The 72,089-nt window shown below is 36.3% G+C and overlaps 1 protein-coding gene across 2 annotated transcripts; it reads right to left on the bottom strand.

The window, feature by feature from the left end:
• Positions 1-43,540: 43,540 nt before the first annotated feature.
• LOC132302268 (probable disease resistance protein At4g27220) lies at positions 43,541-68,312 on the bottom strand. Of its 2 annotated transcripts, none has more exons than XM_059799125.1 (2): positions 64,546-68,312; positions 43,541-43,850 (listed from the first exon to the last, which is right to left on the bottom strand). In XM_059799125.1, the coding sequence occupies exon 1, from the start codon at positions 68,135-68,137 to the stop codon at positions 64,583-64,585; it is 3,555 nt and encodes a 1,184-aa protein (XP_059655108.1). In that variant the 5' UTR covers positions 68,138-68,312; the 3' UTR covers positions 43,541-43,850; positions 64,546-64,582. The 2 variants fall into 2 exon arrangements, with proteins under 2 accessions (XP_059655108.1, XP_059655102.1); XM_059799119.1 differs by lacking the exon at positions 43,541-43,850 and adding an exon at positions 62,948-64,067.
• Positions 68,313-72,089: the final 3,777 nt, after the last annotated feature.

Raw genomic sequence — 72,089 nt, 5'->3', positions numbered from 1 at the left:
CCATTTTCGAGCTCCCTTCCTTTGGCTTCAAGAACACACCCTCCTTGCTCTCTTCTCTCTCTCTATCTTCTAAAAAATGAAGCTTAAGAGATAATGCTTCCCTTATCTAGATCACTTATCCACCCCAAAAGCTACCAACCAACATCTCCAACCACTTCATAAAGGAGGCAATCCAAAATGGCTAAAATCTGAGCACAAGTGGGCTGAGTCATGTAGAATTCTACCCTAATTTCGAGTGCTCGAAATAGGGCCTCGAGCACTCAAAAATTGGGCAGAATGCCCTATGCTTGGTTTGCTCCGCCCGGACCTACTTTGGTAAAATGGCCATAACTTTGTACTCCGAACTCTGAATGACAAACCGTTTGAAGATTTGGAAAGCTAATTCAGAGCTCTAAAAATTTTATGTTTTGGTGGAGATCCAATTCTCAGGTCTGTTTGGTCGAAATTGAAGAACAAGGCAGACTTTCATTGCTGCCAGGCAGTTCTGCGCACCTCTAATAAGAAGATCATAACTCTCTGCTCCAAACTCTGAATGATGAACCGCTTGAAGATTTGGAAAGCTGATTCAGAGCTCTAAATATTTCATGTTATGATGGAAGTCCAGTTCTCGAGTTTAGTAGGTCAAAAATGGTGAGCAAATCCGGATTTCACTGCTGCCAGAATTCAGCATTGCACCTTCCTATGTTCAAAACTCCACAAAGCATCATTTTTGCTTCCTTTTTGCAATTTAACCTGAAAATGTGCAAAAACATACAATTGGAGATAATCTATATAAAATACACAAATAAAGAACTTAACTAATGCAATTTAGGGCGCTTGAATATACAATATTCGGCGCTTATCAATGCCGCAGGCGTTCCTGCTGCCTACGTACCGCTCTCCTCTGTCGACTGTTCATGTTCTATTTTCTCCTAGTGTTAACTATGCTGTTAACATAGAAAGATAGACATTAGTACGAGTTTAAACAAACTATAAAGGAATACAATGAATCCTAAACTTAAGCTCTAATAAAGAGAAAACACTACGCGGAATCCTTAATACGAAACATCCTAGAGACACTTGAACCTGGAGTGCTCTGATACCAACTGTGATACCCCTCGGATCCGAGGCACGGGTTGATCAGGCCTAGGCCCAAACCCAAACCCGAGGGAAATATCAAATAATTGAAGTATTTTAAAACGAACACAGAATATAAAGATTTAAGAATTTAAATAACAAAGCTGAAAGAATTATGAAGTATAAAATCCTCCAAATAATACTGAATGATAATACTCCAATTCTCCAAAACCTCCAAGAGTATAACTTGGGAATCCATCTAGTGGACCCCTAAATAAAAATTCCAACTGAACTAAATACCTGAAAATAAATCAAACTAAGACATAAAGAGAAGTCCTACGTAAGCAGATGAATGAGAGACTATCCTTGACAAGCACGATCAAGCACTAAGGATGGAACCGTCCTATACCTGAAAAGAATAAAAGAGTGGATCAAGCCCACGAACAAGTTCTAATCTAACTGCAATCCATACAGTGACCCGATACGCAGATACACCCTAGATACCCTCACAATATCTATCTAGTCCATACATATATATATCCATACTAAGGGACATTCACTGGACTACAATAGGGGTCTCAACTTGAATAGAAGGCAACATGCGAAAACACACCCAAAGGTGGGCATGAGTGCCTAGACCTAACAGGGTACACCTCAACCTATCATAGCCAGCTACGCATCCACTGCATATACGCACCCTAACCAACGAGCCTAAGACTCAAGCTCATCTCGTGGTACCATAACCATATATCTAAAGTCCATCCAACCAGAGTATGTCATTCAATTATTTATTGAGGTGACATACAAAACACAATCCAGTTAGTCACTCAACTTATTTAGTTGATACGACTTAACTACAACCAACTAATCCAAGAAGCCATTCAACTTAGTCAGTTGATCTGACTTAAACACAATTTAGGATTCAATAGTTTATAATCCATTCCTTTAATCCGATAGGTTAGGTCTTAGCGTTTTGAGCTAAACCATCCCTAGTATGCCAACGTCCTATACCGGTTTATACAATCCTCCATATCTATGTAAATTACAACACGTAAATAATAGTTTAGTAATTTACAGTCCAAAACCACTATCCAAATAATTGCAGAAGAGTATTTAATATTTCAGCAATTAACATCCAAGCGTTAATCCATGTAATTGGAGAAAAGGTTTAATATTTCAATAATTAGCACCTAGAGTATGCATAGATCAAAACTAATACATAAATGACCCTATCATGCACATAAAATAAGTTTTATAAACATACTAAATCCCATTAAATTGCTAAAATTTAATTAAGCAGTTAATCTATCTTCCAACCGTTAACAGCATAAAAAGTGCATTAATTTAATACTGTTTGTCCCATTAACTTAGAGGTAAACTTTAATTAATTAAAGGTCTTACTAACACCCAAAATTAACTATTTAATCCCTCTATGAAGTCCCAGAATTAATCCAAACTGTTCAAACCCTCCACAGTCTCAAAACAGTACGTAAAAAACAATTTAGAAAAACCAAAATTGAGAGAGCCTGCTCCATAACTTTGGGAGCAGGCTCTTTTGGGCATGGCGCCGGCTCCATGTATCATGGAGCCAGCTCTAAGGCTATGGGAGCCACCTCCCACTTCCATGGAGCCGGCCTCTCCCACTCTGAGAGCCTCCAGTCTAGTTTTCTCCGTTTTTGACTGTTCTGCTTCGTCTCCGGCCACATCCAGTCTTACTGTTCTTCCTCTAAATTAAACCTAAAGGTCTTAAATCTTATCTAGTATTAATCCAGACCTTGTTTTATAGCAGTAGGACTCAATACAAGATTAAAACAATGGCTACTTTTTATGCTAAAACAGAGACGATGAAACTATACATGATAGAATTATTTTGGATAAATTTCACAGACAACAGATAATCAAGTTTATCATATAATAATCATGCATGGTTTAATTAATGTCCAATTAATCTCCTAGAGACTATCTAGGTGCACAGAACACAAGCCAACGGGAGAGAGGAAGAAAAGAACTTGCCTGTGATTTCAATTATGAAATCTCGGCGTCGTTTCTAAATTTTCGGCAACCACTGAATCCCTTCAAGCCTCCTATGGTTGTTCTTTAATCCACCACAACCCTTCCTTGGTCCTCTCTATTCTTCTTCTTGACATCCCTTACAGTGCCTCCGTTATCTTAACCCTCAGTTTTTACAGAACTAACTTTACGTGTATTTGTTATGTGTTATGTTAACATAATGGTGTATTTATAGGCTTAATACTAAAACCCTAATCCTTGTAATATTAGAGACAGAGCCCTAATGTAAACCTTAGTCGGCCCAACGTGTATTCTAACTTAAAGCTATAACTGTAACACTAATTCAATATCAGTAAAACAATTAATTCCAACTAAAAATAATACAATTAATCAATTACAAATAAAAAATAAAACATTTAACCAATTAAAGAAAATACAAAAGACAATTAAATAAAACAATTCAATTAATGCAAATTACACACATAATTAAACAATTAAATCAAATAAATGCAATTTAAACACATAATTAAACAATTAAATTAAATAACTAATTAAAACAACTAAACAATTAACAAATAAGCAAATAGTCACACAAAATTGTAATAAAACAATAATTAAAATACTGAGACTGTCCTTTTAAAATTAGGGGTATTACAGTTTACGGTTTTAAAAGACATGCTTCCTTGCTAAGTGTTCACATGCTTATGTGATTGAATGATAAAGTATGTGTTACATGGCCATGTATGTGGAATATTTATGTGATAATGATTGAAAGCATGTTATACATGGTATGATAGCAAGTAGTAAGTGTGGGTTATGACATGTAAGTGGCGCATGGTATTGTGATGGATAATTACGCAAATGTGTATTATATGAAATGATGCTGAGGATGGACGGGATATTTAATTTCACATAATAATTCAATGGACTTATTGTTTAAACTTATGTGATAGGATAAGGTCGTGTCAAGGTTTATGTTCATGTTATTATGTATATATGTGTATATATATATATATATATATATATAAGTATGTCTTATATATATACCTATATTCTTATGTGTATTTATGTGGTCGAGCATAGGATGGTTGCTAGTACGGTAGAGTACTTGTGGTGACATTAATAGTTATGTTAGTTTTAACCTAAGTAGGTGAAGAGTTCAATTATTCCAGGGTTGTTGGGTGCCAGTTCTTATTAAACGAAAGGTGTTGATTCCAAGCTCGTGGATTGAGCTTTTCGATACGTAATCATACCGGTCTTCTTGATGCATTTTAGTGCGGTGTTTAGAGCAGGACTTTAGGACAGTTTCATATTTCATGGCACGGTGTCCATGGTGTATGCGAGATTCTTGCGTCTGTGTATGGGGGTTTTGTGATCATGGAAGTCGAGGTTGTAGTGAGAGGTCTTGGTGAAGGACTTGCGTTTTTGAGATTTCTGTACTTAGGATGTAGATCACGGTTTGGTACTGAGGTTCTCCTTGAACTAGTTTATAGTGGGCGTGATTGAGACTGTTAGAGTCACGAGTATAGTTTATGGGTTGTAGACGTATATTTTGATTATTCTGGTACAATCTAAGGAAGTGTGTTGGTTATGGTTGGTTAAGGGGTGATTCCCATTTTGGGAAACTACAGGAGTGTATCACAGGTAATTAACTCATAAAGAATTAATTGCATGGCTCGGCTGGTGAGTAAGGTTAAGTTGGCACGGTTATTGAGAGAGTCTTAAGGTGGTGTATAGTAGTTAGTTTTAGTTGTGTAATGCAAAATTTCATGAAAAGGCAGATATAATATGGTCATTGGAATGATTTGGGTAACCAGTTAAATGTTGGTATACGATTACGTTGTAGATGGTTTTGAGGAGATAGTTGGATGTTGAGCATTCTAATCTTTGTACTTATTTTTCCTTTTGCATGGGAATTATCAGCATGGTATTGCTGTTTAAAGGTTCTTTTCTAGTGGCAAGTTGTGGTCGTTGTGGGAAGTATTGAGAGTGAAGCATACTCTCTTGTTGTGGTGGTGTCATCCTAGGGATGCTTGAGGGGAGATTGTTTGGCATTAGTCTGTTGAGTTGCTGGGATGAGAGTCCAAGTTGATGGTAGTAGAGGCGTTGTGACGTGATGTCTTAGTATGGATTAGCAAAATGGTTTAGGGTATGATTTGAGGGTAGATTAGAGTGTATACATTATTTATCATGTGTTATCAGGTAGGTAATGGAGGTTGTGCATCAGTTGAGTTGATTATGAATGGTTTAGTCTATAGAGCCTGTGAGGGCGATGTTGTTATATAGACACCTTTTTCTTTTAACAAGTTAGTGAGTTGTTATGGCTGAGTTCACAGGTCTTGTGTGCACGGTGATCGAGGTAGTATCACTTGGGAAGGTAGAGATAGAATGGGTGGTAAAGTGTCATTTTATAGTATAGAGGTTGTCATTTGGGAGTGATGGGTTCCAGATGGAATGGGACGTGGTGTCCGAAGGACTATGATCGTTCCTGTATTAGTATGTTGTGAGTAATTGGTACTCTTATCTGACTTGATTTGGCTAGCATGGGTGTCGTGGTGTATCATATGTAAGGGTTTTGTGTTGATTGTGTATGACGGTCCGTTAATGGCGAAGTTGCCTAGATTTGGGTTTGTAATCCCGTATGTGTTTCTAGTTGGTTCTTCTCCTTATGTGTAAGGAGTTCATTTCATCTTAGGTGGGATCGGGTGTCCACGGTTGGACGATTCGTGAGCAGAGTGTGACTGGGTGTCAGGTGCATTCGGGTAGGAGTTGTCAGTTTTTGGTAAGTGTAGGGTTCATTACCCTTCTATTTGTTCTAGTCCTGACAGGGACATCATTTGTTGTATGTCTTGTCCTTCATCTAGGAGTTATGCGGGTCCGCGAATAGGTAGAACCGTCTGTGGTTTGTTATATTGTTAGAGTTCACCGGTAAGGTCTTAGTTGAATGGGTTAACTCACTCCCACGAAGGGAGATGGAGTCTCTGATTTTTAGTAGTGGTTGTTTTGAGAGTAGTTTTGACTGGTGGAATGTGAGGCACGGGTTGCCGAATAAGGATTGTTTGTTTTCGGTGTTTAGTACTAGTGTTGATGGCTAGGGAATGTGTCATGAACGGCAGTTTGAGGATGATTAAGTGATGTGATGTGAGTCATGTACTTAGATGTTTTTATAGGCGTTTGATTCGAGTAATGTCTTGAGGACAAGTGTCAATGTTGCCTTAGAATTACGTGATTAGAGAAAGTGTATGTGGGACTCCATTGAGGAATAATAGGGATGATTGACTTTGGTTTTGAGGTTTTAGGCATGAGATGGTCGCAGTGTGTGTTTTGACAAGGTAAGACTTGAATCGAGTAATGTTATAAGTTTACCTAGTATGGGTGTTATGAAAAAATTAGAGATCTATCGTACTGGTAGATGATTATGACGTTTGGTGCCGTGTTGTTTTTAGCTTGTTACGAGTTGTATGATTGAGGAATGATTGGGACTTTTAGAGTATGTATGTGACTGTATAGCTATTAATGATTATGTAGCACGATGGATTAATAGTGAATGGACCTTATGGTTGTTTTGTGGACTATACGGGGTCGTGTTTACGGTTAATTTAGACCTGAGGATAGGAACAACGTCTGTGTTGAGATCGGATCGATGATGAGAATGGCCTGGCCAATCATTTCTCTTAAATCAGTCCCACTTTAGCCCAATGTCGGGTCAAAGGTCAATGATTGTTTCGACTTGTTAGTGACAGTGAGAGCATGGTACTATAAGTCGTGTTGGTATGATAGTGTGGATTCGGATGTTTTGTTTTGGGTGACGAAGTGGGTTAGGTAGGACCAAGTGTCCGATAAGGTTTGCGGTACGATAATTGATTATTGAAGATCTTGTTTTGAGGATTTAGGTTCTGGGTACAGGATGGTACATTTTATTGTTCTGGTGACTCATGTTTATGCAGTCATTAGGAGAATTGTTGTTTGGTTGTCTTGAGGTTGATAAGTATAGTGATTGCCGATTGGTGTGGTTAGTATTCGTTTGTTCAGACATGTAATGATGTAGCTACGTATTAGATAACGAGTGTCTGGTTTGCCAAGGATGCGTAGATTAGAGTTGAGATTGTTTGTGAGATAAACGAGATTCCTAGTAGAGGGTTTAGTGTGTCCTTTGAAGGATGAGTTGGGTTTGAATGTTGTCATGTTTAGTGGTCTGACTATTTCTTTTCGGGCTTTGGAATCTTTTATGGTAGTGTAGAGTGGATCGATGTCCGTTTTGAGTCAAGTATAGTGTAGAGCGTACTAACTGGTTTTGTACTGTTATGTTTGAGTAATGAGTACCCTTACAGGATGGTGAGCATTGGGGTTTTGTAGAAGTAGTGTCCGATTGCCTGATGACGTCCAATGTTAAAGGCAGTAAAGTTGTTGAGTTCTTAGTCCTGCGCTTTGGTGAGATGTTTCTCGAGACGGTGTGTGGCTGTGGGCCTCCTTCTTTAAGGAGGGTAGATTTCGAGGATGAAATCTTTTAAGGAAGGTAGAATGTAATGTTTTCAATTTTTTTTTCCCATTTTCTATTTTCTGATTTTTTCGAGGGTATTTTCATTTTTTCTCATTTTGCGTGCCGGATACTGTAGGGTGTACTAGTTGTGTCTAAGAGTTGGTTCGGGCATTCCATTGAGTTCAAGAATCTTGGAAATGCAATGGTTGCCATTTTGACATTTTTTTTGTTTTTCGGGCCGGGAGGTCCCAGGTGGGACCCGCTACCGAAATTTTTGCACACGGGAGTTGTGTCACGGGTCCACTGCATTTCATGTATGTTTATTTTATTTACAATTACGTAGTTACAAGCTAAATTTTATGGTTGTGATTTAATTAGAATGTATACACATAAATTATATAAATAAAAAAAAAAGGTGAGATATTTCTTTGGTGGGGCCCACAACGAGTTATAACTTTTATAATGGCCATAAGGCCATTACATGGCCTCTAATCTTCTCTCTCTCATCAGATTTCTCCCCTCTCTTTTCTCACTTTTTCTTTTTCTTTTCTTCAAGATTTTGAGCTTTGATTTCTTTTCATCTACTTGGAATTTCATTTTACCACTTAAGGCAAGATTAAAGAGCTTGTCGAGACCTACAATTTGATCGGACCTATGTCTCGTTTGGCCAGTCTAAGGATTTCAAAATTTTGGGTATTTTTGGGGCTTTTGCTTTTAAGTTGAGGAAGAGGAAGCCATGAATTGTTTGACTTTTGTGAGTTGTTTCACCATAATTTATTGTATAGCATGCTTAATTTATGTAAGTTTCTTGCAAAATAGCTTAATTGTTATATATCAAGTGTGTGGCCATGTGTTGATGGATGTATCATGAAAATACATGTCTAATTGTGGTATATCATGCTTAAATTTTGTTAATTTCTTGCAAAGTTGGCTAAATGTTGTATATGAGTTGTGTAGTTATGAGTTAATTGATATATTATGATGAAGCATGCTTATATGAAATAAATTCATGTTGCATGTTATGTTTTTTGGGATTTCATGTGAAGCATGCTAAGTGGTTTAGACTTGAATTAGATGTATAATAATGAGTATTAGCATGGCATAAAAAAGGCATGATGCATTCATGCATGACATTGAATAAGGAAAATGGAAAAATTAATTTGAAATGGAAAAAAAAATATTTTAGGAAAGGTTTTGATGAAAAGTTTGCAAAAACCGAATGCCTAGGATGTGCTTAGTGGTCCGTGGTGTTAGTGTGGTCTAGAGGGGACTAGGAAGAGACCTTAGCGTGGTTGAGTTAACCAGGCCAGATATGATGCCTTGGAGGTGCCTTGTAGTCGTGGATGGTTAGCCAATCCTCCTCTTGTGACGCCTTGGAGGTGCCTTGGGTCGGATTGAAGTAACAATTTGGAAAGGTGAAACTGTATTGTTTCGGAAATGGGGAGCGACATTGCATGGCATGGCATTTCAATGACATACATTGTACACTTGGTGATTGGGCGACTTGTGTATTTAATCGATGATATTATTGTTGCTTTACTTGTTTTGTCCCGAGATATGATCCCGTTCTCCTGTATCCTATTCATTGTATGGATTCATGGGGTCACAAGAGGTGTGTTTGAGGTGCTCCCTACTATGATTTATTCTCACCCCTTTATTATTAACATTTTTTAGGAAATGAAGGTTGCCTTGAAGTTTCTAACGGTTGTTTGATGACTTCTAATGAAGTTTTGGGACATTCTACGTATAACATTTTACTTGTACTCAACACATGTAAATCAATGTATATTTGTCCATGTGGGATTCATGGTGTAAATTGTAATAGATGTATAAAGAGGCTATGAGGCCATTTTGAATCAAATTGAATATTGCTTATACCCTTTGTAATACCCCTAGTTTTAAAAGGATTATAATTGGAATTTTAATATTTATTTTATTGTTTTCATTATTTATTTTATTTGTTTTTGGTATTTACGTGGCTAGGTATTTTTGTGCATTAAATTTAGTGTTGGGTGAATTTAAATGTTTATGAATTAAATTTATTTGTTAAGTGATTTTAAATGATTTATGTGTTTATTTATTTTTCTGTAATTGAATTAAATACATTTGTAATTGTTTAAATGTTTTGTGAGTTTAGTAAAATAAGTTAGTTAGGTTTAAATTATTAGTGCATTTAAATTGTAATGTTATTTAGGGTTTAGTCTTTTACTACCTCACGCTGACTAAACTGGGCCTCAATTAGGTTTTCCATGGTGGATTAGGGTTTTGATTAATGCCTATATATATACTGTAGTATGTCTTCCAAAAAAGGGTTGAGAACCTATACACATACAGAGATAAAACAAGAGAATAACAGAGAGTTATCGGGAGAAATAAACAGAGAGAATAACAGACTATCCTTTTAAAATTAGGGGTATTACATTCTTCCCCCCTAACAAAAGAAATTCCGTCCTCAGAATTCGCCCTTACTTTATTCCATTATATTTGGAAACTGTGAGCGAAAAACATCCTCCTATTCCCAAGTAGACGCAACCTCACTACAAGGGCTCCACTTAACTCCAATATACCAAGTGGTATACAGGGTTCCTATATTCTAAGAAACACAATAATCATACGATGCGTAGGTTGTATCAAATAACAACGTAATCCTCCCATGTCGACAAGGGAATGATCTAGACCTACATACCTCCAAGTGCCATAGAATATACGCACAAACTCCTATGCACCCAGCGCTAATAATTTGGTAACGCTAATTCAGAGGCAACTACCTCAATTGCGAAACACAATCTTCTAAAAGTCAATGTAATAAGTAAAATTGACCTTTCTCCAAAAATCGCCTTTCTTCCTACATAGAAAACAGAACGAGCAAACTACTCCTTGGTAGAAAAACTCTAGTATACGAGTTCAACTATTTACAACATCCTACTGTTGCCTCCCAACCGCACGCAGTTCAATACAAAGGGAAGTATCTCTTTCCGACATATTTTTAAATGAAGTCGAGGTCTGATTGTACAACTCTTTCTTCCATTTTCCAACCAACAAATGAGAGGTATGCATTGTGAAAGATACAAAACCTCCAAAGTTGTCACACTAACCTCCTTGTGCCAACAATATCACAGACAAAATTCTGACAAGTAAACACTTCCAATTATCCATGAAAATCTAGGATATATGCCACAAACATATCCTTTATAGTCTAATTTAATCTCTCGATTAATTCCTCCGTTTATAGATATGAAGTAGAGCTGCTGCTCCAAAATCTTCATAAAGCTTATTCGAAATAGCACTTTGTATCCACTAATATGGACATCCACATGCTATAATACTACTATCACTGAACTATAGAACTACTATGAAGTTCTAAAATAAGCATCACTCAAATTTATGTCCTCAAGCGATCTTTCTCAATCCACCACTCGGATTCCATATGAAAAATTAAAATTCCAAATCAATGTTGATCCTTCCCACCGACCGTCACTCCTGTTTTGTTCAACTTCCATATTTGTTATAGGAAGTGGCTAAAGATTCCTACGATATCCGATGATCAACTTTCCACCTTTGTAGCAGGTTTTACACTTAGGGCAATCATATACACGTCCTTATCTGTACCTGTTTACCAAAACTGACATTTAACGTCGTGATGTACCTTCTAACCATTTGGGTGTACCAAGAAAAATTATAAATTTTCATCTCAGTCGCCCGACTGTCATATCACTATTTGCAAAAACTACTAACTCTCCTCCAGTACCTTAAACTCCTTCTCTAGGGTCAACTCTAATATTTAAAATTGACCTCCTGAACTACCTTGGTAATAACAAATGTTATTATTACACCTGCTATACATTCAACTGATAACTCATCAACGAATCGAAAGATTTAAATATCTTATCGGTTGTTAAGATCATCCACTTCCATAATTGATTCCACCAGACGGAACTTAATATAAAGTGTGAATTACCACTTCTATCTATCTAAACCATCTCGTGATCCATTCTATTTGTATGAACTAAAGTCTTACCAGTTCGAAATAGACAAGAATCAAGCTAACCTAATGTATCAGTCAACCAATATCCCATCCAGAATCCTAATCCTTGTGTAAAATCAGAAATCCCGCAACTAAATCTATAAAATGCTCTCTCATTTCCACTTTAGTATAGGAAATGGCTGCAAAGGATCTAGTGATCTTTGATGGTCCATTTCTACTATATAATAAATATTAGACTTGGAGAGAAATCACTAAGTCCCTTCTCCTGCCTATCGTGAAGCATCATGTTTCCACCAGGATGAAGAACTAAAAGTTGTGAAACTCAGTCCGTGCATCCTCCACCCAATTTGTCTATTGAAAGTACCGTTAGTCCGGTACCACCAGCTTTCGTCTGTACCCAACGTTTAAATTGGAGCATCTTCAAAAGTGAATTTTGTAACTAAATCTATCTACCACTGATCCGTGATAAACTTGCCAATATTGAAAATCAATTGGTAATTCCATTTACCAATAGTCAACTATGACTTTAACTCAACAAACTACGACCTTTCCATACATACCATGCACCTCATCTTTATATAGGTGTTTGGTTTCACCATCTTTTCTATGACACACACTACTTCTTTAAAATAAGTTAATGACAATCCGACTTCTTTGTTTAACTTCAAAAGAATATGAAATCTTTGCATCCTCTACATAAGTTATCAATTTCCTAGCAACAGCTAATTGTTGCAAATTGTGACTAAAAAAATAATTCCATATTATTTATGGAAATGAAGAGACTTAGTTTCCTCTTCCATGTGCAACACCGGCAAATTCCTCTTAATGACACACCCTCATGAATAAATTCTTGATTAAGAATTTACTGATGAATATTTATTCAGGCTCCTATCCTCACTTGGTGTCATTCCAATAAGTACTTAATCTAGTACTAAATCCTCCTTCTGACTTGATAATAACTTTTGAAATTTTTAATAAGATGTTCAGCAAATCCAACACCTCTGATAAATCATCATGGCATTACAGTGATCTTTATTTACCACTACCTCACGCATACCGAAACATTAACAACCACCAATATCATGGCGTTGTAATATGATACGAATCCATACCTAACGTAAAGTATATCAAACTAATTGTTCTAGATTGTTTGACTCGTAGTGATGGTTTAATTATCCCATCCCAAAACACACCATAATGACATATGTCCAGGTCCAATAGATTGGCTAGATTTATGTGTATCTACCAAATCCTACGATCGTATGCTCACAAATCTAGCGTAAATAGCGCTATTATTCCATGTTATTAAAACAATAGTTGGCTGATCACACACTTGTGTCCCCAACTAAACCACATACAATTAACCAGAAAAATCAACGAAAATTAAAACACGTATGACAAACACAAAAGCACAAAATATACTCCTACTTAAAACTCCGTTCTTTCTAGAAAAGAAAGTCTCATATGAAATAAACTTGCAAAAATTATTTCACAAAATTTCCTTTAATAGTTTCATAGGTACTCATCCAACCTTGAAACATATCATTTAAACATAGCTTAAAAACAACATTTGTTTGTCTAAGCAAATACTAAGGGCTTAACCCTCATCCTCCCTATACACGGAATGTAAACTATTTAACTTAGCTTTATAAAGTGAATTAGAACGTCACAACATAATCCACATACTCTTCTAAACATGATACAAAATCATATGTTTCATTCTGATAAGAACTCCAGCAAATCCCCAAGTTCCTGAAGAGTACTTCTTATATATCTCTTTTAGAGATGATAAGAAAGTTTAATTATTTGTAGATTGATCAACACCAATTCTACTAATATCATCCGCTATATTACCAGTAAATAAAATCACCCTCGTGCGATCATCCATCTTCAAGATTTAGTACCTTCTCTCTTTGGATACTTTGAACTCTTCTCCATGGATCCACTTCGGACTCCTACTCCTCGTTTGTCTCCTTTTTGAGATTAACTGAAGTCATGTTGGCCCCGATATGCGGTGACCTATCACATACACCTAAATCCTTCACTGGCTTATACTTTTAAAGTAACACCAACCCGAAACTAAACCTTCGATCTCAAATTCTGGTTTCTGGCAAAGAAATCGATAACTTACTCCTTTACTTCTTTGGGCTTTTATTGTTTTCGCCTTGAACCCAATCTTCCTCCTAGTGCCAACCATTCTGTAACTACAGAATCTAATTGACATCAGCTCCTCCTAACGAACCGTAAATAGAGTACAACGAATCCTAATATGAGCTCTAAGTTTTAAGAGAAGCAACGCGGAAGTCACATAACGAAAGACACTCCTAAGGACACTTGAACCTGAAGTGCTCTGATACCAACTGTGATACCCCCGGATTTCCAAATGCGGGTTGGCCAGGCCCACGCCCGAATACCCGAGGATATCAAAACAAATTGATAATAAACAAACATAGAGTACAAAAGAATAAAGAAGAATAAATAAAATGCTGACAAGAAACTAAAATGATAATCTAATAATAAACCTTAGAATATATTTCCATTAATTAATAAACTCTTCTGATACAACTAATCTTCTAAAATACAATTCGGGAATCCATACTGTGTGGACCCCTAGAAAATTCAAACTAAACAAATGACAGCAATAACTGTCTAAATCAGGAAACTGAATCATAAAGGAACTCCTATGTAGCATCGGAAGAATGAAGTAGACTGATCACTGCTTAGCACGAACAACCTTTACTCTTGACGAACACTTGAAAAATAATGGTGGGTCAGGCCCACAAACAAGTTCTACTCTACTACAGTCCAAGCAGAGATCCGATACACGTATACATCCTAGTCAATCCAATAGCAACTAGTAGTCCGTATATATATATATATATATATATATATATATACACACTAAAGGAACCTCACTAGACTATAGGGTTGTCTCAACCTGAATAGTAGGCAACATGCAAAACGCACATATAGTGGGCATGAGTACCTAGACCTACCAGGGTACACAACTACACTATATCTAGCTACACATCCCTGGCGATATACGCGCCCTAACTACTGATCCTGAGACTCAAGCTCATATCATGGAACTATACTTATATATATATTATCTAGTAACCATCCTATCCAGTATAAATTAATCCTCCATAAGTCATTCAACTTGTTCAGCTGACCTGACTTGAATATAAGTAGGACTTAACATTTTAGTTAATCCATTCCTTTATATAAAATAGGTAGGACTTAACTGATAAGTTAATCTGTCCCTAGAATGCCACCGTCCCATACCGGTGCATTAAACCACACAATCCAACAATTGATGTAATAATTAAGGAAATACATCAAACATTCTAGAAATAACTATGATAATATGATATCAAGTTATCACATAATAGGAATAACTTATTATTTATTTAAGCTTCTAATATCATATGTCCTACATAAACTGAATCTTATACATGATAATATTTTATTATACCGTTAAATAAGCATTCTCCATATCCAATTCATTCTACACATTTAATCTCAATGCTAAAACATTTTTAAAAGATTAAATCCATTCATTTGTTTAAAACATTCAAATAGAAAGCATCATTATGATTGAGTCTATTTAAATTTATTTAAACCCCAAACCTAGTTCCTATTTAATGTTCAGGAATCCTAGGCATGTTTCTACGTTTCATCATTTCACAGATATGAAAAATACATAATTTAAACATATAAAAATTCACATCGGAAATCAAATCAAAATCATGCATAATTATTTAATTTTATGTGTTTAATAAATCCTGAAATTTTCTAGGCATGTATAGAAACACGAATCAAAGGGAAAGAGATAGAAGAAGAACTTGTCTTAAACTTTTGGATCAAAAGTTAAATTTCTTCTTCCTTGATCTTCTCTTTACAGGGTTTTTCTCCTCTTTCCTTCTCTCTTTCTCTCTCTCTAGCATATATCACGTGAATATTTCTAACCCCCTTTTACAACCTATAGCTATATATTTATAGACTAAATAAAATAACCCTAACCCTTTTCCCAATCCAAGTCAACTTAAAAAAAATAAAAAATAAAATATTAAAAAGGTAAGTAAAATATGTTACGTATATAATTTATGTGTATCTTTATTAAATAAATAAATTATACATATTCTATTATTTATTAATGGATTATCCAATAATACTTAAGTTACCATAATAAAGTAACTTAAAACATAATACGTATCAAATCTATGTATATTTTTATTATTTAAATATAAAACATATACATCAGATAAAATATTACTACACAAGTTACCATAAAAGTAATTAATAAATTACTTTCCTTTTTATATATGTATATAATATAAATCTATATATATACAGACACAACTATCCATAGGTAATAATCCATACACATCCAACTTCTTATCCAAGTAGTCCATGGGACCCAATTGGTTGGCCCATTATTACTAACCATAACCATAAATGAAAAATAAAATAAAATAATAAAAGAAAAGAAAATATTTAATTTATAATTAATCAAAACACCATTTAAGTACTTAATCTAATTAAACAATTAACACATAGACAAATACAAATAATACATAGACACATAATCAAATAATCAAGTAATACCTAATTCAATTAAACATATAAGCAATTAGTCAAATAATCAATTAAATAATTAAAAATACAATTAAAATTAAATAATTAAAAATATAATTAAAACAAATAAATAAATACCGAGACTATCCTTTTAAAATTAGGGGTATTACAGTTTTAATTTGACAATTTAAGGTGCTATATCATGATTCCAAATTAAGTTTAAAATACATGGTGAAGTCTTTTAATTAACAAATTGGACTTGGGGCATAGTGTATAGCTCCGTGTTAAAGGATAAAACAGAATACGAGTATAGAACTTAGTATGCTGTTACCGGATGGAAAGAACTAAATTGCTTAAATTAATTTAGCAATTGTTTGGACTATAACATGATTATAAAACTTATTTAAATACATGATAAAGTTGTTGATTTATTAAAACTGAACTATGCATGCTCTGGATGCTGGTTGTTGAACTATTAAACCATTTCTTGCAATTATATGGTTTAGATCTTGGATTTAAATTACTGAAACTTTAATCACTTTTCTGCAATGATATGGATATTTGGTTTTGGACTGTAAATTACTTGCTTATTATTTATATGTTGTAATTTACATAGATATGGAGGATTGTATGCACCGGTATGGGACGGTGACATACTAGGTATGGTTTAGCTCAAAACGCTAATTCCTACCTTACGGATTTTAATTGGTGAATAACTTTACCTGTTCTATCAATTATATGGATTTTGTGGAATGTATGCACCGGTATGGGATGGTGGCATACTAGGGACAGACTGATTCAAAATACTTAGTCCTACCTATTTTGGAATAAAGGTACGAATTATAAAAACATAATTCTTTTTATATTTAAGTCTGTGCGGTTGAATAAGCTGAACGACTTATTGGATCTCTTATTTAAGTCTGTGCGGTTGAATAAGCTGAACGACTTATTGGATCTCTTATATAAGTCTGTACGGTTGAATAAGCTGAACGATTTATTGGATTTCCTATGGATGGATATAAATGAATTTTAAATATATTTTTATGGTACCGCGATATGAGCTTGACTCTCAGGATCGTTGGTTAGGGTGCGTATATGCAATGGATGCGTAGTTAGGTATAATAGGTTGAGGTGTACCCTGTTAGGTCTAGGTACTCATGCCCACATTTGGGTGCATTTTCGCATGTTGTCTTCTATTCAGGTTGAGACCCTTACTGTAGCTCAGTGAATGTCCCTTAGTGTGGATATATATATTTTACGTACTATATAGATATGGTTGAGACATTTAGTGTGTATCTGCGTATCGGGTCTCTGTTTGGATTGTATTTAGGATAGAACTTGTTCGCGGGCTGACCCACTATTATTTTTCAGGTATCGGACAGTTGCAGGTTTTAGAGCTTGTTCGTGCTAAGCACAGACGGTCACTCACTCATCCAACAACGTAAGAGTTTCTTCAGGATTTAGCATTGGAGTTCTTCAGTTGTTGATTTCAATGTTGGAATTTATTAGGGGTCCACTAGATGGATTCCAGAATTGTATTAGAAATGGAGAATTTGGATGTATCAGAATAATTCTTTATTAATAAAATTTTATTCTGAGGTTTCAGTATTTGGGTTATCATTCTAGTTTCTTTTCAGCAATTTATTTATTCCTGTTTTTTTAATTGTATTATGTATTCGTTTATTGCTAATTGGTTTGATATCCTCGGGTAATCGGGCGTGGGCCTGGCCAACCCGCAACTGGAAATCCGGGGGTATCACACCCTTTCTTTACAAGCATTATTGGGATTTTTAATGTTTAAGCCTTATATTAGGTTTATAGGATGTTTTGGGATGAGTTTAAAGCTTAAATTTTGGCTATGGTAGATGCCAATGAGGTCCCCATGGTCCATGCACTTGCAATGACCAAATTTCAGACCTACCAGGTGGAGAGCCGGCTCTCCCCCTGTGGGAATTGACTCTTTTTATTCCAGTAACTAAATTTCATCAAAAACATAGCATAGAGCCTGCTCCTTTGGGGTGGAGCCTACTCATTTGGAATGGAGCTTGCTCCTTTGGTGTGAGTGGAGCCTCTTCCTTTTGGGTGGAGCCGACTCCTTTCACAGAAAGGAGGCGGCTCCATCAAAATGGGAGCCGGCTCCCTTGCTGCTTGTTCTTTTTTTTTCTTTTCTTTTTTTAATTCTGACTTTAGATGGCTATAACTTTCTCGTTTCAAATCCAAATGGGTTCATTCTTGAGTCAAATTTCAAGTATTTTCAGTTGGCTTTCTAATGAAATGAATTTCACTCAAAATTTCAATTCGTTGAAAGAGTTATGACCTTTTTAGTGTGGACTACTTTGAAATTCCTTGAAAACGAAGGGCGCAATTTTGTGAAATTCTCATTCTTATGTCCGGGACTTTGTGTCATAGGTCCAAATGACCCTTATGACTTATGTTGACCTATTTAGACTCATTTAGAATTATAATATTAATTTACACACCCTAGTTGACCGTTTTACCCTCCGGTGTTTTCGGGTTTGGGTAAGGACCTGGTTAGCGATTCAGTCCCATGGGTTCGGGTCGTTACATTATATATAAACAATATACATTTAATTTTTTAAACTTTAAAATTTACAATAAATTTTCACACACACATACACATATATAGTTATTTATATAATAATAAAAGGATATTCAAATCGCGATAAATTTAGGTTCTCAATTAAATCTAACCGATAAGATAAAAAGATTCGAAAAATAATAGTTTATAAAGTGCAAAAATACTCTTATAATATGCTTACAGTGCGTATCACATCCCCCATATACTAAATGACCATTTTTGTTATTTCATAAATTGATGCATTTTTTAATAATATGTAAAATATGTATATAAGGGCAATTTAGTCAAATTATAACTTAAATGTGTCAAGATGGACTTATTTGCACTAAATTAAAACTTTAGGAGTATTTAGGGGGGGAAAAAAAATTTAAAACTTTAGGAGTGTTTTCTGCACATGAGAAGTGTGATATGACTTGGCACTTTAATAATTGATTTTGGATGAGGAAGAAAGTAACTATGCTAAAACCTCTTGCAGAACAGCAATTAAAGCATTCCTTTGCAGACCTGCTTCCCCAAATCTTCTCAAACCAAACTTCTTAAATAAAGAAACTCAATTATACCAAGGTTCCAAGAACAAATGGAATTGATTTCCATTATGAATCTGGAATTCAATATGATCCAGCAGATGCTCTCTAACAGCAAGAATGCTTCTCAAAACTACATGATCATTTTCTTTCAAAACAGGGGTAATATATGTATCTTATTTGACACTGTACTTGAACTTTTAGTTAATAAAATATTTAGGACTTGTTTGGTTTGTAATTCTGAAAACAGTTCTCAAAGAATTCGGAAAATATAAAAAATTGTTCTCATAAAATAATCTTTTATAGTTCTCTGAAAGCAGACATTTTTATAAAAAAAAATTCAGAAAACTGAACCAAACAGAGTTTTTTGTACAGTTTTCTATTTTCAGTTTTCTAAGAACAGAAAATTGTTTCTATAGTTATAAACCAAACAGGCCTCTTTCCAGTTTGTCTTTGTTATCCTGCAATACTTTCTTACCAATCAAAGTCCTTGTTTACAAGAGAGAAAAATAAAAACTTAAAAAAGAGAGTGATTCATTCTCTTCTTCACTGGCCTGATCCTTTGATCAGTGTTTCAATTTTTACACACTGAACTCTGGCACGTCCACATTCAAGACTGAAAACCAAAGGAATTTTATTTGCCAAACAATCTCCACAATTCTTACCAATAACCACAAATTGCTTATAATGGTGCTGAGTGACGCTAAAATATTTAAAATTGAAACAAAATGTAGATCACGCGTCAATCTAAAAATTATTACCACGCATAATGTAAAAAATGGTGAGTCTCACAAGACATCCCAGTTCAATCTCATGCAGCCATCGCAGTAGGAGATGTTGGAAAATAATGCCTGCATATATATTCCATTCACCTCTAAGGACAGAAAAGAATGATGAATCCATTCCGCTCACTATTCACAGCAGCTAGAGTAACGACCCGTTCACAATGCAATACGCATCAACTGCACAAATGGAAGCATAATCTTCTTTAAAGACGATGATGACAGTTCAAACCAATTGAAATTATGTTTGGGAGTACCGTGCTAGAGACTTACAATTGAATTAAAAAATTTAAACATCAATTTCAAAGCTTTGATTTAGTATTCCAAATGCAACATAAATATAGTTTGTAATATATATTTAATAAAAATAAAAACAAAAGAAAAAAAAGCCATTGACCAATTTTTTAAAGCATGTCCTTAGTTATGATCAGCCCATGATTGAAGATAGAGAAAATAAAGAATACCAACACATAGAGGTTAAACTAAAGTCGATGAATGTGTAACAAAATATAGTAAACGCTAAAATCTCTGTTTCACGGTCCAACCCAACCCAACTCATATATACCAAATTTCTTTCACTTGAACATGATGTGAGACAAGACTTTCTTGTAACATTCTTCTCAACTTGAACTAGTAACACCCTTGTTAATGGTTGAGTGTTTTTGGATTGGGTACTTGGTGTGACAAAAAATCAAGGATCAGATCTGACTCTAATACCAATTGTAACAGGTTGAGTGCTTTGCCGTTTGACCCAAAAACTTATAACATATCAACTTAGCCTATTAGATGATACTAATATCCAATTCATATATACCCAACCGGCCAACCACTTTCTCAATTGGATCTGATGTGGGGTACACTTATAAATGAAAAGCTTTCACTTAGGATTGGACGATAAAGAAAAGCCAGAATGTTGTAGGTGCCAAGCAATGAAGAACAGGGTATCTAAATTCTGAAACCATCGTGAACAGCAATCTAAAGCTACATACTAACCGGACTTGAAACCAAGACAACATACCATCATGGCAACAACCTGGAAATCCTTGATGCCAATTCATCTGTCGATCAGAAGGCAAATAAAAATGAGAAATTCAGGAAAAAATAAATATGAGAAAATAACTTCGTACAAAAACATACAACAATTAGCGTATACAAATGATGATATTGCAGTTCATGTGGAACTGCCTGCAATTATTGAGAAAGTGAAGTGGAAGAAAGAAAAATGATTTTTCAGTTAGATTTAACTTTCACAATTAAGTAGAAGAAATCTATTTAATGGTATAGATAACATGAATGTTATAAGAGATTCTATTATTTATCTACCTTGTCCTTACTAATATTAAACTGAATAACTAGTCTACATTGATTTGTTTTGGATCAATACGTTTTTGGTCTTTATTTTACAAAAATAAAAGTAATGCGACAACATATATATATATTTTTATAACATTTTGAGAAAAAACGAACTATTTATACACTATTCTTATAAAGAATGATGAATAGATCCGTTTCATTTTTAAAGAAATAAAAAGGAATAATTTAATTGTAAGTTCCAACATATTACATAACTTTCTCAATAAAGTGAAATTTTCTTATATCTTTGCAAGGGAAAGTTCAGTAGTACGAAAACTTTTTCCTGAAATGTTAACAAACTTTCCATTTCATTTACTTTTCACTTGTTTTTTCATTTATTAATTTTATTTTCTAACCAAGGGAAATGTCAATCAAGATAGAGAAAGTCACCAGTCAGTGATAAACTAGACATTCATTCATTTTATTTTTTATGAACTCACACCCTCCATTTCTTTTGGAGGGAGAGTTTGTACCGTTGGGCTATTGCCCATTTGGTAAACTAAGCATTCCTGATCTGCTATAATGCTTTGTTTGGTTGGAAGGATAGAAAAATAGATGAAAGGGAGAGATGGATGAGGCATCCCTAGGGAAGAGAATGTATCTCACTTTTGTTGGAGTTGTTGCACAATCAATCGGATGCTTTGCTACCAGTTGTTGGAGTTGCTACACAATCAATCGGATGCTTTGATACCAGTTGTTGTGGCGGAAATGCAAAATAAACAACGCTGTTCGAGAAATAATCAAGCAATCACGAAAAATAAAAAAAATCACATACAAGAATACAAGATATACATGGTTCACCCAAATCTTAGGACTACGTCCATGGAACACAACGAACAAATTTACTATGAAAAAGATAAAGAATTATAATGGAGAATTTTCTCTCAGTCTCTCTCTCTTGTGTTAGCACAAATTAATCATTCATATAACATGTATGGTGATCCTCACTTTTTTATCTCACTTTTCTCCACACCCTAAAATCTAGTTAGAGTTCAACTATATAGAGTCTCAAACTTATCCTACAAGAACTTGCCTTTTGTAGAGTCCAAAACCAATAAGGAATAAAAAACAGATCAGGAAACTGAAGTTACCAAAAATCAGACTCCACAAAACCACAACAATCTCCCACTTAGAGGCTGGAGCACTTGTAAACTCATTTCATCTTCTTCTCATGCATATCTTATGCATGTCGGTGCGCGTATCTCTCTCTTCAAGATAGAAGACCAACTGAAACTGCGCACAGCTTCAGTTTCTCTATGGTCAGGTGCCAAGTAGTTTCTCTATAGTTTCTCTACTCCATCTTCTAACAAAGATCTGATGAAGTGATACCGAAGTCCTATATGCTTGGTAGTTGAATGAAATGCTGAATTCTTTGCTATCGCACTCTGACTATCATTGTGTAAAACATTCTTTACCTGTTTGAATCCCAACTCTATCAACAAACCTTATAACCAAATCATCTTCTTTCTGGCCTCTGTCATAGCCACATATTCTGCCTCTGTAGTAGATAACACTACAATCCTCTGTATTTGCAAAATCTAACTAACTATAATTGTACCCACCTTGAAGACATACCTAGTAGTAGTTCTTCTATGATCCACCTTCTGATACCCCTCGAATTCGAGACACGGGTTGATCAGGCCCAAAACCCGAGTGAATATCAACCAATTAATATATAAACGAACACAGAATATAAAAGATTAAGAATTAAATAATAACGCTAAAAGAACTATCAAATATGAAATCCTCCAAAGTTAAAGATTAATAAAATCCAACTCTTCAAAACCTCCAAGAGTACAACTCGAGAATCCATCTAGTGGAACACTAAATAAAATCCCAACTGAACATTAAAATCACTGGAAATAAAACCAAGTCCAAAACATAAAATGAAATCTTACGTCGATGGTAGAATGGATGACCGTCTCTGAACAAGCCCTAAAACTGGAACCGTTCGATACCTGAAAAATAAAAGAGTGGGTTAGGCCTACGAACAAGTTCTAATCCAACTGCACTCCATACAGTAACCAGATACACAGATACATCCTAGATATCTCACACTATCTATTTAGTCCATAAATATATATATATATATATATATATATATATATATATATCCATACTAAGGGGTGATGAGCACTGAAAAGTGCGTATTTAAACCGCTTAAGCTTATGCATTCTAGTACCTTTATCTATCTTACTTTACTGTCTTAGATTGATTTCGTATTATTTCCATTTTCAGGCACTTATCCCGAAAATAAGCTAACTCAGCCAAATAAGAGCAGAAATGAAGCAATTCTGGGATAAATCAAAGAAATGAGCCAAATGGAAGTAAAAGGAAGAAAAAGGTGGAAATCAACATCTTCGATCGATCTCAGATCAAAGTTCGATCGATCCAACAAGATCGATCTCAGCGCTTCAAGATGGATCAGAGCCATGATGATATTTTCAGAGATCTCAAAAGTTCGATCAATCCAACATCATTCTTCGATCGATCGAACTGCCTTGTCCTTATCCAAATGATTGATCTTGTCTAGTTGTACCACCCTACCAACCATTTTTGTCCTTTTCCCAAAAATATCTTCAAAATATCTCAGATTTGTCTTTATCCAAAAAGCGCCACCATTGAGGATCAATCCAACCTAAGTTTGATAGATCTCAGCCATGTTCGATCAATCCAAGTCCAAGGTTCGATCGATCGAACCTCCTCCAGTGCGAAAAAGTTAAATTTCCAGCTCATTGAAAGTTGTCCTTTATCCAATCATTGGGGAATATTTTGTGCACGACCCCAGCTCATTTTGGGTGTCATTTGACCTACCTATATAAGGATAAGGATTGCTTTTTACACAAGACCATTCCATACCATATCATATCATATCGTCTCATAGCTTGTAAGAACTCTTGGAGAGCAAGCTTAGAGGAGAAGGAGGCTAGAGACACCATTGGAGACTCTTCATCAACCAAGGAGCAAATCTCTACCATGGAGTTAGCCCTTGAGGGTTGGAGAAGCACTACTATGAATGGCTAAACATCTTCTTGGGGCTAGAATTAGCCCCAAACATGCTTTCTACATCTTGATTTTGTGTATTATTGAGGGATTAGTGTTGTAATACATGTTTTGGCACTTTTATATACATAGATCTTGTTTATTCAATGATTTATGTGGTTTAATACTTCCAATTGATTATTTCATTCTAACCATATGTCCATGTATGCTAGAATAAATGTTCATGTGTTTGTCTCTATTTCTTGTGTTATTGATGCATGTCTATGTGTATTAATGCCATAGATTTAGAGATTGTCAAAACATTGTGCTTAAAGGAATGCTCTTGTAATTTTCTAGATGGTTTATGCTCATTTCTTGATGGATTGTGCCTCTCCCTTAGCTTAATTGTAGTGTAGTGGTAGCATAGTTGTTAGATGGGAGGACAATCCATGCTTGTTATTTGATGTTCCATACTTTTGAATGCAAGAAGCATATGTCTCTAACCTTGTGATATATTTGGCTTGTGAGCTTAATGAAAGGATTAATGACTTGCTAGATATATTGTGCTTTTCACATATTATTTGGACAATATATACTTAATTGCTAGATATATTGTGCTTTTCACATGTTGATTAGACAATGTATGCTTAATTGGTCACCCTTGCTAATTGAATCAACCAAACACACACACACATCAATATTGCAACACACATTTCCCTCATTAGTCACTTGTTAAGGGTGTAGAAAAGCATTGTTTGGTGGTGACCTCTAAACCCCAAGATCTCTCTCTCTTACTTACTCCTTATTGCATTCAATTATTTAGTTTAATTTGCTCTCTAGTTTAATCAACCAACCAACCATTTGTTTGATCACTCGACCTACTAACCCTAATAGTGATTCCACAACCAAATTCAACTCCAATCCCTTGGGATGATCCCTACTCACCCTAACTATATTTTTAGTGAAGGTAGTAGTGGCTTCTATAAATGTAAAACTTGGCCCTAGCCTTAATGTACACTCTTCTTAAGCTTGTGGTAGGGCGGCGACACAACCGACCACCAATTTTTGGCGCCGTTGCCGGGGATTAGGCAATATCATATTTGTGGAATCAATTAGGAATTAGTACTCTTTTGATCGTGTCTTTACTTTGTTTTTATTTTTCTTTTTGTTACTTATTGTGTTTGTTCATCTTTGACAAGGAGTATTGAGCTAGGAGGCAAGCAAAGGAGCCACCAAGCAAAGGAGCTAAGCAAGCAAGGAAAAATGTTAAAAGTTTAAAAAAATTTGCTAAGCTAAGCTATAAATTTGGAGTTGACGTGCTATAGGACCTTTGTGAGCTTTTCTCTTACTCAATCCCTTAGTTAAATCATCGGCCCACGTGGATGCTTGTTTTTAATTTCTTAAATAAATCATGAGCTCGCGTGGAGGCATTTTTAATTGTTCTTTGCATCATTGTTGTTAAAGCATATAAGTATGGGTTAAGTGTTTGTGGAGGAAGTTTCATTGAATTGTTGTGAAGTCGAAGTGTTTGTTCATTCATTGTGTTTGTGTGTTTTTACATTATGCATGCATGGTCGTAGATCATTAAGACCAACTCTTATCCCTCTTGATTTGCATCTTGAATCCGTTGTTATAAATCCTAGGGGAAGAGGAAGTTCTAGTTCTACCCTATCCATTACATCAATGGAAGGCCATAATGAAGAGCATGTAGAGGACCTTGGTCACACAGACCAACAAGGTATCCTTCATCCAAATTTATATCATGAGAACATGCAAGCATCATTAGACATACCCAGGCCATTCATTCACCAACCGCAACAACAACAAGGCCAAGTTCCATTTGGAATGCCAAGGCCAATGTATGCTCCACAACCTCCAATCATTCAAGGAAATCAAAATCAAGGTGCCCACGTTGCACCTCAAATTACTAATCCTCCACTTGCTTTAAGAGATCACTATGTGCCTAATGAATACAATGCACCCACGTGTATTCAATTGTCACCATTTAGAGCACATCACTATGAAATTAAGCCATAAACCATTCAAATACTTCCTAACTATCATGGACTTCCAAGTGAAGAACTTTACAAGCATTTGAATGAGTTTTTAGAAGTATGTTCCACCGTAAAATATACGGACATGCCGGAAGGGGTCTTAAGACTCAAACTTTTTCCATTCACCTTAAAAAACAAGGCAAAGTATTGGTTTAACAATCTTAGGCCTTTTTCAATCACTTCTTGGGCAGAAATGCAACAAGAGTTCTTGAAGAAGTACTATCCGGTTTCTAAAACCAATGCCATGAGAACCTCAATTCGAGAATGTTCACATGGGAATGGAGAAACGTTTTATGAGGCATGGGAACGCTTTAATGAATTGCTTAGGAAATGTTCACATCATGACATGCCCAAATGGCAATTAGTTCAATATTTCTTTGAGAGTTTATTGTACAATTACAAAGGCATGGTTGATGCTTCCATGGGTGGCTCATACATTGATAGGCATGAGGATGACGTGTGGCATCTTTATGAGAGTATGAGTGAAAATTCTTTGTATAGATCATTATCATCGATGAATGGTAGAAATTCACAAGGTAGGAAGAGTGTTGGCTTACATCAAGTCGACCATTCAAATGAAATAGCCACCGAAATGAAGTCTTTATCTCAAAGATTTGATCAATTCTTGATTAACAAAAACTCGGTGAACCAAATGAAACATGTATGACTTGTTCTAGTGTTCTTCATTCTACTTCTCATTGTCCGCACGGACAAGTGCAAAATGAACCTAATGAACAAGTCAATGCAGCTTTCGTGAACTAAGGGAACAATCCTTATGGTACTCATTGTAATCCTAGTAGAAGAAATCATCTGAATTTCTCTTAAAAAATCTAAGAAGAGGGCTCAAACCCTTCCCAAGGCGGTTTTCAAGGGAAGTACATTCCACCTCCACTTCAAAACCAAGGATCCCAAGTTTATAGACCTTATCAATCATAAGGGAATCAATTTGCTAACTCTTATTTTCCCAACCAATCTTATTCCCAAGGAAATGCTAGAAGTCCCGCCTTTGAAGAAAAAGTTTTGAATGCTTTGGGCACTTTAGAGGCTAACACTCAATTACTTCATTCTCACTCTCAATCCATTGCGAAGCTAGAAACCCAAGTAGGGCAAATAACAAGCACTCTTAATGCTAGAGAGAAGGGAAAGATGCCCATGAATGCCCTACCTAAGCAACAATGTGTTGTGGAAACCCATTCCTCATCGAAAGGCCACACCATTGAACATGTTAATGCGGTGACTACCTTGCAGAGTGGTAGGATTGTGGATGATCAAGTTGAAATGTCCAATGAAGAGAGTGAACCAGTGCAACCTCAAGTTGTCACCTGTCCCGTTTCACATCCCATTCCTCCTTCATTGCATATACATGATCTTGTGAATGAGAAAACTTCAAAATGTGATTTGAAGAATGATTTTGAAAATGATTTGAAGAAAGATTTGCAAAGAAATGAGTTTGAACAGATTTTATTGAAAAATGATTTGAAACAAAGTGATTTAAAAAATTCTTGTGTTGAGGACTTTTCAAAAGGAAGCACTGAAAAAGTGTTTGAACCAAAAGTTCCATTTTCAGATGCCTTAAAAAGATCTATTTTAAAAGACAAGCAAAAGGCAAAAACCAATGAAATCATGGAAATGTTTAGGCAAGTGAAAGTCAATCTTCCACTTTTGGATGCAATCAAGCAAATTCCGGCTTATGCTAAATTCTTGAAAGACTTGTGCACCCAAAAGTGGAAGAACAAGAGCCAAGCACTAAGAAAAGTGGTTTTGACCGAGCAAGTAAGCTCAATTTTGCAACATAACACTTTACCAAAGTTTAAGGACCCCGCTTCACCTACTACTTCATGCATTATTGGTGATCATATCATTAATCGGGCACTTCATGACTTAGGAGCAAGTGTTAACCTTCTTCCATACTCGGTTTATGTCAAATTGGGCCTAGGTGAATTAAAATCGACGTCGGTAGTTTTACAACTTGCCGACCGATCCATTAAGAAGCCTAGGGGTATAATTGAGGATGTATTGATAAAGATTGACAAATTCTTCTTTCCTGTTGATTTCGTTGTCATTGACACCAAACCGGTCCCCAATCCTAAAGGCCAAATTCCCGTTATCCTTGGCCGTCCTTTTTTGGCAACAGCTAATGCCAACATCAATTGTAGGACGGGGATAATGAAGATCTCATTTAGCCACATGAAGGTGAAGTTGAATATCTTTAATCCCACACCTAATTCATTTGACAAATATGAAGGAGAGGTTAATGTTGTAGACAAATGTCATTGATGGTGTGTCGCCGTACCACAAGCTTAAGAGAGTGTGCAATTTAAGCGAGGGCCAAGAGTTTTATATTTATAAAAGCCACTACTACCTTTTACTATAAATATAGCTAGGGCGAGTAGGGATCGTCCCAAGGGATTGTGAGGGTCAAACAAGGTTGTGGAATCGCTATTAGGGCTAGTAGGTTGAGTGATCAAACAATTGGTTGGTTGGTTGATTAGATTAGAGAGTAACTAAATTAAACTAAGTAATAACAAAAGAATGCAACTAAGAGTAAGTAAGAGAGAGAAGAGTCTTGGGGTTTAGAGATTACCACTAAGCAATGCATTTCTATACCATTGACAAGTGACTAATGAGGGCAAATGGTGTGTTGCAATATTGGTGTGTGTGTGTGTTTGGTTGATTCAACAAGCAAGGATGACTAGTTAAGCATATATTATCTAAACATCATGTGAAAGGCACAATATATCTAAGCAATAAAGCATATATTGTCTAAACAACATGTGAAAGGTACAATATATCAAAACAAGTCATTAATCCTTTCATTAAGCTCACAATCCAAATACAACACAAGGTTAGAGACATATGCTACTTGCATTCAAAAGCATGGATCATCAAACAACAAGCATGGATTGTCCTCCCATTTAACACTACACTACCACTACACTACATCTACACTACTAGCATAAAAATAAACTAGGAGAGAGGCACAATCTATCAAGGATTAAGTATGAACCATCAAGAAAATCACAAAAGCATTCTATTAAGCACTATGTTTTGACAATTTCTAAATCTATATCATCAATACACATAGACATGCACAAATAACACTAAATATAGAGACAAGCACATGGACATCTATTCTAGCATACATAGACATATGGATAGAATGAAATGATCAATTGAAAGCATTTAACCACATAAATCATTGAACAATCAAGATCTATATATATCAAAGTGTCAAAACATTAATTACAACACTAATCCCTCAATAATACACAAGATTAAGATATATAAAGTACGTTTGGGGCTAACTCTAGCCCCAAGAGGATGTTTAGCCACTCATGGTGATGTTGCTCCAACCCTCAAGGGTTAACTCCATGGTTGAAATCTGCTCCTTGTTGATGAAGAACTCCAATGGTGTCTCTAGCCTCTTCCTCTTTTCTTCTACACTAAGAATAGCCTCTAAAATTGTATCTACCAAATGCTAAAATCTCCCTCTCAAAGAGTGCATCATATTTCTTTTATAGGTAGGTCAAGTGACACACCAAATGAGCTAGGGTCGTGCAAAGAATATTCTCTAATGATTGGATAGAGGATGGATTGAATAAGCTGGCTTTTGAACTTTTTCGGACTAGAGGAAGTTCAATCGATCGAACCTTTGACTTGGATCGATCGAACTTGCTGAGATCCATCGAACTGAGGCTGGATCGATCCAACTGGTTGAGCTTTTTAGGAAAAGACAAATCTGAGATATTTTGAGAGATATTTTTGGGAAAAGGACAAAAGTGGTTAGTGGGTGGTACAACTGTGGATATGATCAATCATTTGGATAAGGACAAAAGTGTTCGATCGATCAAAGGGTGGTGTTGGATCGATTGAACTTTGGACTTTCTGCTTTGGGTCAAGGCTTGGATCTATCTTGAAGTACTGAGATCGATCAATGTTCGATCGATCGAACCTTGAAGTTGGATCGATCGAACTTTGTTGCTTCCCACCTTTGGCTTCATTTGCTTCCTTCTTTCTCCACTTTGCTCCTTTCGTTGTTTAATTCCAGAATTGCTTCAATTAAGCTCTTATTTGGCTGAGTTAGCTTATTTTCAGGATAAGTGCCTGAAAATGGAAATATTATGAAATCAATCTAAAATGGTAAAGTAAGATAGATAAAGGTACTAGAATGCCTAAGCTTAAGGGGTTTAAATACGCACTTTTCAGCGGTCATCACACCCCCAAACTTAAATATTGCTAGTTCCTAGCAATGAACTAAAAAGTAAAGGAATGAAATGAACAACTATACAACTACGAATTAGAAAACAATAAATGGATAACGCCACTTTCGTAGGGAACACGACTGCACTTAGCATATACAACAAGCCTTTTAAACCCCTAGGTTACCCCTAGTGGACGAGTGAAGTCTCGTGAGGGTTTCCAGAAATGGTACCCACAAACATTAAGCTCATTCTTTTAAAAGAGGCACCAATATTGCAAACAAGCATTGGGAGAAAACTACCTCAAGTATGCAATTTTTCAGCCCTTTCTAAGCAATCTCCCAAAATTTAAACATCAAGCAAGCAAGTATGGTCCTCTACACATCAAGAAAATGATCATGCAAATCAAAACAACTCTAGAATCCTTTTGAGTGGACCGGCATCAAATATATTTCTATCTAAGCCAACTAAAGAATTAATCACATCCTTACCCTCAAACTAGCACACAAATCTAGTACCGATCATCAAGACAAAAAATAGACCTTTTATTAAAGCTTTATTCATCTAGGTGCGCTTATTCTTTCCACTCGATTTTTTTTTTTTTTTTTTTTAGGATCAAAGATGGGAGTATGGTGCAATGTGTTGATCTATTAAGCTTTCTAGCGATTCATGAAATTGAGCGTTAGGTCAATAACTCCCAAACCAGACGGCTTTAGGGCATTAGGCATTCAAACACCCCTATAGACTTACAAGCTCAAATCAACTAGGCTACAAATCAAGACAACAACTATCTAATCATTTCCCACTTCTCACCTTTTGGGAGAAGTCCTCACTTTTTATTACTTTTGCTTTTGCTCTTTTTTTTTCTTTTTTTTTAAGTTCAATTATTAACCTAGAGTTTAGGCCCTCCACCTTTCGGCGCGAGAAGTTCAGTGCTTGATGAGGCTAGAATCCCGGCTACTTAGTGAAAAGGGGTTGTTATCCACCTTTATCAAGAATGAAAGTTTTCAATGCACTACTAGCTCAATTGGGATATAACCAATTCAATAATCAACAAAGCATGTACCCCACAAATGAATGCTAGTGTGTGCCTGTGCTAGTGTAGAATACTAAAGTGAATCTCAAAACAATCACAAAATCAAGATGATGTGGACCACAAGTGCAAGCAAGATATCAATCTTTCGAAAAATTTACTCCTAAATGGCTTCCATAAAGCATACAAGGAGTATTGGACTCTCAAGTCAAACAATTTTTAAATTTTAAGCAATATAGTCCTTAAAAGATCAAAATCATAGCTAGATATGGACCAATCATAGAAATATCCCTCAAATACACAAGTCATGCTCAAAATCTTGAATTTAAAACTAACACTGCAAAGCACCATTCCCCCCAAACTTAAATGGCACAATATCCTCAATGTGCAAAGAGAACAAAGGAAAAAGTATACCAGTGCAACTAAGCAAGAATGATAGGGACTGAAGTATCCGAAGTGGGTGGCATGGCCCCTCCAAACTTGGGATGAACTGTGGTCCTGAAAATTGGCACTTGGATAAACTCATCAGATAACAAAATGGGCTAATTAGTGCATAGTGGACATGCAAGTGTAAATGGGATAATGAAATAAAATAGGGAGAGAGATATAAGGGTGATCCTAAAAATCGGGAAGCACTCTCTCACTGAAGTCACTGTAATGCACCTGATGGAGTCAAACATACAGATATGAGAATATAATCATATGACATCCACAATAAAAATAGATATATAAAACAGATAAAGTGTAGGTACAACAGAAATATCAAAGCCGACAAACTGGCTGTAAAAATAATAGTATTATACAGTGACAAAAATATAGATCAGAGATCAGAGAGCAGAGAGAGATCAAAAGATAGAAGGAACTGGGAACTCAGGACGATGAGGTAGGATGGGCAGGTCGGGCTCCGCGGATATCTCTGGATAGATCTCGGAACATAGTCACGACATCCGTGCGGAAGGCAGCAAAATTAGCTCTATGGGTTGTAAGATCAGCTCGTATGGCAACAATAGCATCCTCAAGAGTTTGCAGGCGTACTCCAAAACTGGGGGTTAAATCTGGAGCCTTAGGTATAGATGAAAACTTCTGAGTCTGCTCCTGGTCGTGAATGGGCGACCCAGCTGGAAAGTACTGCTTTGTGTCTCTGCAGGGCGCTCTAAATCAATGTCTATATGCTCGGCAACTAAATTGACTGGTGCGTCGTCTGCTGCGGGATCTGCTGCTACTGCCTAAGCTGCTGCCTCTGCCTCCTCAGCCTCTAGCTCCTCTGTAACCACTACCGCGTGGTCCTATTGTCTAGTAATAATGGCGTTGTAGCTTTTGGTCAAGTCCTTCTTCAGATAGTGACAGGAACCTCTCTCAGGGGGCTCCCGAGGATGAATAGGGTAACGCTGGTCAATAAGAATCTGGGTGATGAGGTGGCTAAATGGGAGAAACTTAGCCCGTCCAGGCGTCTCCTTGCTAATATACTCATCATATAGCTTCCTCATCATAGATACCTAGTAGTCGGTGTAAAAGGCGTAGAGGGCTGTCAAAATAATCTCCCCTCCTCTGAATCTTGTGCCCTACCATGTAGATGTTCCAGAAGAGTACAGAATCGAAAAATCATAGGTCATCTGGAAGGAATGTCCGGGTGGCGAAGGTCTCGCCAGCGGCATGGTGACCTGTAAGAAATACTGCCATGTCGGCATAAGAAGGCCTGTATAGCCTCGGATATGTCTTCTGAAGCTCTAGAGGACAGCGGTGTAGGTAGTGGCAAGAGCGGGCCAGTGAGTCCACTGTGATAGTGATCTGATGGCTATCTACAGAAGTGACCAACTCTGCTGTGGTACGCGGGGATGGTCGGAGGTTCTGGTAGAACAATTGTACCAGTCGCGGGTAGACTGGCTCTGTGACTGGGGCAAGAATAACTGCTAGGCCCCTCTGAATGATATCGTGGTAAGCCGATTGGGTCAGCACCGCTCTGGAGAAAAAGGCCATGTCGAACATCGACTCATGGTCGACCCCCATATGCGCATATCTAAGCGCGGGCCTATCACGCTCCTGAGTTGGCTGAGCTGGCTGGCGTGGTGGAGATGGTACGGGTGAATGCTCAACTCCAGCACGTGGTGAAGATAGTGATGGTGTAAATGCAGGATGAGCCGCAGAAGTGGATGGAATATGATCTGCCTCTGCCTCGTGAGATGATGACTGAGGTGGGGTAGCCTGTGCTGGCTCCTGCTATGCATGAGAGGGCTCTACTAGCTCCTCTGTCCGTGGTCTGATATGGTGCTGAGGCCCGTGTTGCCTGTTGGCAACGGTCTTCTTCTTAACCATGGCCTGCAAAAAGAAAAAGAAAAACTTACAATGGGAGTTAGTGCCAGAATAAGAAATTTTAAGCACAATGTAGAAACATGTATGTCAAGTAAAATAGACAAAACAGATATGACATGAAACTATGCAAATGGCAGGATGTGAAACATGCTAAACAATGTAAGTATGAAATGCATCCAACGTGGAATATCATAGGCATTGGGCATATATGAGATAGCATGAACATAAGATATGAAGAATGAAGTGTGTGTGTGAGATCTGTAAAATTCGATCAATCAGAAAAAGAAGTGAGATCGATCACAAAAGTTGGATCAATCGAAAATAAGTAAGATCGATCTCACAACTTCGATCGATCTGAGACATGAGTTCGATCGATCTCTCAAGATCGATCTGAGATATAAGTTCGATCGATTGAACTGTGCAATGAATATAAACAGTCACAGATCTGTGACTTTGGAAGCACGAGGCCCACACGAACGTGTTCGTGAGCCCATCAACACAACACATCAACAAATATCATCACCCAATCATGGCCCATCCTCCCAAAAATAGATCAAACACACACATATATATAGACGAAGCATATACATATATATATATATAAACATGTAAACTCAGTGCTTCGAAGCTTCAAAAATAGAGATTCAATCATGTATAAAGCACGAATGTAACAAATAAAACATGTAATCATCATATCGAAGCTTAAATCATAGATGAGATCTCGGATTTTACCTCAAATCGAAGAGAGAGAAGTGGATGCCAAGATTAGATGAGAAATCCGAGATGAGGGAGAGAATGTAGCTTGGATCTCGCCGGAGATCTCACCGGAGATGAGGAAGATAGAGAGTGGATGCGGCGACGATGAGGGAAACAAGGGTTTGGAGGGTTGGATCGATCTAAATGATCGATCTTAAGAACCTCCAGGTCTATTTTAAAAACATTCCCGACAGAGTTCAATCGATTGAACTTCAACTGAGATCGATCGAACTTTGATAAACTCTCCTCAAAGTATTTTTGGATTTTTGAAAATTTTGAAAAATGCAAAACCAAAATTAAAAATTAGAATTAAAATTAAAAATTGTAAAATAAAATAAAATAAAATAAAATATTTTTGGATTTTTGTTTTTTTTTTTTTTTTGAAAAATAAATAAAATAAAACAAAATCTTTTTGTATTTTTGAAATATTTTTGAGAAATAAAATAAAATGAAATGAAAATAAAATAAAATAAAGTAAAATAAAAATGAAAATATTTTTAGATTTTTAAAAATTGAAAAAGTCAAACAATGAAATGGAGAACTAAGATCGATCAGAACAAAAGTTCGATCGATCAGACAGAAGGCAAAAATATGCAGGTTTATGGTTCAAAAATTTGGCTAAGTGTTGGAACTTTAAGATCAATCGAACTTGAAAGTTGGATCGATCGAAGAACTTCAGATCGATCTTGGAATGTTTTGATCCATGAGATTTGGTAACACACACTTACTATCGATCACTTCATCCACAACAACCGAGCACTTCAATAACCTCAAATAACCTGTCTTATAGTACAATCCTGCTCTATACGACTAAAACTAACCACTATGCACCACTTCAGGACTCTCTAGACAGCTGTACCAACCCAAAACTTCGCTCTCTAACCGGCCATACAATCGACTCACAGAGAGTTAATTACCTTTAGCACACTCCAATAGCTCTCCGAAATGAGGATCACCCCTTGGCAAACCAATCTCTAAAACATACTCTTACAAGACCACGAAATGATCCACATCTGCAATTAGTCCTACGTCACCCTAGACCTTTAAGATCCAACAAGTCCCTACGACAGTCAAGTCCAACACGTTTCCTTAGACCATACCACAAGATACACATTTACAACTCGTTGACTACATTTGTGACTTAAACAATCTTAGTCACACCTACCACGACCGATTCGATAAGAACCTCTGCACCAAACCGTGACCCAAGTCACTAACACCAACCTCTTATAGGCATACCAAAGCCCTCACTCGCACACCTGACCTCCATGGTCACCAGAACCCACACACCAAAACATGAAACTCACACATGACACAGTCACGATGCCTTAAAATACAACCTGTTCGAAGTCGTGCTCTAAGCACTACACAAAATACAACAAGAGGATGAAAATAGTTACACACCAAATAGCTTAATCTACGAGTTAAAAGACCAAGCCATCCATTTGATAAGAACTAACACCTAACCACCTTGAAACAACCGAGCTCATCGCCAACTCAGGTCAAAACTCACATAACCATCCCATGCTCAACCGCATAAACACATAAAAATATAGATATTCACGTATACAAAATGGACGAAACCATAATACCATACTCATTACTTGTCACATTAACATAAAAGAAAATTGCACTGACCGTGCCTACTTCTCGCCACCATCATATATCTCATACTTTCCGCCACATCATATATGGCATGCTTACAATTAACATAAACACTTTATTTACATGTATCACAATTTAAACACGTATACACTTAGCAAATAGGCATGCCTTTCAAAACAATAAACATTTAAATAGGTAACAAGTAAGCATGCTTCTTAAACAGTTAAGTACGTTAACACATAGGCACAAAAACGATGCAAGTCAACTCTCTATCCCTTCTAGGTAAGCCACTACCCATCGTTCGAAAAGTATTCGAACCTAAAGCTCTGATACCAAATTTGTAACGACCCGAACCTGTAGGTCCGAACCGTTAGTCAGGTCCTTAACTGAACCCAAGGTCAACTAGGGACAACACCATTCTTTCTTACGTCAATACACATTATACGTGTCATTCTAGGTTTATAAAAAAAATAAGTAATAATAAAAAAATAAAAAAATAATAATAAAATGAGATTTTAGCTAAAAAAAATGTCAAAACGGTCTACTAACCCATCGAACCCTGTGGAGGAGCGTCGTCCGCCACTTGCCATCCGTGTCCTAAAAAATATTAAATATAAGGTGTGACCCCATGAATCCAAGCAATGAATAGGAATAGAGGATAGGGATCATACTATGTCGAGAAAGAATACAACATCAAATCCAATTTCAAAATAACAATGCTGTGACATGATATGTGATGCCATAAATGTCACTCCCCATACTTAAAATCACTTCTATTATTCACTTTTCAAATCGTTAATGTAACCCCCTTCGGTAACCCCTCAGCGACGATAGAAGGATTGGCTACTGTCCCTGACCCTTGGTACCCCCGCGGCGTCATTTGGGGCCCAGATAGTTCAACCACACTAGGGCGATCTCCCTAGTTCCCTTTAGGCTACATTAACGCCATGGACCCTCGGTACCCCCTTAGCATCCGGGTTTTCACAAAATTCTTTTCTCAAATCTTTTTCCCAACACCCCTTTTTCATTTCAAAACATTTCTTTCCCATTTTTTTGGTCCAATGCTATGCATGAATGCATCATGCCTTTCCATGCCATAATTCTTTACATGTTCACATTTAAACCACATATCACACTTAAGAGAAATTTGTGTAATACATGTACCATACTTTCACATTGTAATTACGGTAATTTAAATACACAAGGCATAGAATAAAATCACCTAGAACATGTTTTTTTTTTTTTTTTTCACAACACAATAATCAACATCAAGTCACATACATTTAATAACACATAGGATCATATAGCTTCACATAAAATTCAAGCATATAAATCCAACTTTAGCATTTCATCTTATATAATTCAAATAGCCAATACACATATGGTCAATTATCACATGATATACAATTATCATGTTACATACACAAGATTTATATAAGCATAAACAATATTTCAAGAAATTAAAACTTTCTTTTACATACCACATCAATTAATTCACATAATTGCATGCTTTAAATACACAATTAAGTCATTTAAAGGAGGATTCAACATAATCGAGCATGCTATATAACAAAACACATGAAAAATCTCACAAATGAGTAAGAAGTTGTGGATTAAGAACCCCTACCTTAAGATTATGCAAAAACCCTCCAAATGGGTCTCAATTTTCGGACTTCCTAGAGTGGCCAAAAGTTCAAATTGCTGGTATGGATTTGAAGATCTTGTCGTGGGCTTCGATTTGCCACAAATGGCACTTAAAAATTCCAAAGATTGAAGGAGAAATCAAACTTTAAAAATTTGATTGAAAAAGAAAAAGAAAAAAACATAATGAAGGGGGCAAAAGAGAATACCAGCGGGGAGAGAGGAAAAAAGGAAAGAAAATGAGACCAAAATGTCTCTTTCTCTCTCTTTAAAACATTGATGTGGGCCCCACAAGTTTTCTTTTTATTTTCTTTTTCTTTTTCTTTTTTTTATTTTACACCACACACAACATATATAAACATATACACATTTTAATTTACAACCACATAAAATACATTGAATAAAATGAGTATGATGCAAATGGACCCAATTAAAATCCTCGCATGCAACAATTCCGGTAGCGGGTCCTACACGGAACCGTCTAGTCCAAAAAACGAAAAAAAAAAAACAAGAATGATCACCCTTACATTTTAAAGAGTCATGAACTCAATGAAATGTCCCAAACAGTTCACGGACACAACCGACACACTCCATAGTGTCTGGCACGCAAAACGACAAAAGACGAAAATACTCTTGCAACGACAAAAATTCTGAAAAAATAAAAAATGGCAAAAATTGAAAACTTCATAAAAAGCCACCAAAGGGATATGACCTGATCACATAATGGAAACGACCTGGTCACGTAAGGGAAACGACCTGGTCACGTAAGGGATCCGACCTGGTCAAAGGAACGTGTCAATTATTTGAGTTATTAGACGTGAAAATTAGAGTTCCTAAAATTGTGGAGGTTAGTTTCTTCAAAAGCCATGATACAATAGAAGAGTTTTTAATGTGGGCCAATACTACCACCATCAGGAGTAATGGCCATTGCTCAGACAAAAGCACGATTACATGTGATAACACGATTGCACAACCTGGTCACGTAAGGGAAATGGTCACCTAAGGGAGACGACCTAGTCACGTAAGGGAAACGACCTGGTCACCTAAGGGAAATGACCTGGTCAAAGGAACGTGTTAATTATAGAAGGTCAAAAGCCACCTAAGGGATACGACCTGGTCACGTAAGGGAAACTACCTGGTCACGCAAAGGAATACAACCTGGTCAAAGGAACATGTCAATTATTGGAGTTATTAGGCATTCCTAAAATTGTGGAGTGGTGGCCATTGCTCGGACAAAAGAAGTCGTAAAATTTATTTGGGATAACAACACGATTGCACGATTACATGTTTGGAACGTGGTTGCTCTAGAAAAATCAAGAAGGCACGATTGCATGGAAGTTCTACAAGAATCTAAGCACGGTTACATGGGAAGGCACGATTACATGTTTGGAACGTGGAATTTCTAGAAGCATCAAGTGCACGATTACATGTTTGGAACATGGTTGCTCTAGAAGAATCAAGAAGGCACGATTGCATGGCTTGGACATTTGGAAGCATTTGGAGGCATCAATAAAACTGCTTGGAACTGCTATTGTAACTGATTATATTTTCATTCTATAAATTGGTCATTATGTTGTAACGTAAATAGGTCATAGCATTTCAATACAACATTACTTTTCATACCAATGCACTTTTAATATGATTAGTTTCAGTCATGCACTTTATGTGATACCCCTCGATTCTCGAGCCACTAGTGATCAAGTCTGAGCACAGATCTGAGGGATACCAAACAATTAATATTTAAATGAACACAAATTATAAAAGTATAATAATAAGTAAATAATAAAAGCTGAAAGAATCTAAATAAAAATCCTTAAGAATTATAGAATCCAATAAAGCCAAAACCTTCATTAAAAAAAACTAATAATTCCAAAACCTCCAATACTTAAACAACCCGGGAATCCATCTAGTGGACCCCTAATAAATTCCCAACTGAAAGTAAAAACTGACATAAAATCCAACTCTAAAAGGAAAACCCTACGTAATCGAATAAATGAGTGACTGTCTCTGCTCAGCACGATCAAGCTCTAAGACTGGAACCATCGAACACCTGAAAAATGATAGTGGGTCAGGCCCACGAGTAAGTTCTATTCTACTTTAATCCAAACAGAGACTCGATACACATGTACATCCTAGACAACTCAACAATAGCTATCTAGTCCATAAATATATATATATATATATCCATACTAAGGGACTCACTGAACTACAAAGGGGGTCTCAACCTGAATAGAAGGCAACATGCAAAATGCACCTGAAGTGGATATGAGTACCTAGACCTAACAGGGTACACCCCCAACCATCATAGCCAGCGATACATCCCAATACATATACGCTCCCTAACCATCGATCTTGAGACTCAAGCTCATATCAAAGTACCATAACTATATATTTAAAATCCATCCAAACCAAAGTAATGTCATCCACTATTTATTGACCTGACATGAATATAAGAAGAACTTAACTTTTAAAGTTAATCCGTTCCCTTATTCCAAAGTAGGTAGGACTTAGCGTTTTGAGCTAATCCATCCCTAGTATGCCACCGTCCCATTTCGGTGCATGTAATCCATAAATCCAACAATTGATAATACAGACAATGAATGTAACCATCAATTGATCCATAATAAGCATACTAAACAAATATATAAATTAACATGCTTATTTGATACTACTCCACAAAACCCATTAATTGATAATACAGATACTATATGTAAACATCAATTAATCCATAATAAGCATAATAGAAATATAAACATTAACATGCTTATTTTACTCCACTGAAACATGATTTAAACCATATCATACATAAACCAGTTGCTAATTTATAGATAAGCAAATTGAATCATCCGCATCCAAAATCAATATACAAATTTAGTTAAGAATTTCATATTGTTTCATATACTAATTCCCTATGGTTTATTATGCCTTATCATGCTTTCTGAAGTTTTAATATAACCTTAAACATCATTTAAACCCCCGTTACAGCTCCCAGTTTAATCTTGGAATGTCAAAAACAAACCCAATAGCCAAAAACCTAGCCAAAAACCAACAAAAGGGGGAAGAGCCGCCTCCCCCTTGAGTGGAGCCGGGGAGCCACCTCCCAGGTGTGTAGAGCAGACTCCCCCTTGTGGGGAGCCGCCTCTCTTAAAAAAGGAACTGGCTCTCCTCCTGTTTTCCTGCTCTGCGTCTTCTCCGGCGACTTCTAATTCATCTGTCCTCCATTGCTAAGGTTACTAGATGTCTAAACTAGGTCCAAAGTATTCCAGAATTTATTTAGATCCATTATGCATTGATTAAACCAAACAAAACAAGAATTAACGCAAGTAAGCTTAAAATCAATCAATTAAAAGTTCGTTCATACCTACTGCTTTAATCTAATTGAACATGCATAACAGATTAATTTACAGTTTTATTCACTCCTAAAATTGAATAGGCATGTAAAGAACACGAGTCAAAGGGAGAGAGTTTGAAACCTTTCACCTTTGTCGTCTCTGATTTTCTTGCAAATTCTTAGACTGCCGTTCAAGGCCTTCGTTGCTCTTGGTTCAACCCACAAGCAATCACCGTCCTTCGTTCTCTCCTTAATTCAGCCTTAGTCTTAGTCAAACCCCAATTTCCTCTCTGTGTTCGTGAATAGGGTTTTGTTGATTTTAAACCCTAAACAGACGTCCTATGTTATATATAGGCGTACCCAACCCTAATTCTAATTAAACATAGAGAATCAAAAGAAAAGAAACAAAACAATAAAACTACAACTAAGTCGGCTAACCTGTGAACATATAAAACCCTATAATTATATTATACACTAAATAATGAATAAAATACTAATTTAATTATTAATAATTATCAAATAATTAAACTAATCCACATATACATATATACTCATATATATATGTATAAAAATCCATAGATATTAACCGTACCAATTTATCCATACCATCCAATCCCATCCTTAAATAAAATTAAACACTTTAATTTAAACAATTAATTTAAGCATTTAATTCAAGTCACCTATCTTATAATTTCCATTAAACAAATAATGCCAGTTAAACAAATAAATTAATTTCAACAATTAATGAACATCTACATAAGTATATAATTTAATTAACACAAAGAAATCAACTAAACAATCAAACAAAAAGATAAATAATCAAATAAAGAATTTATAAATGCACAAAAACCATAAAAGAAAATACCGAGACTATCCTTTTAAAATTAGGGGTATTACATTTTACCTTTCATCAGATAATTCCTTTACTTTCATAAGTAACGTAGTTCTTCCTAGCCAATTAAGTTAACCATCCTGAAGTCCTTTATCAAAGGCAAAAAGAACCTAGAGGTGTTCATTTCAGAACTCTTCACAATCGCCTGGTCTCGTAGTCTTTCTTTTGGAATATTGTTTGGATCTCTCTTTGAAACTACTGCAATTCCTAACATGCCCACCCGGTTCCATCGGAACCGACCGCTTTTTTAACAGGCCAAACAATTTCATAAACATTTGTTTTCAAGCTGTGGTAGAAAACTGAGCAGCGACTACCGTCTTATTTTTACAAAACATAATACATTGTCTAAAATCATAATAATTGGTAGAAACACACTAGACTGGTGTTAGAACTTGGGATAAAATTTTGAGAATTTTCATACATTGGGAAGTCAGCCAAACAACTTTGTCAAAACCTGTTTTCAAACAGTGATGAGAAACCACAAAGCAACTACTCTCCAATTTTTATAAAACTAAGTACATGGTTTAAAATCATCAAAAATTACTGAACCGTACTAGACTGATGTTGGAACTAGCTATAAAATATTTAGAATTGTTCTATGTGAGAAAATTAGTTAAACAATTTTCTCAAAACTTCATTTTCCAGCAGTGACATGACACTGGACAGCAGATACTTCCGGATTTTTAGAAAAATATGTACGCGGTCTAAAATCATAAAATTTTTATGATACATACTAGACTTATAGGAGAAGTTTCAGTAAAAATTTCGTTTCAATTGAAGTAACACAACATTTAAATTAAAATTCATTCCAAAGAAGGTTGACATATTCACAAGGTAAGATATGTCATCAACAAGTGAATCATAGTAAGCAAGATTCAACAAGAATAGGGCATGAATTAATTAACTAAAATCAAGACAACAATGAATTTAACCACATAGGAGGTTGTCCAAAACAAATAACATAATTATCCTACACTTAAGCATGCTTTGACATAAATAACAACTAATTTACACACAATAATTAAGGAAATTGTGGGTTAGACACCCCTACCTCAATTAGAAAAGAAAGTCCCAAATTGCACCCAATTTTCAAAAATCAGAAATTGCTCTAAACTAAAAATTGCTTCGATCAAAACGAAATTCTCGATGCGTTCGTCGACTTTGCTTTCTATGGCAAAATCTAAATCCAAGTGAAAGGTAAAGAAATCTAAGCTTAAGTGATGTAACTACAGAGAGAGAAATGCTTGTACAGAGAGAGAAGGGCTGTCACGATTTTTTTGTTGAAGGAACAATAACCATAAGATGTGTTATGTAATAAGGTGTGATAAGTTAGTGCTAGGTGGGGCCAATGCAACAACAAATATCTTCATTTTATCAATATAATAAATATACACACACTAATTAAATTACAACCACAATTAAACATGTCACCAAGTAAATGAGCACAAAATAATGATGTATGAAATGTTACAAACCCAAAACACCGTCCCCATGCTCAACGACTTCGGTAGCGGGTCCCACCTGAGACCTCTCGGTCCAAAAAATGAAAAATACCGAAATGACAACCGTTACATTTCCAAGAGTCCTGGACTCAAAGAAGTGCCCCAACCAACTCTCAAACACACTCCACGGTATCCGGCACGCAAAACGAGACCAATCCAAAATAACTCCAAAAAATCCCTGAAAATGAAAAATTAACAAAAATCAGAAACATTACACCCCATCCCGATTATATATGTACCTTTTAATTTTTTTAATATATAAAATATATATTTTATATTTTTAAGACTCTTGTTATTTTGTTTGAAGTGTGTGTTAATATATTAATATTAACACACACTACTCAGTAATTTAAAAATTGGGTCAGCTTATTGATTCGCCAAATTTGAGCACATTGGGCTATTTTTTTTTAACTACATAATAAAAGTGACATAACCCGACCGCCCTCGCCGTACCCCACAATTAAACGCAGTACATGGGACGAAGTTGGTATTTTCTTTATCGGAGTAGGGGTAGAGATAATATAACAATTCCAAACCCGTTCCGGAGTAGGGGCGTAATTGGTATGATAGATTTTCTAACGGGGCGGAATATGGTTTAACCAACTTCGCCTCATTGTCATCCCTAATTATGGGGGTGATTAAATAGTTTTGGGGCTGGGATGGGGATTATGATTGAAAACCCGCATGGTTATAGGGCGAGAATGGGGAAAGGTCAATCCGTCCTGCCTTACTCCGTTTATAGTGTTAAATTACAATTTTGTCTTTAAACTTTAATTTATATTCAATAATAATAGGATATATTAAGCAAACATAGTTTATTCTTTTATATCAGTCTTATTAGAGAACTTTTACATATTGTTTTGTTGTTCTAACAATAATTTTATTTTAAGTTTCAATTGAGAAGTTGAATCTTGTTTTTATCCGCATAAGAGAAAACAAAAAATTATTATTATAGTTGAAAATCTGTTTTAGTAAATATTATTTACTTTCATTATATTCGTATTACAATCACGAAAATACTTTACAAAACCTGTTCCGTACAATTTTCAACTCGTCTCGTTTAATAAACGATTTTGAGGCGATGATGGGAGTAACTATTCTAAATGGGGACGGGGATGATGTTTCATGCCTGTAGATACTAAAATTTTAGTGGACTTTGATTTGGACAAATGGACCCATTAAATATGGGCCTAATGTTTAATTAAGTTATTTAATTGGCCCAAGTTTGGTCCACTTGAATTATTTAATTAAGCCCAGTCCAAATGGTTAAATAAAAAGAATAATTATTCCTAATAAAATATATTTGGAATAATTATATTTAAGGATAATTATCATAATATATCCGGCCCGGCCCAGTTATGATATTTTCCTTATCAGAGAGGACATGTGTTATCATCCTATGGATCCAAGAAGCCTATAAATAGAGGCCTGGAGGAAGGGAGAAGGGGACACAAATTCAGAATTCACAAATCTAAAATTCCAGAGAGAAATACAAAAACTCTCATCCCCAACATCCAAACCCAAAAGCGAAGAACAACAAGTACAGCCAAAGACGTGTCGTTCTTTATCAAATTCCACGGTGATCAACAACAAGCACAGCCAAAGACGTGCCGTTCTTCATCAAATTCCACGGTGATTCAAGATCAAGCCTGTGCAGCCCTTGGATCCAACCAACCAACAAAAAAGGAGATTTAATCAAAGGACCGTACTCTATTTCTTTTGTAAAGAATATTACAGAGGATTGTACCCCATCTATTCAAATTAATAAAATTATATTATTTGCTCTATATTTTGTTTCAATTGCAGACTTACAAAATTTGTGTGTACAAATTTCTGCCACGCCCGGTGGGACTTCTTTTGCCTCTCATCTCTTTCTCCTACCATCAAGTTTCTTTTCTAGCAGATTCTATGGCTCCCACTAAGACTCCGACAGAGAAGAAAGTCTAAAAGAACATCGCTACCGCAAAGGTCGACGCCAAAACCACCATGAAAAGTGGCACGACGGCCAAACCTATTGATGGAAGTACCTTGGCAGGCCCTGTGACACGTAGCAAGTCCCAGGCGATGGCGTCATCCAAACATCAGCAAAACTTGGTGAAAACCACTCTTGCAAAGCCGGCAAACGTGAGACCCGACATGTCAAGAACCCTGACGTTGTTCCAGAGGAGATTCCGCCACTAGATTCACCTCATTCCATCCATGATGCTCGCTCTAGTGTCGGTTCACCCCTAGAGTCACCACGTCAGACTTCGGAGCATTCAATCACTTCAAGAAATGTTGACTCTCAAGGCCTATCATACTCAGATGTGGTCGCTGCTATGATGACTAGAACTGCCATAGTGGAGGAACAACTAGCAACTATGTCTCGTGCCATTGAGAACCTCACAAAAACTATTGAAGAGAATGACTTACAAATCACTACGCTGATGAACAAATTGGAAGTTCAGACCTTCAGTGAATCACCAGTACAATCTGGGCATCTTACATCTTCCACAGCACCGCTAATGGGGAATCGTGCAACTTTCACACCACCACCGTCTGGGAATCTTACATCTTCCACAGCAATGCCGACGGAGAATCCTAATTCTACCGCACAAGGGACTTGCATGGAGGACCCTAAACAAACGCCGGTGACAGAACAGGCTGTTAGTCAAAACCAGACGTCAATGGCAGAACAGGCAGCTAGTCAAACCAATCATGCTTCTTCAGTCTCTTCCTTATATGTCGCACAATTGCAAGATATGATAACGAATACAATCTGAGCCCAATATAGAGGCGTCTCACAGAGCACTCTCATGTACTCAAAGCCCTATACAAAAAGAATCGATAGTATGAGGATACATGTAGGATACTAACCACTGAAGATTCAGCAATTTGATGGAAAAGGTAACCCCAAACAATACATTGCCCATTTTGTCGAGACTTGCAACAATGCCGGAACAGAAAGGGACTTACTAGTTAAACAGTTTGTCCGCTCCCTTAAAGGAAACGCGTTCGAGTGGTACACCAACCTAAAGTCAGACTCAATTGATAGTTGGGACCAAATGAAACGAGAATTCTTAAACAGGTTCTATAACACTCGTTGTACTGTTAGTGTGATAGAGTTGACTAACACGAAGCAATGGAAGGATGAGCCTGTAATCGACTACATTAATCGGTGGAGAGCACTCAGTCTTGACTGTAAGGACCGATTGTCAGAAATCTCTGCTGTGGAGATATGTATGCAGGGAATGCATTGGGGCCTTTTTTACATTCTGCAAGGTATAAAACCTCGCACATTTGAAGAATTGGCAACGCGTGCCCATGACATGGAGATCAGTATGAAATCCCATGACGGCAAAGGTCCCGTGGCCATAGAACCACGCAAAGATAAGAAAGACTGGAAGAAGGGCAATAAGTCGTCAAAGACCGCTGCTAAAGATTCTATGGCTATCTCCACCACCCCAATCAAGATATCTGTTAATGATGACAAGAAGGATGATAAAAAGCCTCGCCAGTTTCAATAGAGGGAAAGACAGCGTCCTACGCTAAAGGAGTTAGAAAAAAAGGAATACCCCTTCCCCGATTCTAATGTCCCTGGCATCTTGGAATGTTAACTCGAAAGAAAAAGTTATAGAACTTCCTGAATGCAAATGCCCTCAAGAGATGGGACGTGTCAACGATCTAAAATACTGCAAATATCATCGTATTGTCAGTCATCCAATTGAGAAATGTTTTATTTTCAAGGAGGTGGTGATGAACCTGGCAAAACAAGGAAAAATCTTGTTAGACACGGACGAAGTTGTAATTTCAAATCATACTACTGATACTATGACAACCTCTGTCGTGGGGAGTGCTTGTTCTCAACCTTCAACTTCTGAGATATATTGCACAACCATCCAGTTTGGCTCATTGGAACCAATCCCCATCTCTCTTGGCAAAGGGAGTACACTTGATGTTTCAACCTTTGGAAGGGTCTTTCCTCAGGATGAAGAAGAAGGATGGACTCTGGTGACAAGAAAGAAACCACGGAAGTAACGAGCTGACATTTTTAAGACTAGTTATTCTGACAGGGGCAAAGGAAGAAGAAACCTTAATATCGCCATAAGCAGTCTAGCTATAACAAAAAATGGGTCAAGAAGACACAGTCAACCAAACACGCCTCTATAAGCCAAAGGATCCAGAAGCCTATTACTTTGCAAGAGTTCTTTCCAGAAAGATATCTAGATGACAAAGTTGCGACAGCTTACATGGTTTCAACTAAAACGGGCCCTGATGGTAAGAATAACAAGGATCAAGATGAAGCCCAAACTGTGGAGAATCATGCAAAGGATGCTGCCATCATTGAAAAGTCCGATGACAATGAAGTAGTCGGAGGTATGCTAGATTCATGTTATGCACCAATTATTTTCACTGACGAAGATCTTCAGTTGGGTTCGAAGCCGCACAATTGTCCTCTTTTCGTTTCTGGTTACATAAAGGAACAAAGAGTTACTCGAATTCTTGTTGATGGTGGATCATTAGTGAATCTCATGCCAAAATTTACAATGAAAAATCTCGGCATCACAGTCGACGAGTTATCTCGTAGCCGTCTTATTATTCAAGGTTTTAACCAAGGAGGACAGAGAGCTATTGGCATGATTCGGGCAAAACTAATTATTGGCGAGCTTCAAGCTGAAACCTTATTCCATGTTATTAATGCAAAGACGTCCTACAATTTGTTATTGGGAAGGCCTTGGATACATAGTAATGGTGTCATTCCATCGACTCTTCATCAATGCTTCAAATTCTACAAGAATGGTGTACAAACAGTTGTGGTGGACCATAAACCATTTACAAAAGCAGAATCTCATTTTGCCGATACCAAGTTCTATATCGATCCTGATACACCTTCGGAAGTGCCCATCCCAAGCCATCCATCTACACAAGAGGTTCAATCTACAAAAATAAAAGAAGCGTTAAGTGATCCATTAGATGTTTCAGTGACAGACATTGTAAAGGTAACTAAAACGAGAGGGGTCTCGATAAAAGCACATCGGACGACACCTATTTTAAAGTATGTTCCAAAATCTCAATGACAAAAAGGGCAGTCACCTGTCATTGAAATACTTGAAACCAAAGAATTTAAATTGAAGATGTCACAAACTAAAGAAAAAGAAGATATGCAAAAGCTGAAAAGAGAGTTAACTCTTCCTCTCACCAAGATTCAAAAGTCTTCGCCTTCCAAGCCTCCGTTAAAAGGGTTCATTCGGCCTCTCAATCTCTGGTCAATCATGGATCACTTCCAAAACAAAGGACTAATGAAGGATTCGATCCTAAAGCATACCAACTCATGGCTAAGTCAGGGTATGATTTTACAAATCCTGCAAACCTTGGAAAACTGAATTCAGAGGTCACCGGTGAGAAAATGCATGACCTCAATGAGACACATAAGAAATTGAAAGATCAAGGGCATAAAATCATTCCACCCAAGTCTAGTATCGGTTTCATACCTTCTAAGCCACTTCGAATTCACATAAAATAAAAATAAAAAGATAAGAGTCAAACATTTTTTACATTGGGTTTAAAGAAGTCAAAGATGAACATGACCAATAGATTATGCATCAAAAATCAAGACCAACAGATTATGCATCAAAAATCAATCTTCGACCGTATAGGAGCTCCATGTGATCGAGCATCTGTATTCAACAGGTTGTAAAGCCAAAAGTCAAATGTCTCAAGTTCTGATGTCAACAGTTTGCCTCGTACCTCTGTTTTTAACAGAATGAGCTTTCATGACCAAGGAAGAAAATCTCCACAACCTCAATCTCAAAAGTCAGTATTTAATCGAATTAGTACTATTAATGATGCATCACTAAAAAGCAGTAAGAGTGAAAAGTCAGAGAAAACTAACATCGACGTGGTGAACAATAGTAAAGTTCGGAGCCTAGTGCCCTCGTGAATGAAACGTAAGACAGAGGTAGATGTCACCAATGATGTTATATTAAAAGCTCGAAGGCGAACCATTTTATTCACTAATCAAGCAAAAGAAGTGGATAAAATAGAAGACATTGGCGAATCATCTTGTGTTACTTCATACTACATCACTATTAAAGAGGAACCTGACTCTGAACAACCTGATGACATCGAGAAAGCTCCACCAATACTAGAAGACGGGGGGCAGGCTACCGTTGATCAACTCAAAGAAATTAACTTAGGAACTGATGATCAACCCAGACCAGTTTTCATTAGTGCATTCCTAAGCCTCTCAGAAGAAAATGATTACTTTCAATTGTTGTCTGAGTACAAAGATGTCTTCGCTTAGACATACAAAGAGATGCCCAGTCTTGATCCTAAAATTGCAGTGCACAATCTTGCTGTCAAATATAGGACACGTCTGATTAAGCAGTCTCAACGTTTCTTCCGTCCAGAGCTAGTTCCGAGGATAGAGGAAGAACTCAACAAATTGATTGAAGTAGGGTTCATTCGTGAGGTCAAATATCCAATATGGATTTCGAGCATTATTCCAGTGAAGAAGAAAAATGGACAGATTTGAATTTGTGTTGATTTTCGTGATTTAAATGAGGCATGCCCAAAAGATGATTTTCCTCTTCCCATCCCCGAACTCACTATAGATGCAACCACAGGGCCTGAAGCTCTCTCGTTCATGGATTGTTACTCCGGGTACAATCAGATAAGAATGACTCCGAAAGATGAGGAACTAACTGCTTTTCGCACTCCTAAAGGCATATATTCCTACAAAGTTATGCCCTTCGGACTCAAAAATACGGGAGTAACATACCAGCGCGCCATGCAAAGGATCTTCGACGGCATACTCCACAAGATTGTTGAATATTATGTTGATGACTTGGTGGTTAAGACGAAAGAACGAATGAATCATTTACAGGATCTACGTACAGTTTTTAATCGCCTCCGAAAATTTTAACTCAAGATGAATCCTCTTAAATGTGCATTTGGTGTGACTTCAGGGAAATTCCTGAGATACGTTGTACATCATCGTGGAATTGAGATTGATCCTAATAAAGTGGAGGCCATTCAAAAGATGCTGCCACTAAAGAATTTACACGAGCTTTGAAGTTTACAAGGTCAACTTGCGTTCATTCGTAGGTTCATCTCAAATTTGGCTGGCCGTTGTCAGCCTTTTAACCGACTCATGAAGAAAGACGCCCCATTCATCTAGGACCAATCTTGCCAAAATGCTTTTGATAGCATCAAAAAGTACCTTCTCAATTCTCCAGTATTGGGAGCACCTGTACCTGGAAAGCCGCTCATACTTTACATTGCTGCGCAAGAAGAATCGTTGGGTGCCTTACTTGCTCAGAATAATGAAGAGTATAAAGAAAAGGCATTGTATTACTTAAGTCACAGACTTACCCCAACGGAGCGAAATTATCCTCTAATTGAAAAAACATGCCTCGCATTTATCTTTGCCTCTAAGAAATTGAGGCATTATTTCTTGGCTCATACGATACATCTTGTTGCAAGGGCTGATCCTCTCAAATATGTCATGTCTAAACCGGTCCTTTCCGGACGCTTGGCGAGGTGGTCAATTTTGTTCAATGAATTTGAAATTGTTTATGTACCACGAAAGGCAGTAAAAGGACAAGTCCTGACAAATTTCTTAGCTGACCATCCTATTCCAGCCGATTGGGAAATTTCTGAATATTTTCCTGATGAAGAAGTCATCCTTACGGACATTCTCCCTCCATGGATGATGTTTTTCGATGGGGCAGCACGAGCGGAAGGGGCCGGAGCAGGAGTAGTGTTTGTCTCTCCAAAAAGATATGTTATTCCATACTAATTTGCACTCGCAGAAAACTACTCAAATAATGTAGCTGAATATCAAGCCCTAATCATCGGCCTTCAAATGGCAAATGAGATGAAGATCACGGATCTCGAAATATATGGAGACTCTAAGTTGGTTGTTGGCCTAAGGATTTTATCTAAAGGCCAATCTTATGTTTTGATGATTACAAACCATTAATGATATTTATGTACTAATATTTTTATTGAGTGAAGTATAGTTAATCAATCATTCAATCCTCAATGATGAGCTAGAAGTTCTATTTCAAGCATTCCAAACACTCAAGCAATGGATTCAAGGAAGCATCAAAGTGCAAGAAATTAAAGAAGAACTCGGACTTCAAAGATCACACAAAGCATTTCAAAGAAAGAAAGAAAGTCTTCATCAAGCCTAAACGATCATGGTCAAAGAATGAAGAAAATGGTAGATAGAATGGTGAGAGCTTAAGATTCAATGTCAAAGTCTTTATGAATACATTTGAAACTTATCTCTATAGGACCATGCATATCATACATCATTTATATGCTCCTACATCATTAGTAATAGACTATGAACTTCAATACATATATATTTAACATATGAAATCTTTGCTAGGAATGAATTAGTTCAAGCTTGCATAAGCTTTGAAAAAACTTACAACTTAAGCTAGAAATGCTAAGACCATGCATATTAATCATTATATTTTTTTTTTTTTGTCTCTAAAAACAAAAGGAAAAGGCATTGAATTTAATTTTTCATTTTTAAAGCCTTCATTGCTATAATTTGGTAAATGACTCTAGGACGCAATGCACTTGAAATTTATCATCTTCATATGTCCCTAGACTCTTAGAAATAGGCCTTGAACTAAATTGAATCATTCATCAAAGTCCTAGGTGCTAGAAAGATGGATATCTCAAAAGAAGCAACTTTCAGACCAGAAAAATTTCAGACCAGCTTGCACTAAAACTGCTATAACTATTTGTGTAGTTAGAATTTTTATACAAGGCCAGTGGCATTGCAAAGCTAACTTCGAGCCCTTGAGTTCAGACTCAAATTTCACCTAAAAAGGACTTGAATTGAGAGAGATATAACCATCATAAGATGCCTGATTCTGCTCTGCGAAAATTCTAACCAGGTTGCACTAAAATGGCCATAACCATTACTGTGGTTGAAATTTTTAGCAAGGCCGGTGGCTTTAGAAAGCTGACTTCAAGGAAATAAATTTAGACTCAAATTTAACCTCATTTGGAGTTTCATAGACTGAGTTATGTCCATTTGAAGTCACGCACTTTTTCTGTCCAATCCAATTTAGCAGCAGCCTTTATGAAGCAAGAGCAGCATCTATATGAAATAGAGCCAGCTCTCTCAAGACCAATGGAGCAGGCTCTATGAAAGATAGAGCAGGCTCTCAACGAATAGAGAAGGCTCAAGAAAGTAGAGAAGGCTCTACAAAACTAGAGAAGGCTATACAAAATTAGAGAAGGCTCTACAAAACTAGAGAAGGCTCCATTTTTTTATTGAGCCGCCTCCATTTTAGAAAAAGAGCCTGCTCCACTTTTTTAATGGAGCCGCCTCCATTTGAAATTGAGCCGCCTCCACTTTTGCAAAGAGCCGGCTCCTTTGAGGGTTTTGAATTACAACGACAATTTTTCTGCATTTAATTCCTCTAACCACTTCTAACAGCTATATTGAGCTATGAATTTCTTTATATATACAGAGGGCTTGTCTGCAAAGAATATACACGATTTTGAGAGACATTATATTACATTGCAAAGAGAGCTTTTGTTCTCATCTTCTCTTCATCTCTCTCATTTCACTCTTATTCTATCTTGAGAGATTCCAGTAAAGATTAAAAGGGCTTTTGCTCTTGTTTTAATCTTTATAAAGTTTTTGCTCTATTATACTACTTGAGAGAGCATTCAAGAACATTTATTCAAGTGCATCAAAGGGAGCTTTTGGCTCTACCTTCATACAAAGCTTTTGTTCTGGTTTTACTCACTCATAGAGCCTCTGTTCAAACATCAATCTTCATCTCGTATACAAGCTTCCATAGCTGAACCAGAGTGAACTTTAGAGAGCAATTAGTGAGCCTTTGCTGAACTTTTGTTCTAGTATTTCATCAGAGCTTTTGTTCTGCATTTTCCTCATCATCTCTCATACATTTCATACTTAGAGTTTGAGCTTCACTTGATTTCATATATACTCTATTGTGAGGTTTGATTTGTATCAGTTCTTGAGAGAATTTCTTGTACTACAAATTATATCTACAAATCTGCTGTAAACCTAAGAGGAAGAATTTCTCTTAGCAAAGAAATTGTAAGGGCTGATGTGGCCTATGTAAAACTAAGAGGGGTGGTCTCTTAGCAAGGATACTGTAAAGGGTTGGTGTGACCCAAAAGGAAGCCTAGGAGAAGGGTGTTCTCCTAACAAGAAAGAGAAGCAAAGTCTTGCTTCAATTGAAGGTTTGCTCTCTACCATTAAGGAGAAGCTCTAAAGAATTTGGGAAGTCTCAAGAGGGATCTTGAGCCGAGAAATAGGAGTTTCCGAACCTCGCAAAAATCGCCGTGTTATTGTTTGCAATTTCTCTTCCCTTATCTATTTTACAGTTGTGCTAAATTGATTACTTTCATGTCTTGTTTATTGCATAATTGGTTATACTGTTGATTAGAAATTGTATTTCTATTATTTGCGAAAATTGGCCATTGACTCTATTCACCCCCCTCTAGAGTCAATTATTGGGTAACAATTGGTATCAGAGCCTAAACTCTATTAAAGGACTTAACCGTCTTAGAGTACGATCATGGCCAATAATAGTAGTATCACACACTTAGAAGGTTATCCCATTGATAAACCTCCTTGTTTTGATGAAAATAATTATATTTATTGGAAAATTAGAATGAGAGCCTTCTTAAAAAGTATTGATATTGATTTATGAAAAATTGTAGAAAATGGTGATCATATCCCAACCAAAGTTATTGAAGGGAATGAAATTCCTAAATTAAAAGGTGAATGGGATGAAAATGATCATAGATTAATGCAATGCAATACTTTAGCCATATGCCATCTTTATTGTACATTAAGCAAAAATGAGTTCAATAAGATTATCTTTTGTAAAACGGCTAAAGAAATTTGGAACTCACTTGAATTAGCCTATGGATGATCAATTAATGGTGAGGAATCATATATGCCTATGCTTATTGAAAAAGATGTTGCTTTCATCATAAATGAAAATGAATTAGTTAGTGAGATGTATTCTAGTTCTACTAACATTACTAATCATTTAAATTTTCTTAGTAGAACTTACTCTTCTTCCTATAGTGAAGAAAATAAAGCAACTCAAAAGTATAATATAGCTCTCCAAGCTTCTAGCAAAGAAGCAAGTGACATTAAAGAGTTGGACAAACTTTGTCTCATGGCCAATGAAGATGAGGTAAATTCTAATTATGAATTTTTTGATATAGAAGCCTCTTATAATGAACTTGTTGATGCACATAATGAATTACTTGATGCGTTTAAAGAGTTACATGGTGTGCTAGAAAAAATGACTGTGAAATGTGCTTTTCTTAAAAAGGAAAATCACAATCTCTCTCAAAGACATGAAAAAGTCCAAATGGAAAATGATTCTTTGAAAATGAAAAATCATTATCGTGTGTAAGAATTACAAAAGATCCAACTTGAAAATGAATCCTTGAAAAAGGAAAAGGATAATGTATTATCTATAGAGCCACCATCAATTGATTACGTTTCCGAGTATAATTTTTCAAAGGAAATCATTGATAATCAAAATGGCACTTTAGCAAAGACAACTAAAGGAAAAGAGAACTTAAGTTCTATGCTTGGAAATAAAAGAGTTGTCTATTTCAAAAATGAGATAAGATATGATCCTCATACTAAAGATGCATGCTTGTTGAGAAGAAGAAAGCCTTTGTATGATCACTTTGTCAAAAGTGGTACCCATTCCTTTAAATGTAATTATTGTAAGAGGCTAGGACACAAAATTCATGATTGTTCATTTAGAAAGAAGTTGAGGTCAAAGAAGGTTTGGGTTCCAAAAGGAACTCATGTTCCATTGCCTAACTTATATGAACCTAAGAAAATTTGGGTACCAAAAGAAGAATATGCAACCCTTTCTTATAGGGTTACTTGATGGCATCAATCAAGGATTATAAATGATGTATCTCTTTGAGAAACAACTTCCAAGCTAATGAAGTTAGTACCATGGATAAATAATTCATTTCTCATTAATATGCTTTTATATGAAGTATTCAATCATGAAATTCTAAGCATGACGCTCTTGATATGCTACTTGTTCCTAATAGATGTAAAAATGTCTATGTTTTGATATTTTGCATAAAAGTTTTTTTTTTTTGGCATATGAGTTATGAACATGCTAACATGAAATGATTCTCTATCTTTCAAATGATCTTTGGATTAACTATGCCCAATCTTTGTGATGGATTTATTAGAAGATATGCCATCAAATGAAAGCATACATTATCTAATGTAGACCATCAATACTATTTCATGTGAACCTTATCACATGTATTAAAGTAGCAATGTATAAAAAGTCATCTATATGCTTTTGTGATCTTAAATGTTTTATCTATACTTAATTGTGTCACTTCTATACATATAAAAAATGAGGTTGTTCAACTTGAGGAACAAATCTCATTAAAAGAGCCATCTCATTAAAATGAAGAACGAGAATGTATTTTTCTTTCCTAAGAGTTGGAAGTGTGTGGTCTATACAAAGGCTGTTATAGCAAATTAAAAGGGTGAGCCTCAAAGTAAAAAGAAAACCCTAGAAAAGAAAGCTAAATGAGAGTGTATCGAGAGGCCATATGAACACATGATTTCCTGAGTTCTTAATCAAGAATGAAAGCTGAATACATTCTTATAAATCAGTGAGCAAATGTAAAATACATTGAAGTGATGATGGATGCCTAATAAACTGAAAATCTGGTGCAAAAGGTGTCTAGAAGGACTTAAATTTGCTGGAATCACTATCTTAGCTTGAAGAAGGTTTAAATAAGCTCTTATATCATGTTTACATCTGCAGGAGGTGCTCATTTGAATAAAGTTGAGCTGAAGTAAGTTTTTCATATCCCTAACCCTCATTTAAGCTTATTTTCTGGTTCAGCCTCTGATTTATATAAGGAAGTGTTAATATCTTGCTGTGATTCATCTATCAATCATTCTAACAAGTGTCTGTAGTTGAATAGAGGCTAGTGAAGTTCAGAAGTTACATCAAAACTGACCAACTTGAAGTTTGGCCTAGTAAACCTAAGTTATTAAGGTTTAAGGCCTGAAAATCTGGGATTTAAACTATGAAAATTGTATACCATGCTTATCTTGATGTAATTACTGTCTGAGCAAGTGTATTAACATGAAATATGTCTGAGGGCTTCGAATTCAATGCAGTGGTGCAGTGATTTTACAGTTTTGTCCCTGAGTGCAGAGTTTCTACAGAAACTGGTCTATAACATATTTTGAGGCTGAAATTAAATTGTGAAATGAATTGCTTAACCTCTGAGCTTTTGTGAGAAGATGAACCAACAAACTGCAGCAAAGCCAGCTCCATTCAGAGTAAAGCAGTTTCTTTGAAGAAAAAGAACCGTCTCTACACAAAGCATAGCCTGCTCCACAAATGGTATCAAATTGTATGCTCTCGGGATCTCAAAATTTTTAAGAAAAAGCCAACTCCCTTTACATAAGAACAGGCTCTATAAATTAAGAGGCAGGCTCTATAAAAACAAGAGCCGGCTCCCAACTTGGACCAAAATCTACATATTTTTTTTTTACTCTCGGGATCTCTCTGCATCTCTCATAACCAGCCATAGAGCCGGCTCTAGAAACTAGAAAAGCCGGCTCCGTAAGTGCATCAAACAAGAGCCTGCTCCATTCACTAAGAGCCGACTCCATAAAAATTCATTGAGCCGGCTCTATAAACATGTGAGCCGACTCCCATAATGTTGCCCATCTATATTGCTCTCAGCATGTTTCTGTATTGCATCTCAGTTGGAACTTCCAGTAACATAGATTAAGAACTCAAGGTTCATTTGAGTTCCATTAATTCCAGTACCAATCGAGCTACTTTTTAGCTCTATATCAGTGCAGCGAAACTTTGACCAAGCAAGCTTCAGTCTTTCAAATTGATTCGGTCACAGCTGTAGCACCACCAACATGATGGCAGATTCCTACAACTGTGAGCTCCATCATTGATGTTAGAGACAGGTCTAGACATTTCTTATTTTAAGCTTTTAAGGTTGAACCATTCTAGAAAGCTTTCCAAGAAAGCAATAGTGGATAAGCATCTCGGCTAGGACTCTTGTTGGGCATCTTTATAAGTAAGTTTCCTTTATCAAAATTCTCTTTAAAGTTCATATGATTCTTGCCTTTTAAATGATTTTTAGTGATTAATTTCTCACTCATCTCAATCTTTAATCCATCACTACTTGCTTCTAATTTATATATTCAGTCATCTGTTCTTAAAATCTTCACTATTGAATGAATATATGAATTAAATCTCCAATTTCATTTAATGTTAAGTTCATCCTCCAAGGTAAGAATCATTTACTTTTCCTCTTAAATTCATGCCTCTTTGATATTCCCAGTCACCATTATTTAAGAATGATTCTCTCTTTACACTCTATCTTAAATCCTTCTTTGTCAAACCCTCATAACCCCAGAAATATCATGTGATGATTTGAACACAAATTTTGGGCTTGTTTTGTGAATCTATGCTCTAAATTGTAAGTTTTCCTGTGATTCCATTCAAGTTCCATATTAGGTTTCCATTTCAAGGCTGATTTTATCAATTCCATATCCATTGACCTTGTTGCTCAACAATTGTCTTAAGGGGTTTCAAGTATGCTTTCTCTTTGCTCTTAAAACTATGGCTGGATGTGCAAATTAAATTAGTTTTTATTTGCACAAATGCTTGGGATTTTAACTTTTACTTCCATTGAATTTCTATTTTGAGTGTTTCTTGAGCATTCAAAATTTTTATTCTATAGCTTCTTCTTCACATATAAAGAATCCTTCTCATAGCCAAAATAGGAGCACTCAACTTACCCATGATCATGAATCTGGCCCTAGTGATCCCAATCCTCCTCCAGATGGCATCTGTGTCAACATTCTTCTTATGAATTGAATTCTGCTATCTAAAAAATGAAATATTTGCTCTTCATTTGCCCTTTAATTCATTTTTTCTCTGTCATTTCATGCGATGGTAAGTAACTTTTTTTTTTCCGCTCACCTTTTTGAGATGACAAAGGGGGAGAAAGATGTGTGATTCATTATGCTTGTTATGCTTATGCGTATATTACTTTTCACTTATTTTAGATGCATATTGAAATGGGGAGTCTTATACACTTTAATTTCTAAAATATTTGTTGTAAAATCAAGCATGCTATGATATTCAAGATATGCATATTGATAGGGGGAGCATTCTTTCAAAATGCAACTCCACCTTGACAATAAACACATCAATGTTTTGTCATCATCAAAAAAGGGGAGATTGTTGGCCTAAGGATTTTATCTAAAAGTCAATCTTATGTTTTGATGATTATAAACCATTAATGATGTTTATGTACTAATATTTTCATTAAGTGAAGTATAGTTGATCAATTATTCAATCCTCAATGTTGAGCTAGAAGTTCCATTTCAAGCATTCCAAACACTCAATCAATAGATTCAAGGAAGCATTAAAGTGTAAGAAATTAAAGAAGAACTCGGACTTCAAAAATCACACAAAGCATTTCAAAGAAAGAAAGAAAGTCTTCATCAAGCCTAAACGATCAAGGTCAAAGATTGAAGAAAATGGTAGATAGGATGGTGAGAGCTTAAGATTCAATGTCAAAGTCTTTATGAATACATTTGAAACTCATCTCTATAGGACCATGCATATCATACATCATTTATATGCTCCTACATCATTAGCAATAGACAATGAACTTCAATACATATATATTTAACATATGAAGTCTTTGCTCAGAATGAGTTAGTTCAAGCTTGCATAAACTTTGAAAAAACTCACTACTTAAGCTAGAAATGCTAGGACCATACACATTAATCATTATATTTTTTTTTGGTCTCTAAAAAGAAAAGGAAAAGGCATTGAATTTATTTTTTCTACTTTTAAAGCCTTCATTGCCATAATTTGGTAAATGACTCTAGGACACAATGCACTTAAAATTTATCATTTTCATATGTCCCTAGACTCTTAGAAATAGACCTTGAACTAAATTGAATCATTCATCAAAGTCCTAGGTGCTAGAAAGATGGATATCTCAAAAGAAGCAACTTTCAGCCCAGAAAAATTTCAGACCAGCTTGCACTAAAACTGCTATAACTATTTGTGTAGTTGGAATTTTTACACAAGGTCAGTGGCATTGGAAAACTGACTCCGAGCCCTTGAGTTTAGACTCAAATTTCATCTAAAAATGACTTGAATTGAGAGAGATATAACCATCATAAGATGCCTGATTCTGCTCTGCGAAAATTCTGACCAGGTTGCACTAAAATGACCATAACCATTACTGTGGTTGGAATTTTTTAGCAAGGCCGGTGGCTTTAGAAAGCTGACTTCAAGGAAATAAATTTAGACTCAAATTTCACCTCATTTCGAGTTTCATGGACTGAGTTATGTCCATTTGAAGTCACGCACTTTTTCTGTCCAATCCAATTTAGCAGCAGCCTTCATGAAGCAAGAGCGGCCTCTATACGAAATAAAGCCAGCTCTCTCAAGACCAATGGAGCAGGCCCTATGAAAGATAGAGCAGGCTCTCAAAGAATAGAGAAGGCTCAGGAAAGTAGAGAAGACTCTACAAAACTAGAGAAGGCTCAGGAAAGTAGAGAAGGCTCTACAAAACTAGAGAAAGCTCTATTTTTTTATTGAGCCGCCTCCATTTTAGAAAAAGAGCCTGCTCCACTTTTTTAATGGAGCCGACTCCACTTGAAATTGAGCCGCCCCACTTTTGCAAAGAGCCGGCTCCTTTGAGGGTTTTGAATTACAACGACAATTTTTCTGCATTTAATTCATCTAACCACTCCTAACAGCTATATTGAGCTATGAATTTCTTTATATATACAGAGGGCTTGTCTGCAAAGAATATACACGATTTTGAGAGACATTATATTACATTACAAATAGAACTTTTGTTCCCATCTTCTCTTCATCTCTCTCATTTCACTTTTATTCTATCTTGAGAGATTCCAGTAAAGATTAAAAGGGCTTTTGCTCTTATTTTAATCTTCATAAAGTTTTTGCTCTATTATACTACTTGAGAGAGCATTCAAGAACATTTATTCAAGTGCATCAAAGAAAGCTTTTAGCTCTACCTTCATACAGAGCCTTTGTTCTGGTTTTACTCACTCATAGAGCCTCTGTTCAGACATCAATCTTCATCTCGTATACAAGCTTCCATAGCTGAACCAGAGTGAACTTCAAAGAGCATTTAGTGAGCCTTTGCTGAACTTTTGTTCTAGTTTTTCATCAGAGCTTTTGTTCTGCATTTTCCTCATCATCTCTCATACATTTCATACTTAGAGTTTGAGCTTCACTTGATTTCATATATACTCTATTGTGAGGTTTGATTTGTATCAGTTCTTGAGAGGATTTCTTGTACTACAAATTCTATCTGCAAATCTGCTGTAAGCCTAGGAGGAAGAATTTCTCTTAGCAAAGAAATTGTAAGGGCTGGTGTAGCCTATGTAAAACTAAGAGAGGTGGTCTCTTAGCAAGGATACTGTAAAGGGTTTGTGTGACCCAAAAGGAAGCCTAGGAGAAGGTCCTAGCAAGAAAGAGAAGCAAGGTCTTGCTTCAATTGAAGGTTTGCTCTCCACCATTAAGGAGAAACTCTAAGGAATTTGGGAAGTCTCAAGAGGGATCTTGAGCCGAGGAGTAGGAGTTTCCGAACCTCGCAAAAATCGCCGTGTTATTGTTTGCAATTTCTCTTCCCTTATCTATTTTACAGTTGTGCTAAATTGATTACTTTCATATCTTGTTTATTGCATAATTGGTTATACTGTTGATTAGAAATTGTATTTCTATTATTTGAGAAAATTGGCCACTGACTCTATTCCACCCCCCTCCCCCCCCCCCCCCCCCCCCCTCTCTAGAGTCAATTCCTGGGTAACATTGGTGATTAACCAACTTCTTCAAGAGTATGAGGTTAAGAAAGATGATCTAGTGCTGTACCATCGTTATGCCTCTCATTTGTTGGAACGATTTGATAGCGTCATGCTAGAACACATTCCGAGGTAAGAAAATCGGATAGCTGATGCTTTGGCAAATTTAGCTACAACATTGGCGTTAACTGCTGAGGACTTGGTTGATGTTCCTGTATGTCAACGATTGGTCTTGCCACAAGTCTTGGAAAATAAATTTGAAGAAAGTAATTTGGTTTCTTATTGGACACAAGAGGAAGAAGACTAGAGACTCCCTATCATTGATTATCTGGAACATGGAAAGCTTTCCGAAGATCAACGCCATAAGATTGAAATACGAAGACGAGCACCTCGATTCATCTATTGCAATGATACGTTGTATAGGCGTTCATATGAGGGCCTTTTCCGTCGCTGCCTCGCAAATGATGAAGCCACCCATGCAATGAAGGAAGCACATTCTGGGATTTGTGGAGCCCATCAGTCTGAACCAAAATTTCACTTTCGTGTCAAAAGAATGGATTATTATTGGCCCACCATGGTTAAGGACTGTATGGAGTATGCGAAAATGTGTCAAGCCTGTCAATTCTATGCTAACTTCATACACCAACCACCGGAGCCGTTGCACCCTACTGTGACATCATGACCATTTGATGCATAAAAATTAGATGTAGTTGGTCCTTTAGTCAAGTCTTCAAAGGGCCACTTGTATATCTTGGCTTCCACTGATTATTTTTCCAAATGGGCGAAAGTTGCACCCTATAAACATGTGAAAGAGGAAACAGTGGTTGATTTCATCGAGTCGAACATTATCTATCGATATGGTGTCCCTCGATACATTATCACTGATAATGGGACGAATTTCAAAAATAGTTGGGTAACTGACCTTTGTGAGAAGTTTGGTTTCAAACAACGTAAGTCCTCTATGTACAATGCCCCTGCCAATGGTCTCGCGGAAGCATTCAATAAAAATCTTTGTAAGTTATTGAAGAAAGTAGTCAACCAGACAAAGAGAGATTGGCATGAGCGAATGGAAGAAGCATTGTGGGCATACCGCACTACGCATCGTACACCTACTGAAGCAACTCCGTATTCTCTGGTCTATAGCGTAGAAGCGGTTCTTCCATTGGAACAACAGATCCCTTCGTTAAGGATTGCCATACAAGAAAGTCTTATAAGTGAAGAAAATGCCATCTTACGTTTTTAAGAACTGGAAGCATTGGATGAGAAGAGATTAGAAGCCCAACAACAGCTAGAGTGTTATCACGCTCGACTTTCTAAAGCCTTCAATAAGAAAGTTCGACATCGGTCATTCCAAGTTCGAGACTTAGTATTAGCTGTTCGAAGACCAATTATCATGAATCGCAAGGGGAATAAATTTGTATCCAAATGGGATGGACTATATGTTGTTCGTGAAGTTTATACTAACGGCGCGTATCTCATTATTGATGAAGACGGAGTAAGAGTGGGGCCCATTAATGGCAAATTCCTGAAACGCTATTACCCATGAAGGATATGCTCCTGATCGTATGAGCTTAAACTGCACTATGCTCCTGGCCCACATGAGCTAAAACTGTGTACAGCCAAAAAAAAAAAAAAAATGACAACATACTCTGAGCCCGCAAGAGTATAAACTGTGAACGGCGAAACCAATAAACAATGATAACATTTTTGTTTCAAAAAAAAAAAATGGAATAGTCATACATATGTGTTCAAACAAATGCCGCAATCCAACACAATCTTCAGAGGCTGCAATCTTACAAGTCATTCAGAGCTGATTGAAATTGAAGTCAAACCCTATGACTTTGGTGATATATATAGGCAAGGGATTTATTAAGTAAAATTCCAATCCAAAGTGGGATTGAAAAAAAAAAAAAAAATAGAAGGAAAGTTGGATACTTCGAGTCCCACTTGAAAGAGAGACAAGTCTTGTTAAGTTTGGGACTCGAAGTGAGGGCAATTTGTAAACAATAAAATTTTAGTGGACTTTGATTTGAACAAATGGACCCATTAAATATGGGACTAATGTTTAATTAAGTTATTTAGTTGGCCCAAGTTTGGTCCACTTAAATTATTTAATTAAGCCCAATACAGATGGTTAAATAAAAAGAATAATTATTCCTAATAAAATATATTTTGAATAATTATTTTTAAGGATAATTATCATAATATATCCGGCCTGACCCAGTTATGATATTTTCCTTATCAGAGAGGACACATGTCATCATCCTATGAATCCAAGAAAACTATAAATAGAGGTCTGGAGGAAGGAAGAAGGAGACACAAATTCATAATTCAGAAATCTAGAATTCTAGAGAGATACAAAAACTCTCATCCCTAACATTCACACCCAAAAGCGAAGAACAACAAGCACAGCGCACACACGGTGATCAACAACAAGCACAACCAAAGACGTGCCGTTCTTCATCAAATTCCACGGTGATTCAAGATCAAGCCTGTGCAGCCCTTGAATCCAACCAACCAACAAAAAAGGAGATTTAATCAGAGAACCGTACTCTATTTCTTTTGTAAAGAATATTACAGAGGATTGTACTCCATCTATTCAAATTAATAAAATTATATTATTTGCTCCATATTTTATTTCTATTGCAGAGTTACAAAATTTGTGTGTACAATGCTCCATTATCATCCCTACGTGAATATATATCAAATTATTACTAATGGTTTGATTTTTTTAACCCTAAACTAAAAATCAATCGTCATCAATAGTTCTGTAATTTTTAAAATTAGAACGGAACTATTTCATCACAAAATTGAATCAAATTGTAGGGTTCATTTAATCTAGACCTCGTTAAAAAGAAAAAAATATTATCTAGACCCATAAAGTGTTGGTGTTTCTTAGGTGAATTTTTTAATGTTTTTTTAAAAACAAAGTACCAACCCGGAAAGCAAAAAGTAAAAAATGCTATATAAAAGGTCGTACCTAAATGGAGGCTTCTTGTGGCGCAAAGACATCTAGGCTACTGAAGTTTGGTTCCCATGTCATGTTTGAATTCATCATGTGCTTGATTAGATCTGAAGAGCAGACGCCAGCGATTTTTTTTCCTATGCGCATTTGAAGGAGTCCTACCAGTTGTAGGCTTTGAAGCTGAGCCATTTTGGCTCGTTGAATTTTTTTTCTGACCACATGGTCTTAATAAAAAGGAAAACCAATTTGCACGTCGAGAACTTGGAGAGGTTGGATTATATGCATTTGGGTCAGTCGAATTTTCGCTCCCATTTCGATTTGAAACACCACCAACACTTGCAGATGATGAAGTAACATCGACATTTTGGGTCGCTGAACCCCCAGCACCTGCAGATGATGAAGCAACGTCAGCATTTTGGGTCGCTGAACGCCCAGCACTTGCAGAGGATGAAGAAACGTCGGCATTTTGGCTTTGGGTCGCTGAACCCCCAGCACTTGCAGAGGATGAAGCAACGTCGGCATTTTGGCTCGTTGAACCCCCAGCACTTGCAGACGATGAAGCAACGTCGGCATTTTTGGTCGCTGAACCCCCAGCCCTTGCAGACGATGAAGCAACGTCGGCATTTTTGGTCGCTGAACCCCCAGCACTTGCAGAAGATGAAACAACGTAGGCATTTTGGCTCGCTGAACCCCCAACACTTCCAGATGATGAAGCAACGTCGGCATTTTGGCTTGCTAAATCCCCAGCACTTGCAGATGATGAAGCTTTGGATCGCTGAACCCCAGCACTTGCAGACGATGAAGCAACGTCGGCATTTTGTCTCGCTGAACTTTCGTTCCCACCATGTGGTGGTGCTTGGCTTTCAGCAGGTAGTGCAAAACGGAAAACCAGACTCAAAGGTGTATTGTTCTCTAAATCTCCACAATCCTTGATCTCATACTTCTTTAAAGAGGGCCAGTTCAACGAGTCATTCCAGCATATGTAAGTCAACCTTGTTAAGTTAACTAAATGCAAATTCTCGAGCTTAGGGAAGGTTCCCGATAGGTCGATATCTTTGTTATCAATTTCAATTATCTCCTTAACCTCAGAACAATTCTCCACTTTCAAATCTCTTAACTTTATGAGTAGCTGAGCAATCTGATGCGAGAAAACTTTGAGCAAATTCAGACACCCATTTATGTGTAGTTTTTCTAAGGCTAGAAAAGCAGAACCACCTCCAGTACCACTGAAAACGCTTTTCAACTCAGTACAATGTTCAATTACACAAACTTTCAAGGATTCCATATTTCCCATGCCAAATTGTGATAGGCTGTGGAAACCCTTGTGACGAATCAGTTCAAAAGTACTGGCCTGTTTGAGTACCTCTGCGGTTTTGCTAGTGATTTCTCGGCCGTCAGAAAATACAAAATGACGGCATCGACTATCATTGGAGCTACCAGAGCTATGCAATTCATCAGGTTTAATTCTCCCGTGACACCCACCGACTTGCATTTTGTATGATCTAAACCTGTGACTATTTGCCCATGGTACTTCTGTAGTAGCATTTTTCCATAATTCCCTATTTGTTATAAAAGTTGTGAGGCATTCTTGACTTGGAAAGTAGAAACAAAGACTGCTAAGTAGTCTCAAGCTTCCCATCTCCATCGCAATATTATCTACAATGCTTTCATTCCAACTTTGTTCCCTTGGATCTACAAAGATTGTCAATTCTTCGAGACTGCAAAGCCTCTTGATGACATTAGAAGGAATTAGTACTCTCTCTGGTGTTGGAGTAGTACTAGTACTGGTAGCATCATAGCGAAATGAAACTCTAAAGCACCTGAGAGTTCCATACAGCTCTCCAATTTCATTTGGCAAAGAATCAATCCCAGTGCTACGGATATCAAGGACCACAAGAGTTGCGAGTGCTTGAATCTCAGTCGGTAGCACACGTAAATGCTGACAACCATTTAAATATAAACCTTTAAGGGTGGTTAAGTGGAAGAGAGATGAAGGCAGGGATTCAATACCAGTTTGCTGGAAGTTCAGAACTTGAAGAAGTGTAGAACTCGGGGTTTGTGTATCACCAAAGACTGTCCCAGGAAGTTCTATTTGCTCTGCATTGCTTTGACGTATTAATAACGTAGAGGCGTTAACGCATTCAGGGGTTTGGGGCAAAGAGTGGAGTTCAGTACTACACATCAATAAATAAACCCTTTTCGCACGACTTTCTTCACCATCTAGTCGATTAAACATCCTCGTTGCCCAATTTCTAAAGGGCTGGGGCATAGTAATATAATTGCTCAAATGATGCCTCTCTAACAAGCATCTATTTATCAGATTTCTCAAAATCATATGCCCTTTAATTTGTGACACGCTAAAGATATGTCTATAGGTGGAATTAATTTGAAAAAGTTGTTCAGTTGCCCAACATTCCACTAGATTATCTTCATCAATCTCGTAGCTCGTAGGACATGATGCTGTATATAGTAAGCATTTCTTCCATTCCACATTTAATTTTTCGCAAATGAAAGTGAAGAACTTAAAGATATCTTCAACATCATCCTGTTGACATTCAACAGGTGATTGCAGAGTCATCAGTTCTTGTTGCCATGTATGCTCATCGGAATCACAATTCTTCAAGTGGGTTGTCAATCCTTTGATTAACTTTAGCAGTCCACCCAAGTGTTTGACCATTTGCTCTGCTATTTCTTCCATGATTGAACCAGTGCTTACAACATCTCCCAAAAGTTGTCTGAACAACACAAGTGCATATTTTTCTTCTAGTCTCTTGATCTCTATATCACGATCTGCTTTCCTAAAAGATCTACCTCCATTTGCAAGCTCAACCATGAAACTTCTACCTCCAGATGCAAACACAACCTTTCCCCCTGTATGTTCCCCACGAATTATTCCCACTTCAACCAGATTGATGTTTGAATATACTCGGTCAAGAATAACCAAGTACTTCTTCTCTGCTAATATTTTAGATATTGTGTTTGCATTTTGCTCCCTGCTGGTGGTGGTGGTGTTGGCATCGCCCGTCTCCTTGTTTAGTTCCAATCGGTCAATGATTTGTTGTTGCATCCTCATAACAATATCATTGTCCTCTTCAGGAACATTTGCCCAAATAACAATGTCAAACATAGGGTTTCCATCCATTTTGTCATTCAAAATTTTCAATATAGTTGTTTTTCCGACCCCAGGAAATCCCCAAATGCCAATTGTCCGGACCTCGTCCTCTCTTAGATATTCGAAAATTTCCCCTACACGATCATTGAGATATTTGATATCATCTATGTTATCTGCACCATCCTCCTTTTTAACTTGTGCTGGTTTCTTCCATGTCATCCCTTTCATTTTCTCTGTCTGAGTTTCCACGTCTTTAGTTAACTTGTCAAAGTGTTTACTGATATTTGCAAGCTTGAAAAAACGTGGCGAACCATAAAAATAGTCCGGTTCATTAACTTCAATTTCTCCTCCAGGAGAGTTGTGGGCGCTTTTTCGGTGGACTTTGTTATATTTTTGTTGCAGTCTTTCAAATCGTCGAATTAGGTCACTAGCCCCATCAAGCAAGTTTTTGTAATCCCTTTTCGTCTCGTCTGTAATCACATCCCATTGTACCATATCCTTACCATTGGTTATTTTCGGACCGAGTAGATCAAATTCCCGTTTGAGTTTAAAAAATCTCCTATCCAGTTCTTTCACGTGATCATGCTTGCGCTTCAGATACGGAATTGTATCTTTACCTATTGTATATCCAATCGTAATCGCAGCTGGTACCAACAATAGCACGCCGACCATCCTGCTATTGTTAAAGAGATATATTAAACTCCCTTAAAGGTTCAGATTGCCTAACCAAAGAAGACTTTCAACAAGAAAATGCAATAAAAGGAAAATACGATTAAAGGAAATTGATCGAAACTTAAGTGGCATGGAATGTAAATACGATAAAGGAAAGTACAGAATTTAAACATAAAAGTAAGCGCATTGTATGGAAATACAGAGAAGTATCTCCTAAGATAATGCAAGCAGATCACTTACGCATTCCATTCTTCATCATCCCGTCCAAGAATTCTACAACTTATCTATTGAACATTCCCTTTCACATAGGTCTCATGACTTTATCTCAATGTATGCACCTCTTCACCCATCAGAAGCGTTGATGAGGTTTACCGTTAGTATCTAACATTTTCTTTATCTAATTATAAAAAGTAATATTATAATATTACTAAAATAAAAATTTTTGTGACACCAATTTTTCCGTCACAATTAACAAGTATTAGTGACGGTTGCTAATTGATTGTTACAATATAAAACCGCAAAGCAGTTTCCAGTGACAGTTTCGTGATGAGATATCGAGTCTTAGTGACACTTTTTCCTTGTCACAAATTTACTCATTTTTTGTAGGGTTAGTTGTCCTTATTTGGTTTCATAACTTTTTATGGAGTCATGCAATTAATGTATTGTCCTTTTTCAAATTACTAAGGGTCCGTTTGGCATGCGCTTTGCTTTAGGTATTTTGTTTTTGGTTAAAAAAAAACAATGTTTTTGCTGTAGAAGTATTTAGGAAAAAAAATCTAAAACATGTTTGGGAATGATTTTTTTACTGTGAAAATGTCGAAAATAGAAACATGCACAGTTATGATTTTGAGCCATGAACAATTGTCAAAACAAGAAAAACATCTTTTTGGTATTTTGGTTTTGGGCTACTGTTCACGAAGTATTTTAACACTGTGTAAAATAAAACAAAACCGTACCAAACATATTTTTGTTACCAAAATCGACATTATAGTAGCCCAAAAACAAAAACAGGAAAAACAAGACACATGCCAAATGGGGCCTAAGTTATACTTTAAACTTCAAATATATATAACGCCAATGTGGAGGGAAAATCTTCCCCCTTCGCCCAATCGGAAGGAGGGACGGAGCCAAGATTTCAAGTTAGGGGGCACGGTGCAATATATATATATATATATATATATAAACATAACAAATATAAAATACAAAAGAAGAAGAAGGAAGAAAATTATTTAAATATTCACGTTAAAAAGAAGAATTTTAAGAAGTAGAAATAGAAAAAGAAATCAATTGAGGAAGAAAAATTTAAAGAGATAATTTTAGAAATCACAAAATTTAGGCGCTAGGGGGCACACTAGATAAAATTTTTCATATATATAAAAAAAATATAAAAAAAAAATTACTACATATATTATAGAAGGCAGGCAAAGCCAGGCCAGGGAGGCACGTGCCCTCGGGCCTTCATCGGCTCCGTCCCTGATCGAAAGACGTGACGTATGCAACGAAGGGCCAGATTATGAAATCATGAAAGTGGATGTCTTAAGGAATATGCCAGCAAGAAAGTACCAAAAGCCCATTGTAGCCCAACCGCATTAGCCCAGGAACGAAGCATTAGGATTGGTCCAGTGGGCCAAGGGAAATCAAGCAAAGCCATAAGGCCCACACGACCTAAGAGTATTCTTGCCCAACTCAAACAACGATTTTAAATGATAAGGAAAAAATATTTGTAATGGAAACAACTTGTGTTACAAGAATAAGGGCTTAAGTACCCAATGAAAGCAAACAATTCTTAGTTATAATCTCTATTGAGACTTTGTTGGATATAACATTAGGAGGTTAATTAACAAGATAAAAGAGAGAGAATGTACTTGGTTACTCGTAGTGGTGGATGCCGGGATGAAAATGCAGTTGGTAACAGATACGACTGAAATTCTGTGACCTCTGCTCCTTACTTTCTTGGAGCTTATCTTTTCCCTGTAAAAACAACCATAAGACGTTGAGATTTACACTGATTTTCCCTGATATTTAAACAAATCACCTTTTCTTTCGAACTAGACTTGTTGAGATTTTGTAAAATGCCAATTTGTCATTCTTTTATATAAGAGAATATAATATAAGTGCATTTCTTACCTTCAAAGTCACTTTAATTTAGACTTAATCAATATAATAAATGTTCTTTACCCAATAAATAAATAAGTGCTGTGTAAAGCTGTTTAACCACATCATTATGATGCCACTTAACTGAAAAATCCGCCAATTATTGTAGCCATCAATACTAAAAGCTTACGATTACGATTACAAACCTCACTTGTTTAAAATTACAAAGGTCACTTGTTCACATGAATCACATGATCTAATTTATAATATGGTTCGCAATATCGTTAGATATGTGACTTTTTTTTAAATTCAATACGCAATTCGTATCGGCCAGTTTACACTAACTTTGTTCGAATCCGTTACACTGCGACCGCGACCGATATCGTGACCTTGACCGATACTGTGAACCATGATTTATAATTGATATCCCAAAAGAGTCAAGATTTACCCGTGATCATTAAAATTAAAAATAGCTCATATCTATATAATTTGTATTTTCGCTAAATTATTTGTTATATATATATATATATATATATATATATATATATATATATATATATATATATATATATTATATAGTTTATATAATATCTTATACAATATGTTATTAACACAATACGTCAAATATATTACTAACATATAAAAAAATAATTGGTAAAATACAATTTACTAATATGCAATATGTCTTATGAAATAGTATATTACGATATACATTATATTACAAATAGTATTATTTCTTAATTATATATAACACACGTGTCAGTATATTAATTCATTTTTAACTTTGGAAAAATTAATTTAAAAATCATTTCATTTTTAACTTTTAAATTGGGCTGATTACGGATCGGATCGATTCGGTTTGGAGGTAAAGTTCAATCTAATTCGGTTCTCGCGGATTGGTGAAATTTGAAACCGAACCGATCTGTGGGGACCTTCAATTAAAACCAAACCTATCCGTGAAATAACAGATCGGATCAGATTGGTTTCCACGTATTAGATTTTTCAAACAGCCCAATATGATTACACTTTATGGCCATTCAAATCTCAAATTAGTAATTTAAAGCCTGTAACTAACTTTTTAACATATATCACCACAAACTTAAATTACCTAATGACAAAATAGAGTTGTAAATCATCCAAAAGTGAAAATAATATTACAATACCAAATATAAATTATCAAAATATAACAAAACAAAACACTTAAATAGTAGCACAGTAACTCATTAGCATAGAAAAAATATATATATATTAAATAATGAATAAAAAATAGAAATACAGTAAGTATATATAGTTATATATATATAATATATTACTATATTATTAAGATAACAGATCGGATCGGATCGGTTAACGGATCGGATCGGTTTTTCCAGGGCCAAATCTGTTAATCGAACCGCGAATAGCGGATTACTATTTTTCTACACCATCACCGAACCATGAGATCTGAAAACCGAATCGAACCACACAAATAAGATTGGTTCGAACCGGATCGACAGATTATTTGCCCACCCCTACTTTTAAATTAGAGTAACCAAGCATGTTAACATTAATAATCATATCATTCATGATTGTAACCAAACAATGGGATGAGATTGGCCATTCTATTCATTTACCATTCTCTATCATTCCATTTTCAAATGCATTTCTATTTCACTTAATTTCATTCTTGTTGGGAAATGAA

The sequence above is a fragment of the Cornus florida genome, unplaced genomic scaffold (genome assembly GCF_030987335.1).
Source record: "Cornus florida cultivar Cherokee Brave unplaced genomic scaffold, ASM3098733v1 CherokeeBrave_3.0.0_Hap2_Chr01, whole genome shotgun sequence".
Taxonomy (NCBI): Eukaryota; Viridiplantae; Streptophyta; class Magnoliopsida; order Cornales; family Cornaceae; genus Cornus; species Cornus florida.
Note: the sequence above shows the minus strand (reverse complement) of the source record. Positions and strands in the feature narration are given on the sequence as shown.

What these genes read in the sequence shown, in the direction of transcription:
- LOC132302268 (XM_059799125.1), bottom strand. Translation starts at nt 68,137, where the DNA reads ATGGTACAATGGGATGTGATTACAGACGAGACGAAAAGGGATTACAAA.